The sequence below is a fragment of the Pseudophryne corroboree genome (assembly GCF_028390025.1).
Source record: "Pseudophryne corroboree isolate aPseCor3 chromosome 3 unlocalized genomic scaffold, aPseCor3.hap2 SUPER_3_unloc_16, whole genome shotgun sequence".
Taxonomy (NCBI): Eukaryota; Metazoa; Chordata; class Amphibia; order Anura; family Myobatrachidae; genus Pseudophryne; species Pseudophryne corroboree.
In genome coordinates, this window is record NW_026967504.1 from 2,003,800 (window position 1) to 2,075,888 (window position 72,089).

The window sequence follows — 72,089 nt, forward strand, 5'->3', positions numbered from 1 at the left end:
AGAAGAGACGTATGTGACTGATATAAAGGTAGAAGATATAGAGGGAGAAGAAGAGACGTATGTGACCGATATAAAGGCAGAAGACATAGATGGAGAAGAAGAGACGTATGTGACTGATATAAAGGCAGACGATACAGAGGGAGAAGAAGAGACGTATGTGACTGATATAAAGGTAGAAGATACAGAGGGAGAAGAAGAGACATATGAGACTGATATAAAGGCAGAAGATATAGAGGGAGGTGAAGAGACGTATGTGACTGTTATAAAGGCAGAAGATATAGAGGGAGAAGAAGAGACGTATGTGACTGTTATAAAGGCAGAAGATATAGAGGGAGAAGAAGAGACGTATGTGACTGATATAAAGGCAGAAGATATAGAGGAAGAAGAAGAGACGTATGTGACTGATATAAAGGCAGAAGATATAGAGGGAGAAGAAGAGACACATGTGACTGATATAAAGGCAGAAGATATAGAGGGAGAAGAAGAGACGTATGTGACTGATATAAAGGCAGAAGATATAGAGGGAGAAGAAGAGACGTATGTGACTGATATAAAGGCAGAAGATATAGAGGGAGAAGAAGAGACGTATGTGACTGATATGAAGGCAGAAGATATAGAGGGAGAAGAAGAGACGTATGTGACTGATATGAAGGAAGATATAGAGGAAGAAGAAGAGATGTATGTGACTGATATAAAGGCAGAAGATATAGAGGGAGAAGAAGAGACATATGTGACTGATATAAAGGCAGAAGATATAGAGGGAGAAGAAGAGACGTATGTGACTGATATAAAGGCAGAAGATATAGAGGGAGAAGAAGAGATGTATGTGACTGATATAAAGGCAGAAGATATAGAGGGAGAAGAAGAGATGTATGTGACTGATATAAAGGCAGAAGATATAGAGGTAGAAGAAGAGACGTATATGTGACTGATATAAAGGCAGAAGATATAGAGGGAGAAGAAGAGACATATGTGAGTGGTGATCAGCAGTGTAAGGAGGAGGAGATCCCTACAGATATCAGCACAGGTGAGTAATAAACACTTATTACAGAAGTCACATATTCTCATTGTTCAGTCACTACAGCAATCTCTTATCCTACACCCTCCTCTGCCATCAGCCCTGTTCTCAGTTGGGTGTTTATAACAGAAGTTTATCCATGACAAATATCACATGGAGAGTTATTACGCACTTTACTATAATGTTATTCAAAATAACAAGCAGAAGTTAATAATAATAATAAAGGATTATGTATAGTAGTGGATGCAGAGGTGCACAGGTAACGGTGTAACACACGTGTAGAGAAATATATATGAGAAGACAATCTCTTATAATAATGGCTATATGACACTCATTTCGTATGTGAATTGCAGCTTCTTAGTCAGTGATCACATGAGACAATATAGTTAGTGGAGAGGAACAGAGCGCTGTGACCAGACGCTTCCTAAGGCCGCGCGTCCTACTGTCACGGAATGGGTTTAGGTCACACGGGACCTGACCAATTAGAGGATTCACGCTTACAATCGCCTGTTACTGACTCCACACACTGGACAGTGGGCGGGTACAATGCTGCCACCACCAGACTCCTGGTTCCCGTGGCTCGGTTCTGCTCCGTATACGTTGACACGCTGTCTTACCACACCTGTGTGGCGATGATTGATCCCCTCTGGTCACCTGACCAGGGTTCTGCATGGTAAATGTTTGAAGGCAGCTTGGAGATGCCAGGGTTACCCTGGACAGCAGACCGGGCTACGTTTGGCATCCTGGGGTAAGCCCTCCATGTCTTTTCCATCCAATCAGGATGATAAATAAATTACACTGTAAAAGGAGATAACTGCATGAATCAGTTTCCTCCTTCCTGTCACACAGACAAAGGGGGGAATTCAGACCTGAGCGCTACGCAGCGAGTTTTGCCGCCCTGCGATCAGAAAGTCGCCACCTACAGGGGGAAGGTATTTTCGCTGTGCAAGTTAAAGGGTTCTAAAATATTCACTGCTCTATAGAGCTAGTGCAAATAGTCACAGATCTGTGAGCGTTGCTCAGTAACTAATACCATACTGTGGGCCTAATTCAGACCTGATCGCAGCAGCAAAATTGTTCTCTAATGGGCAAGACTATGTGCACTGCCGGTGGGGTAAATCTAACATGTGCAGAGAGAGAGGTTTGGGTGGGTTATATTGTTTCTGTGCAGTGTACATGGTTTTGCCCATTAGAAAACTATTTTGCTGCTGCGATCAGGTCTGAATTAGGACTTGTGTGTAGTAATTCCCTAGTAGCATTGTATGGTAAAGGCAAGGGTCACAAAGAGGCTGAGGCACCTCTGTTAATTTCATGCAAGTCCTGTTCTGCAGGTGTGTCACATCAGGACATTATACAGGATGGGTTTTGTGCAGCTTGTTATAGTCCACCTACCTCAGTTTCTCCTTCAGTCTCTGGGCAGGAACCCCCATGGGCTTCCTTTTTCTCAGTTACTGGGTCATATAACTGACCACCTGGCTACTGCTGCAGTTATTCCCCCTGTGGGAGTTCCTCAGCAGGTATATACTGCTATATCAGTCCCCAATGTCTCCGGCTATGCCAGTCACAGCCATTAATCCCCTTCGTTGGACGTGCTCTCTACCTCAGTACAGAGCCTGATGCAAACCTATGTGGCCTTCCAGCAGATGTTACTGAATGACAGGCCTTTACCCTCTAGGGCCACTAGGCGTACTGTCTCATCCTCTCATCTGCACAAATTACATATTCAGAGGCATCATCTGGTGAAGAAGAAGAGGCAGATTTCTCTCTCAAATGGTTCCCCTCAGAAGGGTAGGAGGTTCACTCGCCCTGGATGTGGCTGCACTGAGTACTGGTCAAATCCATCCTGAAAGTGGAGGATGATGAGCCTGCTCCTGAACCGAAAAACTTGCACCGTTTTAGGCTCCAAGGAGGAGTTTCCTCAGCCTGAACACCTTATGGAACTCAGGCGTGATGCTTGGAATACTCCGGGAAAGAAGTTTCCGCTGCCTAAGCAATGAACTTCTTTCCACACTGTTCCAGCTACTGACTGTACAAAGTGAGAGATTCCCCCACCGGTGGATTCTCATTGCGCACGTTTGGTGAAATCACCCACCTTGCCTATTCCTTCAACGTCTTCCTTAAAGAAAACTGTGGATAGCAGAATGGCCTCCAAAGCGTCGGCTACCTCTGTCCTTGCTAGACGCATCTCCTCACTCTGCTTATGGAAAGAGGATATGGATTCTAAGAAGGCATTGGGATTCTTACCCTTCATGGGGGATATCTTATATGGAGTGGAATTGGATAAAATAATGGCTACACTAGCGGCTGCCAAGACGGCTTTCCTGCCCTTGGCTCCTACGCCAAGGGCTCGGACATCCACTTTTCGTGCCTTTTGCCCACAAGGGAAAGCCAGACCTTCCTTAGACAAAAAAGTCTACTGAGACTACAAACCTAGGTCCAAGCAGGCCACCAGCCAAATGTGATGACAGGCTTGTAGCATGACAGGGTGGGCCTCCTCCTGGGGGACCCCAGGGTGGTAGGCCAACTTCTTTAGTTTGTGCACGCCTGGTGCCTAACTACAACAGACGCCTGAGTGCAAGAAGTGGTCTCTCATGGGTACGCTGGCTACTTCAAGAGACGACCCCCTCAACAGTTCTTTTGTACAGGCCTCCCTTCAGACCCCAGCAAGGTTTTGGCCCTACAAAAGGTTATTCAATCCCTCCTGCAATCAGGAGTGAAGATACCAGTCCCTTGCTCTCAATATGGGACCGGGTTCTATTCAACACTATTCCTGATGCAGAAACCGAATGGATCTCATCGACCTATGGTAAACCTTAGTCTCTCAAATTTGTCAGAGTACCCAAGCTCCATATGGAAACACTATGCTCCATTGTTCTAGCAATGGAGCCGGGGGATTTCATGGTGACTAGACATTTAGGATGTTTACTTGCAAGTTCCTATAGTACCTACCCACCAAAAATTCCTATGGTTTGCTATTATTCACCAAAATTACCAATTTCAGGCATTGCCTTTTTGGACTCTCCACTGCGCCCAGGGTCTTCACGAAAATTATGGCGGTTATGGCAGCACATATACGTTGTCAGGGAGTCAGAATTCTTCCTTATCTGGATGACCTGGAGGTACTAAACAACTGTCTCCAGCTGACTCTTTCCTTTCTACAACAAATATGGCTCATCAACTGGAATAAGTCATCCCTCACGCCTTCACAGTGTATGATACATCAGAGAGCACTTTTGTAATCTTGAGTCCAGAGGCTCTTCCTGACCACTTTTTCCGAGGGGTCTTTGGAAATTCAAACAAGAAGGAGGTACCATCAAAGTGGTAGTCCCGACAAGGCCCATATGTCATTGGTTCTTCGATCTACAGAACCTATCCATAGACGCTCCCTTTCCACTTCCCCAGCTACCAGACTTGTTGTCTGAGGGTCCCTGTCTACCTCCAGACCTAGCTCATCTAAATTTGATGGCGTGGCTCTTGAGTCATCCATCCTAAGAGCAAAAGGATTCTCAGTCGGTTGTCCAGACCATGCTTAAAGCGAGAAAGCTGGAATCTGCACGTATCTATTATCGAGTGTGGCATATATACCTTCAGTGGTGCGCTACAATGTGCTATAACCAACAGTTTTATAGAGTATCTAGGATTCTCACCTTCCTCCAAGCTGGACTTCGCTTAACAACGTTGAAAGTGCACATCTCTGCGCTTTCCATCTGGTTCCAACAGTAAATTACTTCACTACCGGATGTTCGTACTTTTCTCCAAGGTGTACTCCATGTTCAACCTCCATATGTAACTCAGGTAGTGCCATGGGATTTATCAGTGGTCCTCAAAGCTTTTCAGAAGCCTCCGTTTGAACCTCTGGAATAAGTGGATCTACAGTGGTTAACGAAAACAAAAGCCGTATTCCTGCTAGCTTTTGCTTCCGCAGGGTATCAGATTTGGGAGTGCTGTCCTCTCGCTCCCCCTTTCTTATTTTTCATAGGGACAGGGTTGTTCTACGTACTAGGCCCAATTTCCTTCCTAAGGTAATGTCCCAGTCACATATTAATGAGGTAATTGTGGTAGTGGCCTTCCTCTCTCCAAACTTTTGACTGGGGAGCCCTCCCTTGATGTGGTCATTGCTCTAAGGAGTTATGTGGATCGTTCCAGTTCCCTTTGGAAATCAGACTCCCTCTTTGTCCTTTGTGGCCTCAACAAGAGGGGGTGACCAGCAGACAAACAGACTCTGGCCAGATGGATTTGTAGGACTATATCAGAAGTGTACAGTCAGGCTGACCTTCCTGTACCCGCTACAGTTTCAGCTTATTCTATTCACTCTGTGGGTCCCTTGTGGGCAGCACACCGTGGCATGTCTGCAGGACAATTGTGCAAGGTGGGTACATGGTCTTCTATCCTTTCTTAGGTTGTATGCCTTTGATACATTCACTTCCCAAGATGCTTCATTTGGAATTGATGGATTCTTTTATCCACTCAAGAGCATCCCTTCCCTTAAATAACTGCTTTGGGATATCCCCATGGTAATCCCTGTGGAGCCATATGGAACCCAAAGAAGAAAATGAGAGTTATGGTAAAACTTTCTATGACCGGAAGGTCCCGTATGACAGCCCTCTCCGCTTTGTGTCCCGTCCCCAGTCACAGAATGGAGTTTTAGGTCACACGGGACCTGGCCACATAGGGGATTCCCACTTATCGTCAGTAGCCGCCTGTTACTGACTCCACCCACTGCGCAGTGGGCCGATACTATGCTGCCACCACCAGACTCATCATAGCCATGGTGTCTGGAACCACGGTTCTGCTCTGTATGCGTCAACACACTGTCTTACCACACCTGTGTGGTGTTGACGAATCCTCACTAGTCACTTGACTAGGCCTCTAACCGGTAGCTGGCTGGAAGCAGAGATGAAGACACTGGGTGCTCCCAGGACAGCCGCAAAATGGAGCTAGGTTTGGCTTAGCTCTGCAGGTCACAAGATGAAGCAGTCATCTTGAGCCAGATGTTTATTTACTCAAATAGCCTTCAAAAAGACTTCCCTATTGCTAGGGGCAACAGCAATACAGCAAGATGTTACAGCAGAAAGTAGTTGTTATAATAGAGCTCACAGGCCTCCTCGTTTTATACAGTGAAACCACACTGCATCTCAGGAGTAGCCCCCCCCCCCGAGTCCTTTCCATCCAATCAGGATATCTTACAAAATATTAATAAATTACATTTTAAAAGGATATAAGTACATGAAGCAATTTCCTCCTTCCTGTCACACACACAGTTTGGTGTCCTTTAAAGTCCAGTCCTTACCACCAGGGAGTTTACAATTCGCCTATGATACATTTATCACATAGCTTCAAGATACGGTTTGTATTTGATTTCCCAAACAAATGTTCCTCATCCTTCCTGCATATACCATTCAGGATTCGTATATCAATCAAACCAGCTACATAAATAAATACAGGTTCCAAACCCATACCAATCCATACCACTTTACATATTCACACAGTCTCAGCATTTACCTGCCGGGCACTGTCCAACATCAAAAAGGTTTTTCTGCTGCGGGGTACACTGGGCTCCACAAGGATAGACATTGGGGTGTAGAGTAGGATCTTGATCCGAAGCACCAACAGGCTCAAAAGCTTTGACCTTCTTCCCATGATGCATAGCGCCGCCTCCTATATCACCCCGCCTCCATGCACAGGAGCTCAGTTTGTAGTTGGTGCAGCTCTAGAAAAAGCTTTTTCTGAGGAAAAAAGAAGACTACAAGGGCTGCAGCAGAGGCACAGATTGTGCTGGATGTCAGTAGACATTGCCTGCTGCAGCTCCATCTCTCCCCCAGCGGCGCTGTACACTCCCGAGCCCTGGTGGCCGGGTACCTACAGCGGAGGCTCCAGTTTTCTTCACGTTAGACACACACGGCTGGGGCTCTCCGGGATCGCGTGGCCGCGCTTCGGGAGGTGGTAAGTGGGTCCCGCTTGCGGGACCCGGTCTTTATCGCGATCTGGCGCAGTCAGTGGGAGTCGGGCCGCGCGCGCTGGCGGTGGACACTGTGGCAGTACAGGCGATCCCACTAGATCACCAGGGCATGGGCGCAGGTCAGGTTTTCTCTCTAAACCAATTCTTATATCGCCCACAGTACCCAGTGGTTTTGCCAGCAGGGGGATAGAGCTTAGACCTGAAGCCCCTCCCCCAGCCCCAGGGCGCCATTTCCAGCAAGTGTTCCCGCCCTGGAGCTGCATATCTGTCTCTCCCTCACTCCCTGGCAGTGTCTGTGGCGCCATTATCCCTCAGCTCACTGTTCCTGGGACTGCTTGGGCAAATCCTCCTATGTGAAGCCGCCTTGTTTTCAGCGCTGTGACTTTACATGACACTTAAGTATTCTACCTGCCTTTTTAGTCAGTGTTAGTAAGAAAGTGTGCATTTAGTCAGGGTTTTATAGTACAATTACCCTGTGATATACATCCAGTTCTTACTGTGTACTGTTATATCTATTGTTATATAGCTGTGTAAGCTAGTCCAGTGCAGTATTATTGTCAGTCATAACCTCTGCATTGTACAGACTGTGACTATCTGTGTGTGCATTTGATAGCTGAGTGGTGTCCATTTTGTGTCTTTCACTCAACCTGCTATCCCTATATTCTATAACCTGAGGGGGCTTGGTGCGTCAGGTGTTATCTAATATAGGATTTTCACAAAGATATACTGTATTACATATTTTCTCTGTGATTTAGTCACCATATCTCTCCTTTATCTCTGCTGGTGCTGACTACACTGCGCAGGGGTTTGGGTTTAGAGGTATAGTGCTGCTGATAATTGTACTGTGTTACCTGATACTGCAAGTTATATCATGTCTGCTTCTGAGGGTAACGGTTCTGGGGCTGAACACACTGCTGGTGTTGCTGAAGCCACAGGGCCATATCAGGAGAATATAGCAGCTGTGGGCTCTGGTTCTGGGGGCTCCTTGCCCCCCAGTGGGACTGTGGCAACGGAGGCACATACTGACCCACCGTGGGCCGCTTTTTCCACGCCTCTGCATATGCTAGTTCATAAACTAACTCCCCCTAGGGGACCCCCAATGCTGGTACAACCGTATGTGGTCCCTGCAGCTAACCCGCCGTGGGCGGACGATTTATCTGCTCATTTAAAGAAGTTGAACCAGTCCTTGACTACTAAAAAGTCTGACCAACGCTCGCCTAAGTCCAAGAGGTCCTCTAAGCGAGCGCTTATCTCCTCACAATCCACTGCTGTCACTGACACCTCGTCTGATGAAGACGGCACATATACTGACCCCTCAGGTTCTGACTCAGATATGGCTGATGGGGAGGGTAGTTCACATGTGGATGTTCCTGATCTTTTGGAGGCTATTAAGTTAATTCTGCAGATTACGGATGATCCCGAGCCATCCGTCCCTCCTAAGAAACCAGATAGGTTCAAGCGTCAGAAAGTGGTTAAACAAGTTTTACCTCACTCTGATCACCTAGTGGATATACGTCAGGAACCCTAGGAAAACCCGGGTACGAAGTTTGTGCCTCAAAAGAAGCACTGGCTCGCTATCCCCTCGCGCCAGAGCTGTCTAAAAATTGGGAAACACCTCCTTCAGTGGACTCACATGTGGCTAGGATGGGGGTTTCCTCAGCTCTACCTGTCACTACCGTCACGTCTCTAAAAGAGCCTACGGATAAACGTGTGGAGGGTTGTCTAAAAGCAATTTACACCCTCACGGATGCTGCACAAAGGCCCACTATTGCAGTTACATGGGCTGCAGAGGCTATTGAAGCATGTGCCTTGGAGTTAGAAGCTGAAATCTCTTCTGACCATGCTAGACAATGTTATATATTGTCACAGCTTCTTGATATATTAAAGAGGCGGCTTCTGATGCTGGTGTTCTGGCAGCCATGGCTTCTACTACGTCAGTCCTGGCTCGCCGACTATTGTGGCTGAGATCCTGGTCTGTGGATCTGGATTCTAGAAAAACCCTGGAGGTACTCCCTTTCAAGGGAGATATTCTGTTTGGGGAGGACTTAAATAAGATAGTGGCTGACTTGGCTGCTACCAAAACTGCCTGTCTGCCTAATACCGCTCCTTCTGTGTCGAAGGCTAAAGGTACGTCCTTTCGCCCCTTTCGTCCTTCAGGTAAAGCAAAAGGTCAGGCGTAGCATAAGCAGGCCCGCACTTCCAAACCTGGTAAGCCGAGGCCCAAAAGAGCCTGGGCTGCCCGTCAGCCAGTCACCAAGACCGATAAGCCTGCCGCATGACGGGGCGGGCCTCCCCTTGGGGATCCCAGGGTGGGGGGCCGGCTTCTGGGGTATACCCAGGAATGGTTGAAGACCACTTCAGATGCCTGGGTACGGGAAGTCGTCACTCGGGGTTACACCATAGCCTTCAAATACCGACCCCCTCATCGATTTTTCCAGACAGACGTCCGTTTGGACCAGACAAAGGCAAAAACTCTACACTTGGTGGTACAGACCCTCCTGGATACAGGAGTCGTAGTATAGGTGCCTCTTGCTCAGAGGGGCCGGGGGTACTATTCTCTGCTGTTTCTAGTCCCGAAACAGAATGGGTCCTCCCGGCCCATTCTCAACCTCAAGGCATTGAACAGGTTTGTGAAGGTTTCCAATTTCCGTATGGAAACCCTTCACTCTATAGTTCTGGCCTTGGAACCTGGGGACTACATGGTCTCCCTGGACATACAGGATGCTTACCTGCATATTCCTATAGCAGTGTCACATCAACAATACCTGAGGTTCGCTATTGACAACCTCCATACCAGTTTCGGGCGTTACCTTTTGGTTTAACAACGGCTCCGCGAGTCTTCACCAAAGTCATGGCGGTGATGACGGTGGTACTCCGCCGTCAAGGGGTCAGGATACTGCCGTATCTGGACGACTTGTTAATCCCGGTCAAATTCCCCAGATCTTCTCCTACGTCATCTGGATATGCCGGTCCGGTTTCTACAAGCCCACGGGTGGCTCATCAACTGGAAGAAATCCTCCCTGGTCCCTGCTCAGAGCATGATGCACCTGGGAGCGTTATTGGACAGTCACAACCAGAGGTTTTTCTTGTCTCAGGAGAAAGTCCTGAAGCTTCAGGATAGGATTTGTTGCTTCCTTTCTCGTCCGAAAGTGTCGATACATTCGGCAAGGCGGGTGCTGAACCTAATGGTATCCGCATTTGACATGGTGGAGTATGCTCAATTCCATTCTCGCCCCAACCAGAGGCTGATTCTAGCCAAGTGGGACGGCCTGCCTCACCAGATCAGATCTCAAATGATCTTATTGACTCTGGAGGTCCGTCTGTCGCTACACTGGTGGCTCCGGGACCTACAATTGTGCAGGGGTCGTCCCTTCTGGATATCCAACTGGGTCCTGTTGACGACAGATGCCAGTCTAAGAGGTTGGAGCATGGTGCTGGAGCAACACTCCCTTCAGGGTCGGTGGACCAAGGAGGAATCTCTCCTCTCGATCAACATTCTGGAATTGCAGGTGGTCTTCAATGCGTTGAACCTGGCCCAGCATTTAATTCAGAACCATCCTGTTCAAGTACAGTCGGACAATGCCACCACGGTGGCTTACAGAAATCATCAAGGCGGCACTCAAAGCCGTTTGGCAATGAAGGAAGTCTCACGGATTCTACGTTGGGCGGAACCCCATTTACCGGCCATATCGGCAATCTTCATTCCGGGAGTCCTGAATTGGGAAGTGGACTTTCTCAGTCGTCAGGACGTGCATGCCGGCGAGTGGGGTCTCCATCCAGAAGTGTTTCAACTCCTCGTGGAAAAGTGGGGTCTTCCAGACGTGGATCTGATGGCGTCTCAACACTATCACAAGGTTCCGGTCTTCGGAGCAAGGACATGGGATCCTCAAGCAGCATTCCTGGATGCGCCTGCGGTGCCGTGGAGGTTTCGGCTGCCATATGTGTTCCCTCCGGTGTCACTCCTGCCCAGGGTAATTCGGAAGTTCAAGCAAGAAAAAGGAAATCTGCTTCTCATAGCTCAGACGTGGCCCAGACAGCACTGGTTCTCAGACCTTCAGGGTCTATCGTCAGAGCGTCCTATTCTACTTCCACAACGCCCAGACCTCCTTGTTCAGGGCCCCTGTGTCTACCAGGACCTAGCCCGGCTGTCTTTGACGGCGTGGCTCTTGAAGCTTCCGTCTTGAGGGCTAAGGGTTTTTCTGAAGAGGTCATTAAAACTATGTTGCGGGCCCGGAAACCAGCTTCTGCTCGGATTTACCATAGGGTCTGGCATTCCTACTTTGGTTCGCATCTAACAATTATGACGCTTCCAAGTTTAGTACAGCCAAGCTTTTGGCTTTTTTTGCAGCAAGGCCTAGAGTTTTGGCCTGCGTCTGGCCTCCCTAAAGGTTCATATTTCTGCCTTGTCGGTGTGGTTTCAGAGAAAAATTGTGACTTTGCCTGATGTTCATACTTTCACTCAGGGTGTGTTGTGTATGCAACCTTCCTATGTCCCGCCTGTGGCTCCTTGGGACTTGTCAGTGGTTTTGGAGGCGTTGCAGGAGCCTCCATTTGAACCTCTTGGTTCAGCTGACCTTAAGTGGCTTTCCCTTAAGGTGGTGTTCTTGCTGGATATTGCCTCTGCTAGAAGAGTGTCGGATTTGGTTGCCTTGTCTTGTAGTTCCCCATATCTGATTTTTCACCGTGACAGGACGGTTCTTAGGATTCGTCCCGGATATTTACCTAAGGTGGTTTCTTCGTTCCACCTTAATCAGGAGATTGAAGTTCCGGCCTTTGTGTCTCCTGATTTGTCTCCCAAAGAGCGGTCTTTGGATGTGGTACGGGCTCTCCGTATCTATGTAAAGAGAACTGCTTCTGTTAGGAAATCTGATTCTCTCTTTATTCTGTTTGTATTTCACAAATGGGGCTGGCCTGCTCACAAGCAGACTTTGGCCAGATGGATTAGAATGGTGATTGCACATGCTTATGTGAGGGCTGGTCTGTCAGCTCCTGCTCACATTACTGCCCATTCTACTCGGTCTGTTGGACCTTCTTGGGCGGCCCGCCGTGGTGCGACCCTTGTACAATTGTGCATGGTGGCTACGTGGTCCTTAGTGAACATGTTCATTAGGTTCTATGCCTTCGATACCACCGCTTTCTAGGATGCTTCCTTTGGACGCCGGGTTCTTGTGCCCGCTACTGTGAGTCCCCTCCCATTTAGGACATCCCCAATGTCTATCCTTGTGGAGCCCAGTGTACCACGCATCAGAAAACGAGTTTTATGGTAAGAACTCACCTTTGTTAAAACTCTTTCTGCGAGGTACACTGGGCTCCACAAGGCGCCCACCCTGACGCACTGAGCTTCTTTGGGTTGGTATGGCATTAGCCGCTGACACTTCTCCTGTCGGGAGAGTGTGTTTGTTGCAATTGGCAGTTGTCGTCTCTTTTACTTGCTACTACATTGGGCTGGTAACAAAACTGAGCTCCTGTGCACGGGGGCGGGGTGATATAGGAGGCGGCGCTATGCATTTTGGGAAGAAGGTCAAAGCTTTTGAGCCTGTTGGTGCTTCAGATCAAGATCCTACTCTACACCCCAATGTCTATCCTTGTGGAGCCCAGTGTACCTCTCAGAAAGAGTTTTAACAAAGGTAAGTTCTTACCATAAAACTCGTTTTTCATTCACAAGATCTGCTAGGAGAGGGCAATTATCAGCCCATTTCCTGGTCACAGAAGGTAGGGGATCATTATTCAGTCCTACATAGTAAGTGCATTTTTCCCTTTAAAATACATGTGACCACATCTTACATATAAATACATGTAAACATGCAATCCTACAGCTGTGCACAGAGCACTACATATGACATGGTAAAACACATCATTAAACATATTTTTAAGCAGTCCGCGCCCGCCGCCCTAAGTACATTTCAAATATGGTGCCTAGCACCAGTTGTCCTTAAAATGGCGCTGGGCACTTAAGGTTTAACCCCTTATGTGCCGTGGCCGCCATTAACCATGTGGCCCCCAGGATCTCCGGCCACACTTACCTTTTGTTAATTCTTTCTTCGAGGTCGATAGGGTCCACAGGTTGCCCACCCTGACACACCTGGATTCTGTGGGCGACTCTTCGTAGTCACCGGTTCCCTACTCTTATCAGAAAGTGTGTGTTCTTGTGTGTGCCATAATCTCCCTTCTCTCCTGTCCTGCTCCTGCCTTGGGCTTGTTGGCAAAACTGAGCATGCCTGAGTATGGAGGTGTGGTATAGGGGGGAAGGACCAATGCTTCTTGAGATACCAGAAACGTAACTGCTTGTTGCCCAGGTCCTTCACCACCTGCATCCCCCATGGTAATCCCTGTGGACCCTATGGACCTCAAAGAGAGTAAACAAAGGTAAGTATTACCATAACTCTCCTTTTTCTGTAGCTTACTTGTTGGTTCTCTGCCACATGAAGGCAAACCGAGAACTGAGCTCACTACCGGAGATCACCGGTCCGATCTTTGTATCAGTCCTGGATGTCGCCAATGGTATTCTGCGCATGCATGCACAATGCACCATGGGAGGTCGCTGGCTTCAGGGGACTATACCGTAGATAGGACCCAGAACCGCTTCATAGTTCCCAATTTCTAAAGCAGAGTAATGGGACCTGTATGTAACATCTGTATACATTAAAGGATGAAGAAATACAAAATTGGTCCGTAAGGTATTGGCATTGCTAGTATAGAGACCTCATAGGTAGAGATTTGCTTCATAATTCATGAGGAAACCAATGATTATGGGGATTCTGTACGGATGTCCTGGAGAAGGTATCCAGACCATCCCTGTGTACAGAGTGGTGATCATGTAAAGAGGGAAAGAATTCCTGTTGGCGGTTTATTTGAGCACCTTGTATTTTCAGGTCTACAGCATCAGCTAGAGTGGCTATTGGAAGGGCCTGGCTATAGGCCTCTGGGCTAGGGGAAGGGCCTGGCTATAGGCCTCTGGGCTAGGGGAAGGGACTGGCTATAGGCCTCTGGGCTAGGGGAAGGGCCTGGCTATAGGCCTCTGGGCTAGGGGAAGGGACTGGCTATAGGCCTCTGGACTAGGGGAAGGGCCTGGCTATAGGCCCCATGGCTAGGGAAATTAACTGGATATAGGCCCCTGGGCTAGGGGAATGGCCTGGCTATAGGCCTCTGGGCTAGGGGAAGGGCGTGGCTATAGGCCTCTGGGCTAGGGGAAGGGACTGGCTATAGGCCTCTGGGCTAGGGGAAGGGACTGGCTATAGGCCTCTGGGCTAGGGGAAGGGCCTGGCTATAGGCCCCTGGGCTAGGGAAATTAACTGGATATAGGCCCCTGGGCTAGGGGAATGGCCTGGCTATAGGCCTCTGGGCTAGGGGAAGGGCCTGGCTATAGGCCCTTGGGCTAGGGGAAGGGCCTGGCTATAGGCCTCTGGGCTAGGGGAAGGGCCTGGCTATAGGCCCTTGGGCTAGGGGAAGGGCCTGGCTATAGGCGTCTGGGCTAGGGGAAGGGCCTGGCTATAGGCACCTGGGCTAGGGAAACAACCTGGATATAGGCACCTGGGCAGCAGATGCTTGGTCAAATAAAATACCTGGCGAATACCCGTTTATAGGGGCCCTGTCTTCTGGAGACAAATTAGGTGATACTAATCTTCTCTGGCAAAAGTGACGGTGTAATTATTCTCATTCTCCATCACGTCAGCATTCTAAATACTTAAGAAACTATAGGTCAGTAAGACAATATAGTACGAACTATAGGTCAGTAAGACAATACAGAAGGAAGCTATAGGTCAGTAAGACAATACAGTAAGAAACTATAGGTGAGTAAGAAAATACAGTAAGCAACTATATGTCAGTAAGACAATACAGTAAGCAACTATAGGTCAGTAAGACAATACAGTAGGAAATTATAGGTCAGTAAGACAATATAGTTGGAACTATAGGTCAGTAAGACAATACAGAAGGAAACTATAGGTTAGTAAGACAATACAGTAAGCAACTATATGTCAGTAAGACAATACAGTATGCAACTATAGGTCAGTAAGACTACAGTAGGAAACTATAGGTCAGTAAGACGATACAGTAAGCAACTATAGGTCAGTAAGACAATACAGTAGGAAACAATCTAATAAACCCAATATTTGGAAATAAATGAGAGCGCAATTGCAATTAAAAATATAGTAAATACTTTAATACATGCACAACATATATTAGACAAAATTAAAAACAAAGTTATTCTAAAAGGTTATTCTAAAAAGTCAAATTGATTATTGGTGCTTGACACCCCCCCAGAGGGTTCCACAACCTGTAACCGATCCGGTAATTGCCTGTAAATCAATCACTGTCTCAAATGTTGGTAGCTTTTTCTACTATGTTTGAATAGAGTTCCACAGAATGATGGTTTTTTAGAAGTAAATCTGATGCTCACCGCTGCTGGAGTTCAATAGCAATAAACTTCCCAATATCTGGTGCAGCGGAGGGAGAAGGAGCATCCACCTCTCTGGATCCAAATGCCGTATGAAGAGAGGAAAGAGTGGCTGTCACAGTGTCCCTGTCAGCCCGTGCTCCGTACTCCACAATTATCTACAACAATCTGTGAGCGATGCATGTATTAAAGTATTTACTATATTTTTAATTGCAATTGCGCTCTCATTTATTTCCAAATATTGTCTTTAATTAGGTGATAATCCAAATCACCTGTTGGGAGCAGCAACTACAATTATTTATTTACAAGTGTTCAATTAGACTTAAGGGAAACTTGCGCCTGATAAACAAGTGTTATTGTTTATTATTGTTTTTTATAATCTAATAAACCCTTTCACATGAGTTCTAACACTGCACAACTGCATAGTACGGCGACAATTGCATGAGAAAATTAAACATTTGCACTAAAACCTTTGGCGAATTATCACTTTTTGCGGATAATTGGATAGTGTTAGGATCTCCTGTTCTGTGCTGCCACGTCACCATGGCAACCGGGAGGCAAGTGTTAGCGAAGTAACCTGAGCGCAGCTGATACTCCGGTCCGGGTTTTTACTGTGTAGTGGTTACAGGCTCCGTGCACGGCAGGGAATCCGGCGCTGGTTTTGTGCTGACTGTGAGGTCTGAGTGGGGTGTGGACAGCATCTGCTATATAAACCATCCTCTCAGGCTAGGCAAATGCTGCTGAATCTTTGTTTGTTAGTCAGTTCCAGAGAGTTCGCTAGTACTGTGTGACTTTGTATTTACTTGTTGCTTACTGCGAATAGGCCTTGGGATTCGGTACTTCATTCTGCCAATCCGGACCTAGCAGTAAGACTGGAGTCAGTTGTTTTACCTGCTGGGGTTCTTTTGCTATTCTGTGAACCCAGCAGGTTTGCGGCTGTACTCTCAGACCTGCCTGCTTAATCCTCCCTCACTGTGCAGGGCGTCCAGGTGTCAGTTTAGTGGCAGTAAGCTGAACCTGTGCCCTGCAAGTGGGGGTTAGGATTGTGGATACTCTCCTTGTGTCTATATTTCTATCTCTGACCAAGGAGTTTATTCCCACACCCGTTGGTAACCCTTTGGGGTTTTTTCTGTTGCTCTTAGCAACATCATTTCGGGTGGTCCACATGTTAAATCACTACATCTCGCTTCATTGTTCGCTCTATTCCATCTGAGCATTCCTGACACTAGGGAGACACCCAGTTCCTGAGCCTTTGGGCTTCTCCATTCACTTTGTGTTTATTAGTTATTCCATCACCTCATGTGTATGTTATGTTATACTGTCTGTGAGTTCGTTTGCTTCGCATCCCTCTCTGTTCATACACCGGTATACTCCTGTTAGCACTGGTGTGCGTAACATATTCAGCAGCCCTACTCCTGTTGAAATTTTGTGAGCATACCCCTCAAAATACTTTGCAACAGGTGGTCGATCAGGTGCAGGTCCTGACTCGACAATTTAATGAGATGTCCATTAAAATGAACACCCCGGACTTCCGGTCCTGCAGCAGCGCGGCTCTCTCTCCCTGCCAGACGCGGACTCTTGGTGAGGTGGCAGTCTCCCCTCCAGTCTCCTCTCTATACCCTTCTCCCCCTGACAATATAAGCTGCTGCAGTTAGTGGGGATTGCAGGGATCTGTGCAATTGGGGAGCCCTATACACCCCACAGTTAAAGGGGAGGGCTGGAGGAGATCAACTGGCACACTAACATTACAGACCTACTAAGCCTCACTTCCCTCCATCCCCAGCTGGTCAAATCCTTCCACCGAGCTGGCCAACTTCCAGATTACACTGCGGAGAAAAGGGAATATAACATCACTATTGATTCTCAGAAGCGGTGCTGTTTCTCCAGTCTGCTGCCACAAAGTGAATTACATCCACTACCCCCCTCTTGTCGCCACGTATGTGAGAGGTGAGAACGACTAATCCATTACTTACTGATTACTCTTTCGTGGGCGTGGTCATACGGCGATGCCGCTGGCCGGATTGCCATTATAATTGATATATTACACCACTGAGTATATTTGCCACGCTCTCTAAATCAACCTGCTCGCCCTCCTGCATAGATTGGCGACATCAAATTTATACCCGGTTGACACAATTACATCCCGTTGACAACTTGGCGAACTGCGCCCATCCTCAGTTTGCCTGTAGTCGACACATTTCGCAGCGTTATGTGAACTTGCACCACCAGCAGTTGTGATGTAGAATTCTGCACTCTTGCATGACCAAAGGCATACCATCCCACCTATCCGACCCTCAGGAGCTCATAATTACTACTATGGACAAATTTTTAAGTTCTTCTGCACCAAAACCACAAAGAAATAGAAGTGGAAATAAACGCAGGGAGCCGAGCCCCGTCTCTCCGCCGCTGTCTTTCAACCCTGTCGGTTTCAACCACGAAGTTGAATCATCATCTACCATGGCCCCAAAAGCTCCCCCCCGCCCCTCCTTCCTATTTGGAAATAGTGAAAGCAATCAAGGAAACCGTGGAACCGTTAATACAAGCACAGGCGGACAAATTTATGACTGCGGTATCAGACCTTAAATCAGAGCTTGGGTCTATGACTCGCAGAATCTCCGTGAATGAGAATAGGATTGGAGCCAATTTCAAAGAAATCGAAGATCTCAAGGAACAGGTCGTATCTTTAACATCTTCACACCAACATATGATGATGAAGATAGACGACCTGGAAAATCGCTCGAGTCGTAACAATCTGAGAATTGTGGGCCTTAAAGAGTCACTGAAAGGCCCTGATCTCCTAAAGTTTTTACTCTCCGACCTCCTAGGCATCCCGGAAGACCTGTCTTCGATGGAGATTGAGCGAGCTCATAGACTGGGTCCGCCACGCGACTCTAACCAAACCAGACCCCGCCCGGTTATCTTTAAATGCTTAAACTTTAAACATAAAGAACTGATGTGGTCTGCGGCACGAAGCCGGGGCCCACTTCACTGGGATGGACAACGGCTGTTTCTCTTCCAGGATTATTCCGCAGAAGTCTCTAGAGCCAGAAGAGAAATGTCTCCATTATGCTCTCACCTAGTGAAAAGCGGTATACGATTTGCCCTACTTTATCCTGCGCGGCTGCGCATTTTCACCCCGCAAGGTCCGAAAGATTTCACTTCAGTGGACTCAGCTAAGGAATTTATGACGGAGCTGGAAGGATCCATGCGGTCACCCTCAGCCTCACACTCGTCTCCTCCAAGCAGAGACGACGATAACAGTTGAACTTGATTTCAGGTCTTAGTTCAAATTATTCGGTAGATCGATATAGTTGATGTTTCTCTTCTATTGCGGGGTGGATTTGATTTGATTTAACTGCTACCGGGTTAATTTAGTTATCACTCCATTCTCTTTATATAAGGGTCATAAAGATGTTTCTAAAGTTCATTCTAGGTATTGCCTGTTGGTTATGCTGTTATTCTCTTTTTTTTTTATTGATGTTCTACATTGCAGCGAGCCCATGCAGACAGTATATACTGATGTATACTGGTGGGAACGCTCCCATATGTTGTTCTTGTCTTAACCTCTATGTTTACTTTCTTCTCTACTTTCTGACTATTTCTTTTTTCTTCTCTGCTCCTCCTTCCCTGAAGATGCTTAGCTGGTGGGGGTGGGAACAGTCTGTGTCCATGATATTCTGGATTACTTATATAAGGAGGCTTATTGTCTCAGGACCTGATAAGGCCCTTATGTGTTCTCCTACTGGTGGTATAAATGTCACAACTTAACATAATATCGTGGAATGTCAGGGGTATTAATTCTCCTATTAAACGGAGACGTATCCTTACCTACTTAAATAAAATAAAAGCGGATGTCTCTATGCTTCAGGAGACACATCTGACCCCCGCTGAACACGCTAAACTCACCATGTTTAGACAAGAAGTCGTAGCTTTTTCTTCATTCACCTCTAAGGCGAGAGGGGTTGCGATCCTCATTCGTAAGGGGGTGGCCTTTGACGTACACCATCAGATTATTGACTCTCTGGGTAGATACATTGTCCTAGATATAACTTTGGAGGGCACCAGACTGACCTTGTGCAACGTTTATGCCCCAGCTGTCTATGATAAATCATTCTATCTAGATATAACAAATATTCTACGCCCATATTCGCATACCTCCCTTATTATTGGAGGAGATATGAATATGGTGTCCTCTCTGGTCTTGGACAAGAAGAGTGCCTCGTCTCAGAGGACCCGACTTCCCAAGATCAACCTAAGTTACATGTCTGCACAACTGGGACTGATTGATATATGGCGTCTTCATAATCCCGTAGAATTGGAATATACTTACTACTCTTCAACCCATAATTCCTTTTCACGTATTGATTATTTTTTCATTTCCACTGATCTGTCCACCAGGATCATTGAGGCAACTATCAAGCCCATATCCATCTCAGACCATGCCCCTATATCGATAGTACTACAGGGTAGACTCACTTTAGGTACTAATTCCCATTGGAGATTCCCTGCTAAGATGGCGGCTTCTCCAGACTTTAAAACTATGCTGACGACATCCTGGGAATCTTACGCACTTAATAACTCAACCCACGCGTCTGATCCTGCATTGATTTGGCAGACAGCCAAAGCTGTCTTACGAGGAGACATAATAGCATACATGGCGAAATATAGACGAGAACAAGACGCCGCATACAGGACGGCACAGTCCGAACTCACTTCCTCATTTCAAAAGTTTAAATCCTCACCCACGCTATCTAACAAACAGAAATATAGAGACGCTAAGACTCAATTTGATCACACTCTGACACAAATGGATAATAAATTCCTTATTGCAGGGAAATATAAATTTTTTCAATATGGAGATAAGCCTAGCCGAATGCTTTCCAATCTGCTTAAATCTGATAAGGGGCCCCAACATGTAACTGCTCTGAAAGACCCATCCTCTGGTATACAATCTGAAGGAAAGGCGATCACAGATATTTTTCACTCCTTTTATACCGATCTCTACTCACACAGTGACATTGAACAACCTACTAAAAACTCCTTTTGGGAAAAAATACAACTGCCTCAGATCTCCCCAGATCAGTCAGACTCTCTCATGGCCCCTGTCACTGTCACTGAAGTGACAGAGGCTATTAAAAACCTTAAACCACTGAAAACCCCGGGCCCAGATGGTTTATCCGGAGAATTCTTTAAATTGCTCTCTCCTAAAATAGTGGACTCTCTAACGGCCTTTTTTAATTCTATTTTTTCCAACCTTACTATCCCACAGTATTTCAACTCGGCCTTGCTTCGAGTTATACCCAAACCTGGTAGAGACCCGTTACTCCCGTCCTCTTATCGCCCTATCTCCTTGCTTAATGTAGACTACAAACTGTTTACTAAACTGTTGGCAGATCGCCTAAAATTTATCCTGCCTGAAATGATTCATGAAGACCAAACCGGTTTTATCTCAGGCAGACATTCTGTAACCAATATCCGTAAGGTTCTGACAGTTATACAGTCCCTGAGCGAGGTGGAGACGGGTGATCCCAACTTCCTATTGTCTTTAGACGCCGAAAAGGCGTTTGATCTGGCGTGGGACCATCTGTTTGAGACACTCCAACGCTTCGGATTTCCTGACAGATTTATAGCCGTTATACGCACTATCTATCATAATGCATCTACACAAATTTTCACAAACAGATATCTATCACGGCCCCTAATGATCCATAGGGGGACTAGACAGCGATGCCCCTTATCCCCTCTGCTTTTTGTGGCTGCATTGGAACCACTGGCCATAGCACTGAGACAATTACCAACCTTTTCGGGGATCTCGGTAGGAGAAAGAGAAGTTAAACTTGGATTATTTGCAGATGATATGATTTTATTTGTTTCCAACCCCCGTACTTCGATACCAGCTATTTTCGACACCATACACTGTTTTAGTACCTTTGCTGGCTACCGTATAAACACACATAAATCTGAATTACTCCCACTGACTAACATAAAAGACCCCCACATCTATACTGATTTTGCTTCTCAATTTACGCTGACCCCTACTAAACTAAAATACTTGGGTATTTATATCCCTTCAGAACTCTCCCGGCTGTATACATTCAATTACACTCCCATTATCCAACAAATCAAAACACGACTAGAAACCTGGAAAGATCTTAAACTTTCTCTACTAGGCAGAATAGTCGTGATAAAATCCGTTATATTCCCTAAACTGGCATATTTGCTCCAAATGCTCCCTGTCACGATTACTAAACAAGACTCCCTACTCTGCTCGCAAATATTTTCAAAATTTATATGGAAAAACGCTAAGCCTCGCATGCCCAAAGCCCGAACTTATATTAACAAACGTAAAGGTGGTCTGAGTATGCCCAATGTGACGATGTTTGCTAGAGCAGCACTATTTAAATTTGCCTCAGACTGGCTGCTCCGATCAGCTCTATCTACGAACCTGGAATTGGAAGAAGCATTGTTTTTCCCTTACTCCCCAGCAGCGTTGCTTCACACACCACTCTCCAAAATACCCCAAAAACTAAAGACTAATATTCTGTTTTGGGACACTTATAGGGCCTGGATCTCCATTCATAAATTGTTCCATACTAACCCCTTTGAGTCACCGTATATTCCCTTATGGGGCAACCCTAATTTCCCCTCCTCCTTAGACAATCGACACTTTTACACGTGGAAAGGTAAAGGAATTTGTTCTATCAGGGATGTCTTTGATCCTGGTGGCCAGATGCTCTCCTTTCAGCAACTACGTGACAGATTTTCTTTGCCCCACACTAATTTCTTTATGTATCTCCAAGCGCGCCACTACATTACCTCCCTAGGTGACCCCCTGGGTAAAAAGGCCTCTCCTCGAACAATACTCGATACTCTCACGTTTTGTAGACATAACCCATTCAAAATTCGCTATCTATATAGTGACCTGATTGAGGTGTCAGCCCCCTCTTGGTCCCCTCTCTCTGCTTCATGGCGGCGGGAACTCCCGGAGGCATCCGCGATGGACGAGATGTCTAAGAACACTGAACTGGTCCTCAAAGCTCTAAAATCCGCCACACTGCAGGAAATACATTTAAGAACTTTAAACAGGATGTATATAGCCCCCTCTCAAAGACAACACTTCCGCCCCGGTGAGACGGGCAGTTGCCCTAAATGTGGAGAGAGTGGAGCATCCCTCACGCACAATTTTTGGTTATGTAGGAAAATCAAACGGTTCTGGCGTAAGTTTCTCCAATATCTATCCCGTTTACTTAAATTACCCCTTCCAGAAGAGGTGGGCCCGTTGCTGTTCGCGGACTCCTCATCCTGGTTGTCGCAGTTTGACCTTGCCTCTATGATCCCGCTACTGACTGTGATGGTCACGGTGGCGAGACAGGTGATACTGAGACACTGGATATATAAAACTGCTCCATCAATGGGAGAATGGGAATCTGCCTTACTAGATATACTGTTTTGTGAGAGGCGAATGGCCACTTTTCAAATTGAAAATGGAGTGAAGCTTTTCCACAAAAAATGGGGAACCTATATAGAGACTTTACCCCTAGACAGGCGTGAATGTATCTGGAAGGTATTCCGCGACACTACATGGTATTGGACTAGTCGGATAGTGGGAACCATTACTTGACCACAGGTGGGATGAAAGATGAATTTAAATGAGATGCCTAGTTTACAGCGTAGACACTCCTCATTAGGGATTAACATGGTATAATATTCACTCCAAACCCATGAGCTACTCTCCTTGCCCAGAATAAGGATTTGACCCCCCCCCCCGGCAACGAACGCTAACCATTTATGGTACCTCGGTACTAATGCTTTCTCTTTGCTCTCTAACATATCCTTTTCTCCTTTATTTCCTTTCTTTTTTCTTTCTTCCTTTCTCTTTCCTATCCCTACTTTCCCTCAACTGATGTGATATTTAACTCATTTGTTTGGTATGTTTCTTATTATTGGAGGAGGGGGTGCACGCGTGTTAAACGCCCTCCCACCCCCCCCCCACCCCCCTCCTGGTACTACTACTACCATTATTACTAGACAGCTGAGTTTGCATTATTTGATGTGAATTGCATCTATTTTTCTTCTCTTACAAAGAAAAACAAAAAACTGTACAGCCTTCAATCCTCTGTATTTTATTCATACTGGAATTTGACTGTATGTCACTGCTGAATAACCTTGTACTTTAAAATCTGACAATGTATGTTGTGACTTTATGGCTGTCTAATAAAGAAATATATAAAAAAAAAAAAAAATGAACACCCCGCAGGCGGAGCTCCCACAGCAACAGCGGCAAGTTCAGGGGTTAAGGAGCCGAAAGTAAATTTCCCGGATTGTTTTTCTGGAGATCGCTCGCAGTTCTTCTGTTGCAAGGAGAGCTGTAAGCTATATTTCAGGCTTAGGCCGCAGTCTTCTGGGTCGGAGATTCAGCGGGTGGGCATGGTGATTTCCTTGCTACAAGGAGACCCACAGGTCTGGGCATATGGGTTGCAGCCTGACTGTCCGTCACTTAAAAGTGTTGATGCTTTTTGTACGGCACTGGGCATTTTGTATGATGACCCTGACAAGATGGCTTCAGCCGAGGCTCAGATTACGGTCCTTAAGCAAGGGCGACGGCCAGCTGAGGTTTATAGTACGGAGTTTCGGAGGTTGGCTCATGATACCCAGTGGAATGACCCAGCCCTGAGAAACCAGTACCGAAGGGGCCTTTCTGACCAGATAAAGGACCAACTGGTACAATATCCCTCGCCTGATAGCTTGGATCAGCTCATGCAGTTATCCATCCGGGTGGATAGACGGCTGAGAGAGCATAGGCTTGAAAGGGAGACGTCAGTTTCCTTTTTTCCCAAGGGAACCTCAGACTCTGAGGAATATTCCGAGGAGCCTATGCAGATTGGGGCGTGAGAAGACGCGGAGGAGACAGCAGGGTTTGTGTTTGTACTGTGGGAATAAAGGTCATGTTGTAGTATCATGCCCAGAAAAGCCGGAAAACTTCAGGGCCTGAGGGTGATGGGAAATATCCTGTCAGGCCAGAAGTCAGAATTTCCCAAAAAGACTTTTCTCATTCCGGTGACTTTGGAGATCCTCGGTCAAACTGTCAAGACTGAGGCCTTTGTTGACAGTGGGGCTGATGGGGTTTTCATGGACCGTCAATTCGCCCTGGAACACTCTGTTCCCTCAGTACCTTTGGCATCAGAGATTGAGATCTGTGGGTTAAACGGGGAACCATTATCCCAGGGTAAAATTACCTCCTGCACCAGCCAAATTCCTTTGTTTATTGGAGCCACACACTCTGAAAAATTGTCTTTCTATGTGACTGTCTGTTCTTTTGCTCCATTGGTTTTGGGGTTACCCTGGTTAAGGGCCCATAACCCTCAATTTGACTGGGTCTCTGGGGAGATTCTTAGTTGGGGTAGTGATTGTTTCAGGAGTTGCTCGAGCCTTCCAGTCAGGCTCTCGCATCTAAGATTGCCAGGATGTTATGCAGATTTTGCGGATGTGTTCTCCAAAAAAGTTGCGGAGGTACTACCTCCCCATCGCCCCTATGACTGTGCCATTGCTTTATTGCCGGATGCTAAGCTTCCCAAGAGCAGGTTGTACTCCCTGTCACGTCCTGAGACTCAGGCTATGGCAGAGTAATTTCAGGAGAACCTGACTAAGGGATTTATCAGACCCTCACAGTCCCCAGTTGGGTCGGGGTTCTTCTTTGTGTGTAAAAAGGACGGTTCATTGCGACCCTGCATCGACTTCAGGGAATTGAACCGTATTACGATTAAAAACTCGTACCCACTGCCTCTCATTTCGGTTTTGTTTGACCAGCTTCGTACTGCCACCATTTTTTCTAAGATTGACCTATGCGGTGCTTACAATCTAATCCGAATAAGAGAGGGGGATGAATGGAAGACTGCCTTTAATACCCACTCAGGGCATTATGAATATTTGGTGATGCCTTTTGGGCTCTCTAATGCCCCGGCAGTCTTCCAGGAATTCATGAACGATGTGCTCAGGGAATATTTGGATAGATTCTTAGTTGCTTATCTAGATGACATCCTAATCTTCTCCCATTCCCTGGAGGAACATTGGAAGCATGTACGCTTAGTCCTCCAGAAACTCAGAGACCACCAGCTTGGGGCGAAGCTGGAGAAGTGCGAATTTGAAGTCCAGCAAATCGCATTTCTAGGGTATATTATCTCCTCAGAAGGTTTCCAAATGGAGGGTTCTAAGGTATAGGCAGTCCTGGATTGGGTCAGCCCACTAGTTTGAAGGCGCTTCAGCGTTTTCTGGGCTTTGCGAATTTTTATAGACGGTTTATCGCTGGATTTTCGTCTATACTGGCCCCCTTGGTGGCACTCACTAAGAAAGGGGCGTATGTTGCTCACTGGTCTTGTGAGGCCAAAGCGGCCTTTGCCCGTCTCAAAATGGCATTTCTCTCGGCCAAGGTGCTGCGACACCCAGATCCAGAGCGTCCTTTTGTGGTGGAAGTGGATGCCTCTGAGATAGGTATTGGGGCAGTGCTCTCTCAGATGGGGGTGTCTGATAATCACCTTCATCCCTGTGCTTACTTTTCCCGTAAATTTTCGTCTGCCGAGATGAATTATGATGTGGGTAACCGGGAATTGTTGGCTATAAAGGATGCACTCGGGGAGTGGAGACACTGACTTGAGGGGGCTAAGTTTATGGTCTCAATTCTCACCGACCATAAGAATCTGGCATATTTAGAGTCAGCGAAGCGGCTCAATGCCAGGCAGGCACGATGGGCTTTGTTTTTTGGTTGCTTTAATTTTTTTATAACATATCGCCCTGGGTCAAAAAACATCAAGGCTGATGCGCTCTCGCAGAGTTTTGCTCCAGTCCAAGAGACCACCGAGGAGCCATTGCCCATTGTGTCTCCATCATGTATTAAAGTGGGTATTACCCAGGACCTCTTGTCATTAGTCCTTAGAGCACAGGAGCAGGCTCCTCCAGACCTTCCGGTAGGTCTCTTGTTTGTGCCTCCTAGGTTAAGACAGCGAGTGTTCCTGGAATTCCATGCCAAGAGGTCGGCAGGGCATCCGGGTATTGCCAGAACTCGGGAGTTGCTGTCTAGGGCGGTGTGGTGGCCCTCGGTGGCTAGGGATGTGGATCAGTGGGTTCGGGCATGTGACGTTTGTGCCCGAAATAAAACTCCTAGAGGGGTTCCTGTCGGCCCATTACATCCACTCTCTATTCCATCTAAGCCATGGACCCACATTTCCATGGATTTTGTGGTGGACTTGCCCAAATCCTCGGGGATGACAGCCATTTGGGTTGTTGCTGACAGGTTTTCGAAGATGGCGCATTTCGTTCTACTGGTTGGGTTGCCATCGGCCAGACGCCTGTCTGAGTTATTTATGCAGCATGTTGTGCGCCTCCACGGGTTGCTACTTGATGTGGTCTCTGACCGTGGATCCCAGTTTGTGGCCAAATTCTGGAGGGCATTTTGTTCTGATCTCCAGATTTCTGTGAGCTTGTCGTCAGGCTACCATCCACCGTCTAATGGGCAGACTGAGAGGGTGAACCAGTCCTTGGAGCAGTTCCTCAGATGTTATGTCTCCAAGTGTCATACTGACTGGGTTGCTCATCTGTCCATGGCGGAGTTTGCCTATAACAACGCGGCTCACTCTGCTACAGGGATCTCTCCCTTCCTTTGTGTGTGGGCATCATCCTAAGGCCAATTCTTTTGACCCCCTGGATTCCACGCCTGGTGGTTCCTCTGTGGTTTCGGCCCTTAGGGTTATTTGGAGGAAAGTGAAGAAAGCCCTTGTGTCTGTGTCATTAGTGACCAAAAGGGTTTTTTGATAAGCGGAGAAGACCCTGGAGCTTCAAATTAGGAGACTTCGTCTGGTTGTCCACCAAGAATTTGAAGTTAAGACAGCCATCTCGTAAGTTAGGCCCCCGGTTCATCGGCCCTTATAAGATCACCAGGGTTATCAATCCGGTGGCATTTCAGTTAGATCTGCCCCGTTCATTGGGTATCAATAAAACATTTCATTGTTCCCTTTTAAAACTGGCGGTTAGTAATCCTTCTTCCAGTGGAAGACCTTCTCCTCTTCTGATACGGGGTCAGAGGGAGTTTGTGGTTGAAAGGGTTCTTGACTCCAAGATGGTTCGGGGTCGGCTGTCATTTTTGGTGCACTGGAAGGGGTATGGCCCGGAGGAGTGGTCGTGGGTGCGCAGTTGTGATCTTCATGCCCCCAGACTGATACGCTCTTTCTTCTCGCAGTTCCCGATAAACCTGGTGGTAGGTGTTCTTTGACCCCTCGTCAGAGGGGGGGTACTGTTAGGATCTCCTGCTCTGTGCTGCCACGTCGCCATGGCAACCGGGAGGCAAGTGTTAGCGAAGTAACCTGAGCGCACCTGATACTCTGGTCCGGGTTTTTACTGTGTAGTGGTTACAGGCTCTGTGCACGGCAGGGAATCCGGCGCTGGTTTTGTGCTCACAGTCTGTGAGGTCTCAGTGGGGCGTGGACAGCACCTGCTATATAAACCATCCTCTCAGGCTAGGCAAATGCTGCTGAATCTTTGTTTGTTAGTCAGTTCCAGAGAGTTACCTAGTACTGTGTGACTTTGTATTTACTTGTTGCTTACTGCGAATAGGCCTTGGGATTCGGTACTTCATTCTGCCAATCCGGACCTAACAGTAAGACTGGAGTCAGTTGTTTAACCTGCTGGGGTTTTCTTGCTATTCTGTGAACCTAGCAGGTTTGCGGCTGTACTCTCAGACCTGCTTGCTTAATCCTCCCTCACTGTGCAGGGCGTCCAGGTGTCAGCTTAGTGGCAGTAAGCTGAACCTGTGCCCTGCAAGTGGGGGTTAGGATTGTGGATACTCTCATTGTGTCTATATTTCTATCTCTGACCAAGGAGTTTATTCCCACACCCGTTGGTAACCCTTTGGGGTTTTTTCTGTTGCTCTTAGCAACATCATTTCGGGTGCTCCACATGTTAAATCACTACATCTCGCTTCATTGTCCGCTCTATTCCATCTGAGCATTCCTGACACTAGGGAGACACCCAGTTCCTGAGCCTTTGGGCTTCTCCATTCACTTTGTGTTTATTAGTTATTCCATCACCTCCTGTGTATGTTATGTTATACTGTCTGTGAGTTCGTTTGCTTCGCATCCCTCTCTGTTCATACACCGGTATACTCCTGTTAGCACTGGTGTGCGTAACAGATAGGGAGTTTTTATGATCAACTGAATTCCCCCCATGAAGTGTTTATACATATGACGTTACATTGCGATTACAGCTGGAGGAAACTCTGCCACAATAGAATATAACGTGTAATTTAGCCAGCCCTGGTATGAATAAGATTTATTGAGTGTAATTTATTACTGAACAGGATTACCAACACTGAATCAATTAACACCCAATATAATATACATGCTGATTTCTAACAACAAACACACTTGGATTTTTTTTATTACTTTATTCACCTCTTTATATACTTATCTTTCTGTTTAATGTATCACTGATTTATCTTACATACTTTACTGTACTAAATAAAGGTTATATATTATTTATTAGTGCGCAAACAGCAGAACACTTTCTCTTTGGTGTTTTATTATAGCAATGTCCATGTCACCTCTAGTAATTCCACATGAGCGTCCATGTCACCTCTAGTAATTCCACATGAGCGTCCATGTCACCACTAGTAATCCCACATGAGCGCTCATGTCACCTCTAGTAATCCCACATGAGCGCCCATGTCACCTCTAGTAATCCCACATGAGCATCCATGTCACCTCTAGTAATCCCACATGAGCATCCGTGTCACCTCTAGTAATCCCACACGAGCATCCGTGTCACCTCTAGTAATCCCACATGAGCATCCGTGTCACCTCTAGTAATCCCACACGAGCGTCCATGTCACCTCTAGTAATTCCACATGAAAGTCCGTGTCACCTCTAGTAATCCCACATGAGCGCCCGTGTCACCTCTAGTAATCCCACATGAGCGTCCATTTCACCTCTAGTAATCCCACATCAGCGTCCATGTCACCTCTAGTAATCCCACATGAGCGTCCATGTCACCTCTAGTAATCCCACATGAGCTTTCAGCGTTGATCAAGCTCCAGTCCAAGCATTTTAGTCTTTTTTTTTTTTTAAACATTAAAGCAAACCCAGCACTAAAGTACGAGTTACAGTGTTATCAATTGCACCCTATGACATCCTGGGTCTTGTCTACTCATTTTATAATTATTTGCCAATTTGAGTTTCCATAATGTATTTTATTTCCAGCAGATGGACACACAAGCAGGAATATCTCAGAAGGACATCTAATGTTATCCCCGGATTGTGACATAAAAGATAATGACAGAATACAGGATTCTCCAGGAGATAACCCCTTTACCCCAATTATACATCCAGCTCTATCAGCTGGTCCCTCTGATCCTGGGAAATGTTCTCCTGATCACTCTGATGTTGGTGCATCTGTTACAGCTCTGACAGTAGATTCAGTGTTTACCTGTTCAATAGATTCCAAATGTTTTACGCAGCCCACAAAGCTTATTACCCATCAGCCTGCTAAGACAGGTGAGAGGCAGTTTCCATGTTCTGAGTGTGAGAAATGTTTTACATGCAAATCAGCTCTTGTTTCACATCAGAGAAGTCACACAGGTGAGAAGCCATTTCCATGTTCTGAGTGTGGCAAATTTTTTACACGGAAATCAAATCTTGTTACACATCAGAGAAGTCACACAGGTGAGAAGCCATTTCCATGTTCTGAGTGTGAGGAATGTTTTACATGCAAATCAGCTCTTGTTTCACATCAGAGAAGTCACACAGGTGAGAAGCCATTTCCATGTTCTGAGTGTGGCAAAATTTTTACACGGAAATCAAATCTTGTTACACATCAGAGAAGTCACACAGGTGAGAAGCCATTTCCATGTTCTGAGTGTGAGGAATGTTTTACACTGAAATCAAATCTTGTTAAACATCAGAGAAGTCACACAGGTGAGAGGCCATTTGCATGCTCAGAGTGTGGGAAATGTTTTTTAAATAAATCAAATCTTGTTGCGCATCAGAGAACTCACACAGGTGAGAGGCCATTTGCATGCTCAGAGTGTGGGAAATGTTTTTCAAGTAAATCACATCTTGTTAGACATCAGAGAACTCACACAGTTGAGATTCCATTTGCATGCTCAGAGTGTGGGAAATGTTTTACACAGAGCTCAAATATGATTAAACATCAGAGAACTCATACAGGTGAGAAGCCATTTTCCTGTTCTGAGTGTGGAAAATGTTTTTTACGTAAAGTCTGTCTTGTTAAACATCAGAGAAGTCACACAGGTGAAAAGCTGTTTTCATGCTCTGAGTGTGGGAAATGTTTTTTAAATAAATCGAATCTTATTACACATCAGAGAAGTCACACAGGTGAGAAGCCATTTTCCTGTTCTGAGTGTGGGAAATATTTTTTTAGTAAAGCACATCTAGTTTCACATCAGAGAAGTCACACAGGTGAGAAGCCATTTTTCTGTTCTGAGTGTGGGAAATATTTTTTTCGTAAAGCACATCTAGTTACACATCAGAGAAGTCACACAGGTGAGAAGCCATTTTCATGTTCTGAGTGTGAGAAATGTTTTACACTGAAATCAAATCTTGTTAAACATCAGAGAAGTCACACAGGTGAGAGGCCATATCCATGTCCTGAGTGTGGGAAATGTTTTTTAAATAAATTAAATCTTGTTACACATCAGAGAACTCACACAGGTGAGAGGCCATTTGCATGCTCAGAGTGTGGGAAATGTTTTTCAAGTAAATCACATCTTGTTAGACATCAGAGAACTCACACAGTTTAAATGCCATTTGCATGCTCATGAGTGTGGGAAATGTTTTACACAGAGCTCAAATATGATTAAAAATCAGAGAACTCATACAGGTGAGAAGCCATTTCCATGTTCTGAGTGTGGGAAATGTTTTTTTAAGTAAAGCCCATCTTGTTAAACATCAGAGAACTCACAGGTGAGAAGCCGTTTCCATTCCCTGAGTGTGGGAAATAAATCAGATCTTATTGAACACATTAGACATTACCCAAGTGAGGAACCATTTTAATCTTCTTGAGTATAATCATCATTGCCATGCATTGTTCCTCAAGGATCAATCCTATCTCCTATACTTTTTGCAATATACATGCTACCACTTGTAGAAATAATCAGACGTCATGACCTGGCCTACCACTTCTATGCAGATGACTTGTCTTTTGCTCCATGTACTGAGAACCCAACACCAATACTAAATGGGATGGTAATGCTATCCCGGTGGACAGAATGCTGGCTGTCAATATACCAATAGTGGAATACCAGCAGTGGGGTGAGTGCAAAGAGTTCCCTTGCGGGCTCCCTGTTCTCGCTATGCTGCAGGCGCAGTGGCTCATTGTGTTCACCACAGGTATTATTCCCACTCTATGGGTGTCGTAGACACCCACGAGTGAGAATAGCTGTGGTGAGTGCTGTTGGCATTCCCGGCTGTCGGGAATTCTGAATGTCGGGATATTAACTACATCCCATCCTAAATGGTTGTCTAGCTGAGCTCCAGGGGTGGATGATGCCAGTTGGCTGTGACTCAGTCTTAGTGATACGTAATAGAAGTTCACAAACAAAGGACAAGACTACAGCTTTACCAACCATCATGACTTATGCTTTGGGGTTCAGAGTGACAAAATGCTGACTGCGAAAACTTTGTGTGGTCCTGGATTGTGGCTGACACAGACATCGGGTATCTGCCACATTCAAATCTTCGTTCTTCCATCTGAGGACCATAGCCAGAATCGAGCTCTTGATTCCCTCAGAAGACCTGCCTACAGCCATACATGCATTTGTATCCTCTCACACAGACTACTGCAATGTCCTCTACCTGGGTCTCCCAGCAAAAGAATTACACCGCTTGTAGCTTGTACAGAATGCAGCAGCCAGTCTGTTACCTAACACCCATTCTCTACTCCCTCCACCGGCTGCCTGTAAGATGGAAAATCTATTTAATAATCGGCTAACTGACCTTCCCAGCCCAACATTACATGGTCCAAGGTACCAGAAGCTGCTTCTGCCTCCCTACTGCCTCACTTGTTTATTTCTGCAGAGAAAGGACTGTTACCAGCAGTACCAGGAAACTCCCATAATGCATTTGGGGGTCAAAATTTTATCTTTGTAGCCCTGGCCATGGAACTTGCTGCCTCGCACAGTCCAAGAGGCCTCCACCCTAGAGCCCTTCACAAGCAGGCTGATGACTGACCTGTTACTCATTTCATTAATGCTCCTGTAGTTCTTACATATATCCCACATGCTTAGTTCTTTGTTCTGTTGTTTATTTTGTAACTTGTGCTTTGTGTGATTGTGTAATACCAGTTTGTACTATCTATATTGCTGCACGACAATATGGTGGCCATAGGAACGTGTTTCCACTTCTAGTTTCCCATTCTTATCTCACCTGATCATCTTAATCAGGAGTGTTGTGGGATACAAGATCCTATCCATATATACATTACCATGTGCATTAGAGTCACCCGGGTTCCATCTGCGGTGGTTTGTTGTATGTTACACCTATATGGTGCGGATACTCCTCTGTATGATTTCATAATAAAAGCTTTTGTTTGCAGCTAATTATTGCATTATAGCTTTTTTTGTCTGTTTTATATTCCCGTCTGAGTAATTCCGCCCTTATATGTCTAATTTGTGTGATTAGGCGCACCTAGTCACTGCGAGCGTCTCCGTCTGGATGGGACATGCGCCCGGACGAAGATGTACCCCATTCACTTGAATGGAGAGTGTCTCCATCCGCGCTCCTGGACAGAGTCGGTCTGAATGGGAGCGTCTCTGTGCACTCCCAGTGTGACTAGGCGGATGGATCGCGTAGTCACTCCTGGGCCAGCTAAGATAACGCTGGCTCCATCTGTATGTTATTATTCTAACCCAGGATATCGAATTCCTAATTTGGTTTTAGATTTGTTTTCCTCCCCAGGAAGGGAGATCCAAAAATATTGCAATATTTAAATATTACTGTTACCCCTTCGGCGGCACTCCGGGCACTTCAGGAGAATAGACCACACCACGTCTTTAAGTCAACGTTTCAGAGTTCATTGAACTTTTTCATCAGGACGATACAACACAATACAATTCACTCACCTAAATACCTCTGTCCTCCCCTCCACGGCGCACACCGCCCGCCACCTCCCGCTCCGTAAAAACTGACGTCATCGCTAGGAGTCTGGCGTCGGCATCATCGTCACTGGAGGGTGGGACCAGAGCACCCAATGTTATAACATTATACAATATTTTATTACATATAACAAATAGCTGATTGATTAAAAACAGTACACAAAGTAAAACACAAAATAGATCAACCCACACCCAGTATATGGGACAGGCACATTTTGTACTATCCATCCGATGACTACATTTATCTTATTCATGACACCTCACTATTGTACTAGGATATAGAGAGATAGACGGATCTCTAGTGGTATGCCAGTCCCACTCTCCCGGCGCTTATATATATATATATATAAAAAATGTATAATAAATATAATCTTTTCTAGATAAAAAAAATACAACCAGTATAGGCAGACAGCAGCGAATGTCTTGAGACTTGGTCAGAGTCTCTAGCATAAACTAAACAAGGAAAGATCTATAAGACATCGCGCTTAGGAATGTATACTATAATTATATAATATAACGATATAGCAATGCGGGGGATAGACATGCGATTAGATCTTCATTGAACGCGGGCCACAGTGACCAGGCACTTTCTTAAAGCTAAACTCTCCATAGCGGTGTAGAGACACCGGATTATTGATTACATCCCACCTCTGGAGAGGGGTGGAGACAGGGGTTTACTATTACGTAACGCAGAAGGTAAGCGGATTTTCACACTAGATACCCTCTCTACGAGCAATTGGGATTATCATGTTTTCTGTAATAAAGTGGACATAGTTTCCATAGGATTCCCTTGATATTGCTTTTGCTGATCTATTTAGATGCCAGGAATGTGATATTATATAATCATCTTATATTGTCTGTAGTTACTTTTTTGGATTGATTATGAATAGAATATGACACAATAGTGAGGTAAGATCTATAAGACATCGCGCTTAGGAATGTATACTATAATTATATAATATAACGATATAGCAAAAAAAAAAATTTGGTTTTGGAAGAATGGCTGTGAAGTAGTCAGAAATGAGGTTGGGAGACTGTTTATAGATAATAAAAAAGATACATTTTATTTTATACCAAATAATCCATCATATGAAAGATAAAATAACATGTGTATAGTTTTTAAAAAGCATCAATTAGTTAATATATTCCAAAAATACGTAGCTAGCTATTTATACCAACTCTAATTTAAAAGTTGTATTTATAATAGGATGGATCCTAAAATGTCCTCTTAGGAAGCAATAAATATCGGTAATTACACTCCTTTGAAATATCCACACATTTATAAATGATGGCTGAGGGTGCCGGCGTCCCGGCCACAGTTTTTGGTTCAAAAAAGACTGAAGACCGTTGCCCGTAATTCTCACAAATGTAGTTAGGCAGTCTCTCTTATCCCGGTGGTGAGGCTATCACCGCGCCGGGTATATTGTAGCGTATGTCCGTATAGCAGATAGCATCAAAGGACTCACCCGTCTCCCCGCTTAGATGTTTGCTGCCGTCTCTCCGCTCCCCGGTGGTGGGGCCGTCACCGCCCCGGGTGATGTACTCGGAGGGTCCGTAGTTGTTACTTGCAGAGATCTTGTCGTCTGCACTCTGCGGCGTAATAGTAATTAGCTGACGGGTTGACAGGCGTGTTGTTGCCAAGTGTGATGCAGGAAGGAGCCCATTGATGATAATGGGCAGCGGTACCTCTGTAAGTTATTATCCAAAACCAAACAAGTTCTATCACGGTGGACTGGTGTACTGCTGATTATTCAATGGTGTCAACGCGTTTCGTCCCACAATGCCTTGGGACTTCCTCAGGAATACCATTTAGTTAGAGGGTTCCTCTTTTATAGCTAGCAGTAATTTCTAATCAATTACAGCTGTTCACAGCAGATGGTTTTTCTTTCACAGGTATCTAGACTCTTATATAGTTTAATTTGAGATGCTTCTTAGAGTATTGTGCCATTAATAAATATACACATATCAATAACAAACTAAAATAAAATAAGATATATAAAATAACATAAATTACATTTAGAAAAAAGGTCTCCCAACCTTAGAGCTCTCTTTTCATAAGGTTTAAAAGAATCATTAGTAACTTTAGTAAGTATCTCAGCTGAACTCAGTTCAATTAATCAGGTGTCTGAACCTGATGTGAGCAGCCACAGTTCTCTTCTATATAGAGGGTAGAAAATCAGAAAAGGAAAGAGGAAAGTGGGAATTTTTTTTATATATATATATATATATATATATATATATATATATATGTGTTTAAGAATGAGCATATATGTGTATACACACACACGCAAAGATATATATATGTATATACACAGGCGCACACACACACCTGTGAATAATTTTCTGTCAATATCATATATATTATCCATCTTTAAACCGAACTTTGCATGACATATATACTCAATCATCTAGGCACGTATAGTCAAGTGCCTCATTTAGACCTTTAGGTACAAGGGTTTCTAATTTAAATATCCAAGAGGACTCACCAATACACAATTGTCTAAACCTATTTCCACCTCTTTTAGTATTGGTAAATCTTTCTACTGCTGTAATAGACAAGCCCATAGGATTTCCTCCATGGTGTTTTGCAAAATGACGAGAAACACTGTGTGTCATTTTTCTATTCATAATGTTACATCTGTGTTCCCTAAATCTGCTCTTTATACTTCTAGTCGTCCTTCCTACATACTGTAGGGAACATGGACATTGGAGAACATATATACAATATGTGGACTCACAGTTAATATATTGTTTTATATCAAAGGTATCCCCATTGGAGCTTGAAGTTATGCTAGTGATTTTGTTAAGCATAAATTTACATGTTAAACAAATGGTTTTATTGCATCTATAAGAGCCCACCATTTTAGTTTTGAGCCAGTTATTTGATGATTCTGTGTTTTCTAAAGTTTTTAACATACTTGGGGCTAATAAATTCCCCAAGTTAGTGTTTTTTTTTTAAATTACTGCCGGTTTTTTTCTGATTATGTTTCTCAAAATAGGATCCTGTTCTAGTAACCCAAAATTATTGCAGATGACCTTTTTGATTTCCCTTGATTTATGGTTAAATTTTGATAGGAAGATGATGTTTACACACTCATCTTCCTTAGGGCTGAAGGGTTCTATTTCTTCCGAATTGGTTGAGGGTATTTCCCTTCCCAGGCTCGGTGGTATTCCTAGTGTAGTTTTATTGAGGGTTTTTTTGCTCAGTAAGTCTTCCCTGCAGAGTTTCTTCGCATACTTCCTAGCATTATCTAAGAGTTTAAATAAAATGTATCTTTTTTATTATCTATAAACAGTCTCCCAACCTCATTTCTGACTACTTCACAGCCATTCTTCCAAAACCAAATTATTATTTTTTTGCTATATCGTTATATTATATAATTATAGTATACATTCCTAAGCGCGATGTCTTATAGATCTTACCTCACTATTGTGTCATATTCTATTCATAATCAATCCAAAAAAGTAACTACAGACAATATAAGATGATTATATAATATCACATTCCTAGCATCTAAATAGATCAGCAAAAGCAATATCAAGGGAATCCTATGGAAACTATGTCCACTTTATTACAGAAAACATGATAATCCCAATTGCTCGTAGAGAGGGTATCTAGTGTGAAAATCCGCTTACCTTCTGCGTTACGTAATAGTAAACCCCTGTCTCCACCCCTCTCCAGAGGTGGGATGTAATCAATAATCCAGTGTCTCAACACCGCTATGGAGAGTTTAGCATTAAGAAAGTGCCGGGTCACTGGCTGGTCACTGTGGCCCGCGTTCAACGAAGATCTAATTGCATGTCTATTCCCCGCCATGCGTTCCTTCATCATACATTCTGTCTTACCGAAGTAATGAAGTCCGCACGAGCAACTCAATAAATACACCACATATTTTGTGGTGCAAGACACTCTGTATCTAATTGTATATTTTTTCCCTGAATGAGGGGGACAGAACATATCTCCCACCAACATATGGCTGCATGTAATACATCCTAGGCCCTGAAAGCTTCCAGGCTTTTGAGTAGATAGGAAAGTACAGCAACAAAAGACGTTTCTATCAAATTGTAGTTGGAGCATGTATGTTAGTCTTAACTACATAATCTCTTATATTATTCCCCCGTTTATATGTTGGCATTAGCTGTACTTTACACAATCCACTCAAAGCTTTATCTGTCTGTATTACGGGCCAGAATGTTTTACTTATCCCATTCATTTTATTACTTTGCGTATTAAACCTGATAACCTATATTAATCTATCTTGTTTTTTAACAGCAGATTTGTTTGATTTTAACGTGCTAATACGTGGAATATTCATCACCTTTTATTTGAGACCCTTCAAATCGTTTAACCTGTATCCTCTCCCCAGGAATTTACTAACAGCAACATCCAGTGGTGCTGCTAATTTAGACTCATCACTTACTATGCGCAACGTCTGGGAATACCGCAATCCTCTACATAGGGAAATGGGATGATGGCTCCAAGCCACCAACAGATTATCACAATCTGTGTCTTTCACAAACATATCCATACACATTTTCCTGTGCAAAATTTCTATATGGACATCCAAATCATTTACACTGATAGGATCCATCAAGTATGTCAATTTTACAGGTGAAGATGACTGGTTATGTGATATAAGTAACAATTCTAGATCTTCCCTGGTGCCTGTCTGCAGTAGGAGTAGGTCATCTATATATCATTGATACATAAGTACCTTAGATTGAACTTCAATATTTTTAAGGAACAACTCTTCCACCACTGTGAACATATAACTATTCGCAAATGCCGGGGACACATTGGTTCCTATAGAACAGCCCTGGAGTTGAACATAGTAACCTCTATTAAACAAAAAGTTATTCCGTTGCATAATTAGCTGTAATAGGTGCAGGGAAAAAATCCCCATTCGGACCTTCATACAGTATATTACCCTCAATCAGTGTCCTGAGCGAAGTCAGACCATCTGAATGAGGTATACACGTGTATAAACCTTTAACATCGATAACTGCCAATAAGCAATTATCAGGTACACTTTCCATCTCAGATAACTTGTTCAGTAATGCAGTTGTGTCCTTCAAGTAAGTAGATTGTGCTTGAACACATGGCTGCAGGTAATAATCACATAAGATAGAGACATTTTGCTATAAAGAGCCTCTAGCTGATATTATTGGTCTAGCAGGAGGATGTTGATTATCTTTATGAATCTTCGGCAGTGAATATAACAACGGCACAACAGGGTATGCCGTCGACAAAGCATCAAATATAGATTGTGAAATAATATTAGAATTTAATGCTTGTTTCAACACTCCATCCAATTCCTTTTTAAATTCTCCTGTCGGATCTGAAGACAATTTCCGATATGTGTCACTGTCCCTGAGTTGTCGATTCAATTCATTAATATAATCACTCGTGTTTTGCACTACAATTGCTCCGCCCTTGTCGGCAGAGCGAAGTACCACATCTTCTTACTTGCTTAAACAGTGCAATGCTTCCCATTCTTCTTTTGTCAATAATAGATGTATTCTGCTTAGTTGCTGTCTGGACCTAAGAATCTAACGTCCTACAAAAGGTTTTAATGGATGTGTTCTGTGAGGCAGGGTCAAACTTAGATTTCTTCTTTAGTTTCATAGGAATGTCCTTGGTAGGAATAGCTTGAGGTTGGTTAGAATTAAAAAAATCTTTCAGCTGTAGTTGTCTTTCTAATTTATACTGTTCCACTTTCCATTCAAACGGGTTCCATTTATTTGTAGGAACAAAATTTAGTCCCTTTGATAATACCTTCACCTCTAAAGGGGTGAGTATTCTATTGGAAAGATTGAATATTACTTCCGTATCTGGCGATATGGACGACATGTGCCATGACCTTTGGTTCTGCCTCGCCCGCCTCGTGTAGCACCGCTTGGGTCTGCAAGCTGTGCTCTGGTGCGCACGCATAAAGGGGGAAGCCTCACTAGCTAATGCTGTGCCTTCTGTAGATGAATCAGTGTCGCAGTATGCATGTCTATTAAATAGTCATTTCTCTAACGTCCTAGTGGATGCTGGGGACTCCGTAAGGACCATGGGGAATAGACGGGCTCCGCAGGAGACTGGGCACTCTAAGAAAGATTTAGGACTACCTGGTGTGCACTGGCTCCTCCCCCTATGACGCTCCTCCAAGCCTCAGTTAGATTTCTGTGCCCGGCTGAGCTGGATGCACACTAGGGGCTCTCCTGAGCTCCTAGAAAGAAAGTATAGTTTAGGTTTTTTATTTTCAGTGAGACCTGCTGGCAACAGGCTCACTGCAACGAGGGACTAAGGGGAGAAGAAGCGAACCTACCTAAGTGGTGGTAGCTTGCGCTTCTTAGGCTACTGGACACCATTAGCTCCAGAGGGTTCGAACACAGGCACAGATCTCGTCGTCCGTTCCCGGAGCCGCGCCGCCGTCACCCTTACAGAGCCAGAAGCAAGAAAAGGTCCGGAAAATCGGCGGCTGAAGACTTCTGTCTTCTCCAAGGTAGCGCACAGCACTGCAGCTGTGCGCCATTGCTCCTCATGCACACCACACACAGCGGTCACTGATGGGTACTGGGCGCTGGGGGGGGGCGCCCTGAGCAGCAATGCTGACACCTTGGCTGGCAAACTGGCACCATATATAGCCCCAGGGGCTATATAGGTGTATATTAACCCCTGCCAGATACATTAAAATAGCGGGAGAAAGCCAGCCGAAAAAGGGGCGGGGCCTTCTCCCTCAGCACACTGGCGTCATTTTTCCCTCACAGCTCCGCTGGAAGGATCGCTCCCTGGCTCTCCCCTGCAGTCCTGCACTACAGAAAAGGGTAAAAAAGAGAGGGGGGGGGGGCACAAGTTAGGCGCAGTATATAATTATATAGCAGCTATAAGGGAAAAACACACTTTTATAGGTGATATCCCTCTGATATATAGCGCTCTGGTGTGTGCTGGCATACTCTCCCTCTGTCTCCCCAAAGGGCTTTGTGGGGTCCTACCCTCTGTAAGAGCATTCCCTGTGTGTCTGGAAAATGATGTGGAGGCGGAGCAAATGCCTGTGAATGTGTTGTCACCCCCTGAGGGGTCGGCACCGGTGTGGCTGGACTTATGGAAGGAATTGTGTGAAAGTGTCAACTCCTTACACAAAAGGTTTGACGACATAGGACAGCCGGCTACTCAGCTTGTGCCTGTTCCAGCGTCTCAAATGTCATCAGGGACTTTAAAACGCCCGCTACCTCAGGTGACAGATACAGACGTCGACACGAATACCGACTCCAGTGTCGACGGTGATGAGACTAGTGTACCCTCCAATAGGTCCACCCGTTACATGATTGAGGCAATGAAAAATGTTTTACACATTTCTGATAATACCCCAGGTACCACAAAAAAGGGTATTATGTTTGGTGAGAAAAAACTACCTGTAGTTTTTCCTGCATCTGACGAATTAAATGAGGTGTGCGAGGAAGCGTGGACTTCCCCCGATAAGAAATTGATAATTTCAAAACGATTATTGGCAGCGTACCCTTTCCCACTAGGGGATAGGTCACGTTGGAAAACACCCCCTAGGGTAGACAAGGCGCTGACACGCTTGTCAAAGAAAGTGGCACTACCGTCTCCGGATACGGCCGCCCTGAAGGAACCTACTGTTAGAAAGCAGGAAAATACCCTAAAGGCTATTTACACACACTCAGGCATTATATTGCGACCTGCGATTGCATCAGCTTGGATGTGCAGTGCTGCTGCTGCGTGGTCAGATTCCCTTTTGGATAATATTGATACCATGGAAAGGGACAATATTTTGCTGACGCTTGAGCATATAAAAGACGCAGACTTATACATGCGTGATGCACAGAGGGATCTTTGCCGGCTGGCATCACGAGTAAGCGCGATGTCTATTGCCGCCAGACGGGGGTTATGGACTAGGCAATGGTCCGGTGATGCCGACTCAAAGCGGCACATGGAAGTTTTACCCTATAAGGGGGTGGAACTGTTTGGGGATGGTCTTTCGGACCTCGTGTCCACAGCTACTGCTGGGAAATCGACCTTTTTGCCACATGCTGCCCCGCAGCAAAAGAAAGCACCGTATTATCAGGTACAGTCCTTTCGGCCCCAGAAAAGCAAGTGGGCTAGAGGCTCATCCTTTCTGCCGAGAGGCAGAGGTAGAGTGAAAAAGCTGCAACACACAGCTACTTCCCAGGAGCAGAAGTCTACCCCTGCGTCCGGTAAGTCCACAGCATGATGCTGGGGCTGCCCAGGCGGAACAGGATACGGTGGGGGCCCGTCTCAAAAATTTCAGCGCACAGTGGGCTCGCTCACAGGTGGATCCCTGGGTCCTTCAAGTAGTACTTCAGGGGTACAGGCTGGAATTCGAGACAACCCCCCCCCCCCACCACCGTTTCCCTCAGCAAGGAAAGGGTTACTATTCCACACTGTTTGTGGTACCGAAACCGGACGGTTCGGTGAGGCCCATCTTAAATTTAAAAGCCTTGAACACTTATATCAAAAGGTTCAAGTTCAAGATGGAATCGCTCAGGGCGGTTATTGCGAGCCTGGAGGAAGGAGATTACATGGTCTCCCTGGACATCAAGGATGCGTACCTGCATGTCCCCATTTACCTTCCGCACCAGGAGTACCTCAGATTTGTGGTACAGGACTGTCACTATCAGTTCCAGACACTGCCATTTGGGTTATCCACGGCACCGAGGGTCTTTACCAAGGTAATGGCCGAAATGATGATACTCCTTCGCAAGAAGGGAGTTTTAATTATCCCGTACTTGGACGATCTCCTGATAAAGGCGAGGTCCAAGGAACAGTTGGTAGTGGGGGTAGCACTTTCTCAGGAAGTGCTACAACAGCACGGCCGGATTCTCAATATTCCAAAGTCACAGCTGGTTCCGACGACACGTCTTCTGTTCCTGGGAATGATTCTGGACACAGACCAGAAAAGAGTGTTTCTTCCAGTGGAAAAAGCCGAGGAATTGTCATCTCTAGTCAGAGACATCCTAAAACCAGAACAGGTGTCGGTACATCAATGCACACGAGTCCTGGGAAAAATGGTAGCCTCGTACGAGGCGATTCCATTCGGACGGTTCCACGCAAGGCCGTTCCAGTGGGACCTGTTGGACAAATGGTCCGGGTCCCATCTCCAGATGCAACAGCGGATAACCCTGTCGGCAAGGACCAGGGTGTCGCTGCTGTGGTGGCTGCAGACGGCTCATCTATTAGAGGGCCGCAGATTCGGAATACAGGAATGGGTCCTGGTGACCACGGATGCCAGCCTTTGGGGCTGGGGGGCAGTCACACAGGGAAGAAATTTCCAGGGGCTGTGGTCAGCTCAGGAGATATCGCTGCACATAAATATTCTGGAGCTAAGGGCCATTTACAACGCCCTAAGTCAAGCAAGACCCCTGCTTCAGAACCGGCCAGTGCTGATACAGTCAGACAACATCACGGTGGTCGCCCATGTAAACAGACAGGGCGGCACAAGAATCAGGAGGGCAATGGCAGAAGCCACAAGAATTCTGCGGTTGGCAGAGAATCATGTGCTAGCATTGACAGCAGTATTCATTCCGGGAGTGGACAACTGGGAAGCAGACTTCCTCAGCAGGCACGACCTCCACCCGGGAGAATGGGAACTTCATCCAGAAGTTTTCCAGAAGCTGGTAAACCGTTGGGAAAAACCACAGGTGGACATGATGGCGTCCCGCCTCAACAAAAATCTAAAACGGTATTGCGCCAGGTCAAGAGACCCTCAGGCGATCGCTGTGGACGCTCTAGTGACACCATGGGTGTACCAGTCGGTTTATGTTTTTCCTCCTCTACCTCTCATACCCAAGGTACTAAGAATAATAAGAAGGTGAGGAGTGAGAACTATTCTCGTGGCTCCAGATTGGCCAAGAAGAGCCTGGTACCCGGAACTTCAAGAGATACTCGCAGAGGACCCTTGGCTTCTGCCACTCAGGCAGGACCTGCTGCAGCAGGGACCTTGTCTGTTTCAAGACTTACCGCGGCTGCGTTTGACGGCATGGCGGTTGAACGCCGGATCCTGAAGGAAAAGGGCATTCCGGAGGAAGTCATCCCTACCCTGATTAGGGCCAGGAAGGATGTCACCGCAAAGCATTATCACTGCATTTGGCGAAAATATGTTGCTTGGTGTGAGGCCAGAAAGGCCCCAACGGAGGAATTTCAACTGGGTCGTTTCCTACATTTCCTGCAAGCAGGTGTGATTGTGGGCCTCAAATTGGGGTCCATTACAGTCCAGATTTTGGCCCTATCGATTTTCTTCCAGAAAGAACTGGCTTCATTGCCTGAAGTTCAGACTTTTGTTAAGGAAGTTCTGCATATTCAGCCTCCTTTTGTGCCCCCAGTGGCACCTTGGGATCTCAATGTGAAATCACATTGGTTTGAGCCACTTAAGACTGTGGATTTAAAATATCTCACGTCGTGGAAAGTGATCATGCTATTGGCTCTGGCTTCGGCCAGACGTGTGTCAGAATTGGCGGCTTTGTCCTGTAAAAGCCCCTATCTGATTTTCCATATGGATAGGGCTGAATTGAGGACTCGGCCTCAATTTCTCCCGAAGGTGGTATCAGCGTTTCACTTGAACCAACCTATTGTGGTGCCTGCGGCTACTAGGGACTTGGAGGATTCCAAGTTGCTGGACGTAGTCAGGGCCCTGAAATTGTATGTTTCCAGGACGGCTGGAGTCAGAAAGACTGACTCGCTGTTTATCCTGTATGCACCCAACAAGATGGGTGCTCCTGCTTCTAAGCAGACTATTGCGCGCTGGATTTGTAGCACTATTCAGCTGGCGCATTCTGCGGTAGGACTACCGCAGCCTGAATCTGTAAAAGCCCATTCCACGAGGAAGGTGGGCTCATCTTGGGCGGCTGCCGGAGGGGTCTCGGCTTTACAACTTTGCCGAGCTGCTACTTGGTCAGGGGCAAACGTTTGCAAAATTTTATAAATTTGATACCCTGGCTGAGGAGGACCTGGAGTTCTCTCATTCGGTGTTGCAGAGTCATACGCACTCTCCCGCCCGTTTGGGAGCTTTAATATAATCCCCATTGTCCTTACAGAGTCCCCAGCATCCACTAGGACGTTAGAGAAAATAAGATTTTACTCACCGGTAAATCTATTTCTCGTAGTCCGTAGTGGATGCTGGGCGCCCATCCCAAGTGCGGATTGTCTGCAATACTTGTAAATAGTTATTGTTACAAAATTTGGGTTGTTATTGCGAGCCATCTCTTCAGAGGCTCCTTTTTTGTTATCATGCTGTTAACCGGGGTTCCTATCACGAGTTACATGGTGTGATTGGTGTGGCTGGTATGAGTCTTACCCGGGATTCAAAAATCCTTCCTTATTGTGTCAGCTCTTCCGGGCACAGTGTCCTAATTGAGGCTTGGAGGAGGGTCGTAGGGGGAGGAGCCAGTGCACACCAGGTAGTCCTAAATCTTTCTTAGAGTGCCCAGTCTCCTGCGGAGCCCGTCTATTCCCCATGGTCCTTACGGAGTCCCCAGCATCCACTACGGACTACGAGAAATAGATTTACCGGTGAGTAAAATCTTATTTTCTTTTGGAACCTCCTATTACTGGGGGCACCGGACAGCCAGGGGTACTTCTTATTTAGTTGTATAATCATTATTTACTTTCTCACGTTTGTACCATTTGTACTCAATCAGTTCTTTCCTATGGCCCTCATTCCGAGTTGTTCGCTCGCAAGGCGATTATAGCAGAGTTACACACGCTAAGCCGCCGCCTACTGGGAGTGAATCTAAACTTCTTAAATGTGCGACCGATGTATGCGCATTTTTGCGATCAAAAACGAGTTAGCAGTTTCTGAGTAACTCCAGACTTACTCTGCCTGTGCGATCAGTTCAGTGCTTTTCGGTCCTGGCTGACGTCATAAACACACCCAGCGTTCGGCCAAGCACTCCCACCGTTTCTCCAGACACGCCTGCGTTTTTTCCGGAAACGGTAGCGTTTTGAGTCACACGCCCTTAAAACGCCGTGTTTCCGCCCAGTAACACCCATTTCCTGTCAATCACAATGCGAACGTCGGAGCGATGAAAAAGCCGTGAGTACAAATACTAACTTCATAGTAAAGTTACTTGGCGCAGTCGCAGTGCGAACATTGCGCATGCGCACTTAGAGAATTTTCACTGCGATGCGATGAAAAACTCCGAGCGAACAACTCGGAATGAGGGCCAATATTTCTCAATTTGGGAGGAAAATTTTCAGACCAATTATTCATAGGGTCTGTTGTTAAAGCTGGTTTATGCAATCCCTCAAAGCTCTCAATTTGTGACCTCACTGATGTTAATTCACGCGTCACCTCCTCTATCACCAACATTAAATCATAAGAGCATTTATTGAGGATTGCTATCCACTTTTCACAGAAAGCTGCATTCCATCTCCCAATTGTCAGTACATTTTTTACACGGAACCCACATGGAATTTTTCTCTCATGGTGGTAATCCGACATAGTTACACCATGAAAATAAAAATCCTGCTCTCTTTTTCTGAGTTTAAGTAGATCCCGAAATAAATGGATGTTTTCACAGTTTCCTGCTGTGGAATTCCAATTATCTTTAAATCTTATATCTGCAGCATCAGTATCAGAGTAACTAAATGTATCTGATTTATATCCAAAACAGAGAATACTACTTCAATATCACCATCCAATTGATTCGTCATCGCTGTGTAGTAACAAAATATCTATATCGAAAAATACCCAAAACTTTGGTTCATTTTTTAAAAACTTTGCTTTTGTCCACTGTCAAAGTCGGAAAAATATCATGCTACACGTTGCCATATATTCACCCCATGCGCTTGCCTGCTGCACGTGCACATTCTCTCCGGTGCGTGCGCATATTCGCAGTTGCGTGACTGCGCCTCCACGGCCGTGCGCATTGGCTCGTGGTATGCGCATTTACTGTAGAGTTTGTGTGCGTCTGGTGGGCGACTCAATTGTTACATAGTTAATCTAAATAGTATGTTTTATAAGTAATGTTCCCCTTAATAATACCTGTAAGTCTGTTTAATGTAACTGGTGACTGGACAGAGGAATTCCTCTTTGCATGATACGAAGGGTCAGACAGGGTTTGAGCAGTGGTGTTTGGTACCTAACCGAAGAGTATTTTATTAGAAACAATCCGGTGCTGGTTAGGTAGAGATTAATTGCTTCTGCGTATAGTTATGTCTATAAGTAGTTCCTTGACATTTACTGTATTTGCAATTCATTGTCCATGTATTGGGAATCCTGAGATTCCCTCCCACCTGAGCAGTCTGAAATAGTCACAGCCCACCTGTTCAAACAAACCTATGACCTTTTGTTATAATGTAAAGACAGATTCCTGTGTCCAATGAACAATGAGAGTGTAGGGCCCTCTGTAGTGTACTTTATGCAGTGTATATAGGGAACAGCCAGACTGGACCAGCTCAGTCTACTCCCCACAATGGTTTTCATCATTGACTAACCAGGAGCTGGTAACCAGGGCTGCGCAGCGAATCATTCCCAGTGTGTAAGTACTCTCTAGGACCACCTTATTCTCTGACTGTATTTTGCCACGTTATCTCTCTCTGTTAGTGTTAGGATTGTGATGCTATTGTATATTTATGTGTAGTTATTCTGTTAGATATTGATGTTAGCCTGTAGCATATAAGATGTTAACTGTATTTTCCCTTTTTACATAACTAAATCTCGTTAGTAAAGGTTTTGGAACCTTAGCAAGGTATTGTGTGTTTATTACATTGCTGAGGGTATTTGGAGCGTCTCAATCGCTCAAGCAGCTTTAATATTAACAAGGTTAAGAAGGTCTATAAGCAGTACATTATTACAGTGTTACAGTACCAAGGTATACAGTGTGAACATATTCTGTGTTTAAAGTTTATAAAGGTTACTGTCTGTGTGTACGCTCGCTGTGTGTATTCCGTACACCCAGCGTAGCGTGTGTACGTAATTTGCGTACCACGTGCGAGGCCTTCATATGCAAATAGCGTACGGAGTGCGTATCACGTGCACGTGGTTTAGCGGCCATTACGGCTACACGGTATTAGTATATAGCTAATGTTAAAAGGTAGATAAATGACTCTATCACCCTTTTATAATGATCAATAAATAAGAGGATTTTGGTACTTACCGATAAATCCATGTCTCTGAATCTACTCGGGGACACTGGAACAGCTTAGATGGCTGGGATGTGAAGTTAGCAACTGGAGGTGTGGCACAATCTGAAATTTGAAATTTTATGCACAGCCGGCTCCTCCCCCTTTGTGTACCCCATCCCTCAGTTTGGAAAATTTGACAGAGAGAAGAGGACAAGAAACTACAAGACTATGGTGAGGAGCCTATCGTAACAACAAATCAAATGGCAACCAAGAACTTTCATAAAAGAATCTAACACTGTTTGCATGAACTGTTTTATTAACAAGAACACAGCAGGCTGACAGCATCGAGGCGGGCGTCCAGTGTCCCCGAGTAGATTCAGAGAAATGGATTTATTGGTAAGTACCAAAATCCTCTTTTCTCTTTCATCCACTAGGGGACACTGGAACAGGTTAGACATTTGGGGACATCCCAAAGTTACTCCCAAGGGCGGGAGTGCTGTCCGTGGCCTGCAAAACAAATCGTCCAAACCTTGAATCCCTGGATACAAACGTATCAAACTTGTAGAATCTCATGAATGGGTGTGCAGATGACCACGTTGTCACTCTGCAAAGCTAAATAGTAGAGGCACCTCTGACTGCCGCCCATGAGGCACCCACCGATCTGGTAGTATGGGCACCTACCTGAAACGGAACCTGTTTACCACAGGATGTATAAGCTTGTCTAATGGTAAGCTGAATCCATCTGGCCAGAGTCTGCTTAGATGCTGGCCAATCCTTCTTCGGACCATCATAAAGGACAAACAAATGGTCTGACCTGATGGATGACGTAACCTGTACGTAAATCCATAGAGCTCTTACCACATCCAAGGACACGTCCCCTTCTGCAGATCCTTGAAAGGATTGGACCACGATGGGCTGATTCACGTGAAACCCTGAAACTACCTTAGGGAGGAACTCTGCCCTGGTACGGAGTTCTGCCCTATCTTCATGGAAAAGGACTCTTACACGATAGGGCTGCCAACTCAGAGAACCTTCTTGATGAAGCTAAGGCTAGTAAAACAGTGACGTTCCAGGAGATATATTTCAATTATGCTTTTTACAAAGGATGAAAAACTGCTGATTTCAAATATTCTAGTACTAAGTTCAAGTCCCACGGTGCTCTGGGAGGACGGAAAGGAGGTAGTATCCTCAGAACCCCCTGCAAGAATGTCTGAACTTCCTGTAGGGATGCCAGACGTTGCTGAAACAGAATAGAGAGAAATGAAATTTGAACTTTCAAAGAACCAAGTCTTAGGCCTAATTCCAAGCCGGCTTGTAGGACACGTAGAAGTCTATACAGGTGGAATTCTTTTGAATTCTACCCCCTTTCCTAACACTACTCCATGTATCTTTTCCATATTCTGTAGTAGTGCATAGCTGTGACTGGTTTCCGAGTGGTTAGCATAGCAGGGATGGCCGCTTTTGGTATTCCTTTGTCTCTCATATCCAGGTCTCAATAGCCACACCGTCAAATGCAACCGGTTCAGGTCTGGATGTAGGAATGGCCCCTGTGACAGTAAGTCTTCTCTCTGAGGAAACCTCCAGGGCTCTTCCGCTAGCAGTCCCCTCAAGTCTGAATACCAACTCCTGCGAGGCCAGTCTGGTCTAATTAGAATTGCCCACACACTTTCCCATTTTTGCCTTCTTCAGTACTCTGGGTATGATAGGGAATGGTGGAAAAATGTACACTCGTCTGTAAGACCATGGAAGTGTCAACGCGTCCACTACTTCTGCTGCTGGGTCTCTCATTCTGGTCACATACCTGGGTAACTGATGATTGTTTTGAGATGCCATTGGGTCTACCTGAGGTAGGCCCCATCTCCTCACTACCATCTCGAAGACTTGCGGGTGTAGACACCACTCCCCTGGATGCATGTCTTGGCAACTGAGAGAGTCTGTCTCCCAGCTTTCCACTCCTGGAATGAAAACTGCTGAGAAAATAATGTTGCAGGCCGTTGCTGTGACATTGTCCGGCTGTATTTTTGTGGACAAGATACTCGGCTAGGAGAAGCACATTGTAAATTGCTCTCAGTTCCAGAATATTTATGGGTAGAGTGCTTTCTAGTGGTGTCCATCTGCCCTGATACTGATGGTCCACCAGAACGGTACCCCAACCTCTGAGACTTGCACCTGTTGTTAGGATCCTCCAATTTCAAATTTCGAATCTCTTGCCTAATGTGAGAGTTCTGTGTAATGACCACCAAATTAACAAGGTTCTGCACTGTGTTGACAGCCGGATCCTTCTATGTAGAAACCAATGTGAGACTGCTCCCTGAGCAATCAGGTTAATCTGGAAAGGTCTGGAGTGAAGTCTGCCGTACTGTACAGCTTCATAAGATGCCATTATCTTCCCAAGAAGAATACCTGATCCACCAGCTTCCTTATGTCCTGAATATTGTTCTCTGGCAGAAACACCCTCAATTGTATTGTGTCCAATATTAGACCTTGGAATTGAATCCTCTGCATTGGTATCAGGTTGGATTTCTTAAAGTCCACAATCCAGCCGTGTTGAATGAGAAATTGATGAGTTGTTGAGCATCCCTGATCAGCTGTTCCTGAGAATGGGCCTTGATCAGTAGATCATCCAGGTAAGTTATGATCATGACTCCTAACGCTCTCAATTTCATGACCATTATCGCCATGATCTATGTAAAAATTCTTGGGGCAGTAGATAGGCCAAATGGCAAGGCTCCAAACTGGTAGTGATTCTTCTCCAATGCAAATAATAAGTAAGCTTGGTGAGGAGCCAAATTGGTACATTAAAGTATGCATCCTTTATGTTCATGGACACCATGAACTCTACTTGTTCCAAACCTGCAATAACTGACTGGATTGACTCCATCTTGAATCTGTAAACCGTTAGAAATTGGTTTAAAACGTTTAAATTGAGTATCGGTCTGACCGACTCGTACGATTTTGGCACTACAAAAAGATTTGAATAAAATACCTTTCCTCTCAGAGAATCCGGGACTGGAAGAATTACCCTTGTGTGCAATAGTTTTTGAATTGCTGTTTGTAGTGCTCTTTCTTTCAGAGGACACCGAGGCAATCCTTTTGTAAAGAACGGACTGTGAGGGCGCTGTTGAAAATCTATCTGGTAACCCTGGGATATAATCTTGTTAACCCAGACCTTCGGTGAGATTTCAGCCCTGGCGTCCCGAAACCCTTCCAACCATGCGCCCACCAAGGGAGACCCCAGGTGAGCTGGGAGACCGTCATGCCATGGTCTTGTCAACATGCTTATCCAGCTTTCTGGATGTTGTCTGGGAATTACCTCTACCTCTGTTTCCACGAGTTTGTGCTCCAAAACCTCTTCCTCTGGCTCTAAAGGACTGCGATCTAAATGAATTAAACGCTGGGCCTGAGTAACCTCTTTTAACCTGTGGAGTGGTTCTCACATAAGAATTAGGTAGAACGGTAGATTTCCCTGCAGTTGCCTGCGAAATCCATTTGTCCAACTCAGGACCAAATAACATTTGACCCCCAAAGGGAATAACATCTACTGCTTTCTTGGAGCCAGAATCCACTTGCCATTCTCTGAGCCATAAAATCCTTCTAGCCAATATGGTCGAAGCCGAGATGAGTGACGCTAGTTAGTAGCTGAGTCTCGAATATGTTCCGCTAAGCAAGAAATTTCCTCTAGGCTATTTTCCTCTTCAATAGCCTCTACAATACGCCCAGCCCATGCAGCAGTGGCCTTGTTTACCCAAGCGCTGATAATTGTAGGCCTGTGTGACGCTGCTACAAAGATTGATGTCAATGCTGTGTCTACCTTGCCATCTGACACACCCTTTAAAGTGGTTACGTTAGAAATTGGTAGAATTGTCTTTTTAGCCAACCTAGCTAAAGAGGCATCCACAATAGGCGGCACCTCCCATTTAGCCATAACACTTTTTGCTAATGGGTAATTTGCCTCAAACCTCTTTGGAACTTGAAAGCGTTTATCAGGCTGCTTCCATGCTTCCACCATCTGAGTCTGGAGAGTTTGAGGAACTGGGAACACTGCAGACAGCAGTTTCTGGATTCTAATAAATCAAAACTCTCTGGTTCCTTATCTTCCTCCTCTTTGAAGTTTAGGATCTCCTTTATTGCATCTATAAGGGAATCTAAACCCCCTAACCTCTGTGTCCTCCTCCTGAGTACCGACATCCAAGGCAGTTTCCATTAACTCACCTTCCTCTCATCCATGACAAGACCCTCCTCTGACTCTTGTAGGATGGGGAGGGGTCTCTTAACCACCTTGTGCACACTGTTATCTGCTTGCGCAGGTGGTGTTAATTTAACCAGAAATTCCTCCATGGTCTTTGGAAATCCTGCAGCCCATTCTGAATGCTGCTTGCGGGGTTCCTCCATCTCCTTAGAAATATCTGCCAAGGCCTGTTCCCCTGACCCAGATGGAGCACTGCTCCCGGGTTGTGCGTCCCTTCCCACACATGAATGGCACACCCCGGAGCTGCCTACCCTTGTGCTCTTATTATATTTCCTGCAAACATAATACGTCTTAGTGTTCTTGGTTGGTGCTCTTGACATGTGGAACCGCCCCCCCCCCCCCCCCCACAGAGCATCCGTAGTACTGTCCCCTTATACTATAGGAAGAGAAAGACCGTAACGGATGATGGAAGAAAAGGTGAACTGGAGTCGCCTGGCTGGATCTCTCTATATAACAAACACAAATTCCACCAGCTCTGTTGTGACCCTCGCACACCCAACTGTGATTCAGCTTTGATGTCGGGGGTTGAGATCCAGTCGCTTCCCTTTATTTTCTCAGGGTCCTTTTAGTAGAAGTCACTTGAAAATATATAAAGCATAAGATGCAGATAATAAAATACAGGAAGATCCATTTGCAGCAGAGACCACTATTCATATGTTACCAGTAGAGGGAGCAGCTCATCTCTTTTTACTAGAGATCCCTCCCTCTGATTTACCAGGCCAGCTCTCTGTCTCCCCACTGAGATGGGCGTACACCCTTCCTACCTCAGTATTGTCGCCTCTTATCCATATTAAAGATGGCCGCAAATGAACATTTTCATAAGCATCACGTTTCTGCCCCTCCCCCCCCCGGCCTTCTCACAGTCCCAGCGCTCCGCTGCCTGTCTGTATTGTGCTGCACCACGTCTGTACCGCTGCAGCACCTGTGTGGCTGCTCTATTACCGCGCAGCGTGTCCTACCAACGCCGCTGCCGGTCCCAGCGCTCCGCTGCCTGTCTGTATCGTTCTGCTCCATGTCTGTACCGCTGGTGCACCTGTGTGGCCGCTCTATTATCGTGCAGCGTGTCCTACTTACACCGCTGCCGGTCCCAGCGCTCCACTGCCTGTCTGTATTGTGCTGCTCCATGTCTGTACCGCTGCAGCACCTGTGTGGCCGCTATATTACCGCGCAGCACGTCCTACCTATGCCGCTGCCAGTCCCAGCGCTCCGCTGCCTGTCTGTATCGTTCTGCTCCATGTCTGTACCGCTGGTGCACCTGTGTGGCCGCTCTATTATCGTGCAGCGCGTCCTACCTACACCACTGCTGGTACCAGCGCTCCGCTGCCTGTCTGTATTGTGCATAGAGCATCCTACCTACGCCGCTGCCGGTCTGTATTGTGCTGCTCCACGTCTGTACCGCTGGAGCACCTGTGTGGCCGCTCTATTACCGCACATCGCATCCTACCTATGTCGCTGCCAGTCCCAGTGCTCCGCGTCCATCCCTCTCCCCATCTAGACTCTTTCTCATCAGTAACCTCCCCCAGCCTTCGCCACCAGAGGTCCCGCTGAGCGCTGCGTTCTCTGGTCACATGTGCCAGCGGAGGGAGCGGGGCGAGAAGAGGATGGCTGCGCTTACATAAAGAGCCACTGGGAGCCGGGAGGAATAAAGTGGTGTGGGTGCCGGTTCATGTACGGTCAGGACCCCCTTGTAGACTATTCCTATATATCCCTTCTCCCTAACACTAGTGCTCTGGATACAACCAGTAATAACTCAGGGCTGGCTGCTGCATTAATCTCTCTGTGCTCCTGGATCTCCTGTAGAGAGATGCAGATCCCTTCAGATGGGATCGCTGTCTCTCTAATCTTAAGGCTTTTGTCCCTCTTTTAATTAGGTTGATGCAGCCTCAGTACTTTTGTAATGGAGCAGGAGCTCCTTTTCAGGGCTGTGCCTCCAACACAATCTTTCAAACTGAGGGATGAGGGGGCGGGAAGGGGGAGGAGCCAGCTGTGCATACATTTTTTTATCTTAGATTGTGCCACACCTCTGGTTGCTAACTTCACACCCTACTGTATTAGCTGTTCCAGTGCCCCCTAGTGGATGAAAGAGAAATGAAAGTTTTTGAATGACCATATAAGGAGAAGCATATTTTAGTAAGTAACAGAGGGGACGAGCGGGGGGAGAGCAAGTGGTATTCTGACCCTCATTACACGTAAGCAGTGTGTAACTACTCAGATAGCTGAACCATGGCCCTCATTCCGAGTTGATCGGTCGCAATGCGAATGTAGCAGAGTTACACACGCTAAGCCGCCGCCTACTGGGAGTGAATCTTAGCTTCTTAAAATTGCGACCGATGTATGCGCAATATTGCGATCACAAACGACTTAGCAGTTTTAGAGTAGCTTCAGACTTACTCTGCCTGTGCGATCAGTTCAGTGCTTGTCGTTCCTGCCTGACGTCATAAACACACCCAGCGTTCGCCCAGGCACTCCCACCGTTTCCCCGGCCACTCCTGCGTTTTTTCCGGAAACGGTAGCGTTTTCAGCCACACGCCCCCAAAACGCCGTGTTTCCGCCCAGTAACACCCATTTCCTGTCAATCACAATGCGATCGCCGGAGCGATGAAAAAGCCGTGAGTAAAAATACTTTCTTCTTAGTAAAGTTACTTGGCGCAGTCGCAGTGCGAACATTGCGCATGCGCACTAAGCGGAATTTCACTGCGATGCGATGAAAAACTCCGAGCGAACAACTCGGAATGAGGGCCCATGTCCATCTCTCAATGCAGAGAGGATGAGATTTCTGGAAGTGCAAACCTTTTATTAATACTGACTGGAGTGATTGTCCATATAATACAGCTGTAGTTCTGCAGAATAGGTCGCTGTACATGTAACTGGATTGTCCATATAATATAGCTGTAGTTCTGCGGAATAGGTCACTGTACATGTAACAGATAAGAGAATAAACACGCACGGAAATAAGATGAAAGACTCTGGGGTAGAGGAGACGTAACGCAGCCTGTCAGCAACTCATGCGCAGATAATGGAGTAGTAACAAACATGGAGGATGAGGGGGTATTATATCTGGGGGCTAATACGAGAAAGTCCATCCACTCACAGGAGAAATACGACAAATATTCATTTCTAAACCTTTTTTTATATTTTCTGTTACAGTAGTTTTTTATTTTTGTAAATAAAAGTAATTCAAATTCAAAACAAAAGTTTGTTTTATTTTTACATGCAATAAAGTTATGAAAATAGGGAAATTTTCTAACAATCCGTAATTTCATTCCGGTAGCTACAAGAGGAAACTTTTTCTGGTAAAACTATTTTTTCTTTAATTAGTAATGTGGAAGAAATATAAATCAGATATGCAGAACCCGGACTCACAATTTGTGCTGACCGGTGTTATGAAACGACTGCGCCTGTGTACGGAGCGTAATGTGCAGGCACAACGCCAAATTCCCCAATATCCTGTGCCGAAGCGTTTTCAGGGCGGGTGTGTGGCGTCCGCTCCGGCCCCGATCAGCCTGGTTCTATCACTGTAGGAGTACGTCCTGGCCAGAGGCGGATTTACACCTCATGGGGCCCTAGGTAAGACACTGGTGTGGGGCCCCTCCCTCACACAATCTGTAGCACTATATATTCCTTCCTGATTCACGCCAATTCCATTATCCGTCACGCAGTTTAGCTGGTGCCATTTTTCTCTATGTAGTTGATCGCAGCTGAAGACAGAAACACGCCAAAAAAAGTCAGTGACACGCCTGCGTTATTGCTCGCCACTCCCTGTTATCTCCCCCAAATGGTCTCTTCCTGTCAATCATTCTACATTGGAATTCTCTTTAAGAGCAGGACAGCAAAGTACCTTGTGCATGAGCAGTCTACAGATAATCACACAGTTGACCAATCAATTTTATTACAATATTGAAAATGGTTCATATAACGTAATGCACAATATCTGTGATACACAACCACAATGTAACAGTGAAAAAAAAAACACCGTATTGTGTGCAATAGCGGCTCGCCCCCTGCTAGTACACCCCTGTACCAGTTTCCAGTGTCTCCCGGATCTCTGGAGGAGCTGTGTGTCCTTAAAGCTGCTGCTTATGCAGAGGAAGGCACTAAAATGCCGCTGGTACCGCTCTGACAAGCTCCTCCCCCTATAATGGCGATGGAGCCACTGACAATATTTATACTGGCCAAGTCTCCCACAGTGTGCAAACCTCACAGATTAGCTAGATTGTACAATCGCTGAGAGTTCTGTACAGGGGGGCTGAAGCGGGTATCCCCGTGGAGGGTCCCGTCCGCCGCCGTGTTGGACAACACCAAGAACCGGGGGCACTGGTTTTTTGCTCACCACTTTTCTCACCTTCAGGCAGCGTTAGGGGTGTGCGGCGCGATGCAATTGTGAACGCCAAGACACAGTGCCCCACAGAACAACAACCTCTCAGGGCGGTGGCTGTGCAGAGGGGAAGTGGCTCTGACACCTTACAGAGGCCGGTAACCCTCCCCTCTAACTCCCACGGTGCAGGTATACTGTTGCCCAGACAGTATGCCAAAAATAGCAAAGTTTAAAACAAAACTGAAGAAAATTTCTCAGTAAAAAACTTAGAGGACATGTACTCGGCACAAAAAATAACCACAGGTGTAAAAAAGATGGAAAAAGGGGGTGTTGGGCGTTCCGGACTGCCCACTCACCAACCACCTAGCCGAGTACGTGTCCTCTATGTTTTTTAACTTTTCTATGGATGTTTTTTTTATTACTTTGTGATGATTTTTAATAAACTGTAACCCCCTTTTCTATGGACTTGGAATCTGGTATTTGGTTCTTTTTCCTGTCTCCGGTATAAAGAAACCTTGATGTGAGTGTAACAGCATAAATCATTGTGAGTGGGGTACGCACATCCTTATTGAAAAACCATCACTAGCTGATTTCAGTTGAAAGATACCTTTATGTGTTTTCATCTACGCTGATAGTGTGAGTTTGGGTATGCACACGTAAATACCCACAACTACATCATTTGGGATTTTTCACTTCTAAACTAGGATATATCCATTCAAGAGTGGGTTCCACATAAATATACCATTATATGTTAATTTACCATTTCCACGGAGTGAGTATGGTACGCCATCTAGAACCTCCTGATTCACTTAATTCAACACATTTTTTGGAGTCACATCAATCTCTATTGTGGACGTATTACACCATGATGTGTTTTTATTCTGTTTTATGTTTCCTTTGAGCATTGATGATCTTACCCAAGATTGAAATCTAGCACAAAGAAGGAACATCTTCATCTCACCTACATTGCTTCCGTCTTACAAGAGGGAAGTATTATTCATTCAGAGCGCTTGTGACTTATCTGTGTCCACTATTTTTGTGTATTTCGCTGTGGTATTATGACCTCATGAAATTCACTTTGAAGCAAGAGCCAAGGATAAGGTCATGGTGTAACCTGGATCCGGATTCTCCCATTCTTGTGGAAGAGGAGGCATCGGAGAGTCTGGATCTGGTAAGTACACACACATTTGTATTGTATTGTACCCACACATTTTTACATGGAGTTCATTTTTGTTTTATATTGCAGGATATTACACCGGAGCTGAAAGTGGTGCCTTCCATGAGCGAGGCAACTGAAGTGGATGACCACACCCCACAGGCATGACCCCCGACACAACGGAGGTCATCCGGAAACCCACTTCTGCCCCGCCCAGCTCACAACAGTTTTTTACTCTCGCCGAGGAGGTTCTTAATAGGCCCCCGGACTTGGAGCCATTTGTTGGAAATTACATCATGGCGGAGATGCGACTGATGAATGAGGATCAAAAGATCTTCAAGCTTCTGGTTCTTGATGCTACCTCACACGCAAATTAATAATCTCTTGATGAGGCGTGTCAGATAACACCCACCAGGTGCAGTCTTCTTATGTGGCGGGAAACCCTCAACAGATGAGCTGTTTTCCGCTGGGACCCATACAGCCCACCCCCTCCTCCCATTCCAGCGCGTCATCCAGTGGTATGTACTTAGACATGCTGAGTACACAGTCCACTGTACTGGACGATCCTCATTTTTTACATTTATAATTAATTTTTTTTCAAACTGTTTTTTTTTAGTTGTTTGAAAAATTGTTGTTGCCCTTACCCTAGTCTCTTCCTCCAAGTGTCCTGTATTGAGGTCATTAGTACCACAGCGTTGGTTTCTTGACCTCATTGTCCCGGACTTCTGATCATTGTGATCTATACACTTCTTGTGTTCCTTCTAAAAGCACTGTTCAGAATCTGCACTTTATCTTCTCTCCCCGATGTATGGTGGCAGCGCTGATATTCTGTGGGATACGCCTGATTCCTCTACTGGTTACTGTTGGCATTCTCCTGATAGTCAAAGAATGAAGACCAGAATTGGTGGTTTTCTTCTATTATTTATATATAAAGTTTTGGGTATTTTAAAATTGCGTTGTTTTTCTTGTTCAATCAATGGCTGTTAATGCAAATGTCATTTTGTGCAACATATTTTTGTAAAAATCAGAGTGTCAGCGAGACGTTATGGAGACAATGTATCATTTACTATTTGCTGCTAATTCCCCCAAAACCAGACCTCCCAAATGTAAGTAGAAGGGACTGCAGCAGGTATCTCCCATACCTTCATATATGGACATTTCCAGGCAAGGGTCAGGTAAGTTGTTTTGTTTTTTTAAATACAACAACCCTAATTCACCTACAAGTAAAAAAAAACAGAACTTTTGAATAGACAAATTTATTTGAATACAACAAATGATAAAACTATTTAAATAGGCAGAGAGACCCCCCGTAACACTGCCAAAATTGCACCAGAAATCTATTTTTTGCTTTTAAACGACTTTATTTCATATCTTTAATACACATATTTTATCTATATTTTTAACTTAAAAAATACTTTACTCTGCACAACAGCCTATGGGGGTCATTCAGACCCAGCTGCAATAGTGGCCCGCAGCAGTTTACCCGGTGGTGGCAAAATGTACACGCGCAGTGGCCACGCAGACACACACATTGCGGTCACATCCCTGAGGGCTGAACGTGGGCGGGCCGGGACAATTTTCCGGGGGGATGGGGGGCTGCGTGATGTCACATCTGCGTTCAACTTTGATTGACCCCCCTATATGCTTCCAGAGTGCATATCTGTTACGATCCCTGGCGCTCAGAACACGGAAGATGTTATGAAGTGAGTCCGGAGCACCAGGACGTAATGCTGGAATTGGTGCTATAGAACGGGAATAGCCCCTGGCACCCTACCTCCGTTGTTTTACCTGTGTTGTCAATTCACTCTTGTAGGACTATGGTTTCTTGGGCCCATGGCAGCCGCGTTTGAAGGGCGGATTAGGTCTGCCCAACTCCGATGCCCCCTCAGGTCTTAAGGAGAGACAAAGCGTGAACTGAGACAGGGTAATAATAAGGGGACCTCTAACTGAAACAACCAAAGCCAGGGGCTACTGACTAGCCTAAAACTAAATGTATGCGCGGCTTGCCGCCAAAGTAAAAAAACAACCAAAAAGATACCACTGTCCACTCCCCTACACGGCACCGCCGAGTTCCGGGGAGGACAGTGGAAGCGGAAACCTCCCCAAATGCACCAGTACAAAATAATGCAATACTAAAGCGGGCTAGGCCGCAACACGAAACCAGGCGAGAACCCCAAACGACAGCCACAGGTTCACGAGGACCAGAAGGATTCCCAGGACCGGCTAAAGAACTCCTGGATACAAGGACACAGGGAGCAGGATGGACCGGATACAGCAGACCAGGAACAGACGTTCACCAGACATAAACAGCATACAGGAAGCTATCACCGGCGTTAGTGTGAGGCACTGAGGAGGCATATAACAGGGAAGCCTCCAATGGGAGTACAGAGCCTAATTAATAAATGTCGTGCAGCTGCCTTGCTGCACGAGCAAGGGAAAACAGGTGAATGCTTTAATTAGTGCAACGGGGAACGCGGTCCGCCTGTGGCGTCCCCGTTGCTATGGACCCGGCGGCCCTGAACGCACGGCGTCCTAGCGTTGCCAGGGAGCCGGCGGCTATCGCGCTCCCGGTGTCCCTAGGCGACGTGCGGAGACGGACAGGGAGAGAGGCGCGGTGGCCGTGATTGCTGCTCTGTCAGAGAGCGGGCGAGCACCGCCGCACCTAACAATATCTAATCTTTTCCAAGTTAATTCAAATTATATGAGATCGGTAGCAGCACTACTTTCAGGATTATTACACAGAACACACATAAAGGCTGACACAGCAAGTAACAGTAACACATACAAGGGAATAATTAGAAATAAGGAAGCATAACAATCATTAAGTCTAATTATCAACTGATTCTGTGTGGAACACATACACCTCTTTACTGCCTCCAACAGCCCCTGGTACTGCACTGCAGCCACCCACCCTGTCTCCCCCACTACTGCCACCCACCCTGTCTCCCTCACTACTGCCATCTGCCCTGTCTCCTCCCACTACTGCCGCCTGCCCCGTCTCCCCCCACTACTGCCACCTGCCCTGTCTCCTCCCACTACTGCCACCGCCCTGTCTTCCCCCACTACTGTCATCCACCCTGTCTCACCCCACTACTGCCACCTGCCCTATCTTCCCACTGACACCTCAGCGCTGCTTGGGAACAATATTACCCACTTAGACACTGCCTCCAGCAGCCCCCACTACTGCCACCCACCCTGTCTCCCCATCACAGGGCAAGGCCAACCAGCATGCTGACCGCCGCCTCCCCCCCTTGATGAAATAGAAATTGCGATTGCCTCACCATTTCCGCTTCATCGTAGAAATGAGTGAAGCCTCCTGCTACCGCAGCTTAGCTGCTACCGCAGGAGGCCCGCCGCATTCTTCTCAATCACGGCGGCTGCATGTGATGTCACAAAGCCACCGTGATGATGCCCGCTTGTCCGCCTCTGCCCTCCATTCACGCCACACCGCCTCCTCCCTGGAAATGGAGCATTGCCCGCTCACCCCAGGTGACTGCCTCTGCCTGACAGGCAATCGCATTTTCTGCAGAATATGCGGGCGCATGCGCAGGATGGGCGCATGCGCAGGATTGGCACTGCGCATGCATCCGCAACTTTTTCTGAATAATTCCATTTGGAACACACTGCGATCCAACCTGAATTAGGCCCAGAGTCACCATCTTACAGGCAGCCGGTGAAGGGAGCAGAGAATGGGTGTTATGTGGCAGGAACGGGCTGGTTAGGTAACAGCCTGGCTGCTGCATTCTGTACAAGCTAGAAGCGGTGCAATTCTATTGCTGGGAGACCCAGATAGAGGACATTGCAGTAGTCTAAATGGGAGGATACAAGTGCATGTATGACATCAGGTAGATCTTCTGAGGGAAATAAATGCTGGAGTGTGGCTATGTTCCTCATAAGAGGATCTGATTGTGGCTGATACCTGATGTCTAAGTGTCACTCCACCATCCTGGACACCTAGATTCCGCACAGGATCAGCATTTTGTAACTCTGAACCCCCAAGCATAAGTCTGGTTGGTTAGCAAAGTTGAGTTGTAGCCCTGCCCTTTGTTGGTGAACTTCTATCATAATGACATGTTTCACCAGGACTGAGTCACAGCCAACTGGCATCACCCACACCTGGAGCTCAGCTAGACAACCATTTAGGATTGGTACTGGGTTCTCGGTACACGGAGTAAAAGACAGGTCATCTGTATAGCAGTGGCAGATGAGGGCATGACATCTGATTATTTCACCCTGCGGTAGCATGTATATTGCAAAAAGCATAGGAGATAGGATAAGAACCTTGAAGAACAATGCCTGGCAATGATAAGTATACTCCAGAAGATTAAAATGGCTTCTCACCTGTGTGACTTCTCTGATGTGTAACAAGTTGTGATTTCTGTGTAAAACATTTCCCACACTCAGTGCATGGAAATGGATTCTCACATGTGTGACTTTGCTGATGTCTAACAAGATGTGATTTCTGTGTAAAACATTTCCCACACTCGGTGCAAGAAAATAGCTTCTCACCTGTGTGACTTCTGTGATGTCTAACAAGAGATGATTTGAGTGCAAAACATTTCCCACACTCAGAACATGGAAATGGCTTCTCACCTGTGTGACTTCTCTGATGTATAACAAGACGGCATTTCCGTGTAAAACATTTCCCACACTCAGAGCAAGAAATTGGATTCTCCACTGTGTGACTTCTGTTATGACTAACAAGATCTGATTTGTGTGCAAAACATTTCCCACATTCAGAACATGGAAATGGCTTCTCACCTGTGTGACTTCTCTGATGTCTAACAAGATTTGATTTCTGTGCAAACCCTTTCCCACACTCAGGACATTGAAATGGCCTCTCACCTGTGTGACTTCGCTGATGTGTAACAAGTTGTGATTTCTTTGTAAAACATTTCCCACACTCAGAGCAAGAAATTGGATTCTCCACTGTGTGACTTCTGTTATGACTAACAAGATCTGATTTGTGTGCAAAACATTTCCCACACTCAGAACATGGAAATGGCTTCTCACCTGTGTGACTTCTCTGATGTATAACAAGTTGTGCTTTCCGACTATAACATTTTGCGCACTCAGAGCAAGAAAATGGCTTCTCACCTGTGTGACTTCTCTGATGTTTAACAAGATCTGATTTCCGTGCAAACCATTTCCCACACTCAGAACATGGAAATAGCCTCTCACCTGTGTGACTTATCTGATGTTTAACAACATCTGATTTCTGTGCAAACCATTTCCAACACTCAGGACATGGAAATGGCCTCTCACTTGTGTGACTTCTCTGATGTCTAGCACGTTGTGATTTCTGTGCAAAATATTTCCCACACTCAGAACATGGAAAATAGGATTTTGGTACTTACCAGGTAAATCCTTTTCTTTGAATCCATAGGGGGCACTGGAGTACTCTTGGGATATGGACGGCTCCACCGGAAGAAGGCACTGAATAAATTAATTTTTGAGACTACACCTCCCCTCCATATCCTCGGGCACTTCAGTGTTTTTTACTGAGCCGAACAGGATCGATAGAGAGATTGACAAAAGGAGAATTACATATAGTCTCAAGGACAACAATAAAGTTGACACAAACGTAACAGACAACTAAACAGTTGACACCATTGTTAAATTTAAACCAGTCGTGAAAGTGTGTTACCATAAGAACCACTGAACTTCCTAAAACAGGTAAACTGCTGTGGGTGGGCGTCCAGTGCCCCCTATGGATTCAAAGAAAAGGATTTACCTGGTAAGTACCAAAATCCTATTTTCTTTTTCATCCACTAGGGGTCACTGGAGTACTCTTGGGATGTACCAAAGTTTCCTCCGTGGCGGGAGAGCTGTTTGGCACCTGTAACACTAAACGGCCAAAGCTAGATGCTGATGCCGCGAACGTATCAAACTTGTAAAAGCGCACAAACGTGTGCACTGAAGACCAAGTAGCCGCACGGCAAAGCTGTGTCGTAGAAGCCCCACGACTCGCTGCCCATGATGTTCCCACAGAACGTGTGGAATGAGCTGTTACTGAAGTAGGTGGCTGTAACCTAGCATAAAGGTAAGCCTGACGTATGGTCAGTTTGATCCATCTGGATAAGGTCTGCTTAGAGGCTGGCCAACCCCTCTTAGCTGCATCATAGAGAACAAACAACGTATCCGTCTTACGCACAGTAGACGTTCGGGATACATAGATGCGCAACGCGCGAACCACATCCAACGTTCCAGAATCTCCTGTTAACACAGGAACTACTATTGGTTGATTGATGTGAAAAGACGACACTACCTTTGGTAGAAAAGCGGGATTCGTCCGAAGTTCCGCTCTGTCATCATGAAAAACTAAATATGGTGACTTGCACGACAAGGCACCCAGATCTGAAACACGCCTAGCCGAAGCTAAGGCTAAAAGAAAAATCGTTTTCCAAGTGAGAAATTTAATATCCACTTGTTGTAAGGGTTCAAAGTAATCGGACTGTAAGAAATCTAAAACCAGATTCAAGTCCCATGGTGCTGTAGGTGGAATGAAAGGAGGCTGTATCCTCTTTACACCCTGTAGGAACGTATGTATTAATGACAACGAGGCCAATTTCCTTTGAAAGAAAATTGACAACGCAGATACCTGCACCTTTAGTGTGGAAAGACGTAGTCCTCCATCTAACCCCATCTGTAAAAATGACAAAAGACGGGATAAATTAAAAGATGATGTCGGAAATTTCCGAGCTTCACACCAACTTATATAAGTACGCCAGACTCTGTAATAATGAGCTGCCGTAACCGGCTTCCTAGCTCGTACCATGGTTGGTATAACAGACTCAGGAATGCCCTCTCTCCTTAAGATGGCCTTTTCAACAGCCACCCCGTCAAACGCAGCCGCGCTAAATCGGGGTAAAGGAACGGACCCTGTTGTAACAGGTCCGGACGTAGTGGGAGTGGCCACGGATCGTCTGCGAGTAAACCGAGGAGATCCGAGAACCAAGCCCTCCGAGGCCAATGAGGCGCTATTAGTATGACTGTGACGGACCCTCTCTTGATCCGTTTTAGCAACAGCGGGAGCAGCGGAAACGGTGGAAACAGATACACAAGGCTGTACGGCCACGCGGCTGTGAGAGCATCCACCGCCACTGCCCTTGGATCTCTTGTTCTGGACACATATCGTGACACCTGATGATTGTGGTGGGATGCCATCAGATCCACCTGAGGGTACCCCCACTTCTGGATCAACGTCTGAAATACTTCTGGATTTAATGCCCACTCTCCTGGATGAAAATCCCGACGACTGAGAAAATCTGCCTCCCAGTTGTCCACTCCCGGAATGAACACTGCCGACAATATCACCTGGTGATATTCGGCCCATCTGAGGATCCGAGCTACTTCTCGCATTGCCATGCGGCTTCTCGTACCTCCTTGTTTGTTTATGTATGCGACTACCGTCGCATTGTCTGACTGCACCTGAACAGTCTGAAAACGAAACATGTGCACTGCTTGTCTTAGCGCATTGTAAATCGCCCGGAGTTCCAGGACATTTATAGATAGCAATCTCTCGTGATCTGCCCAGAGGCCCTGGAGCCGATGACTCTGAACTACAGCTCCCCAACCTCTGAGACTTGCGTCTGTTGTCAGAATTATCCAATTCACGACGCCGAATCGTCTCCCTGCAGATAGATTGTGTATTTTTAACCACCAGAGAAGAGACACCCTGACTTGTGGTGACAATCTCACCCTGTGGTGCAACTGCAGATGTGATCCCGACCATTGCGCTAACACCTCCAGTTGAAACGGACGTGAGTGAAATCTCCCGAACTGAAGTGCTTCGAAAGCCGCCACCATTGTGCCTAAAAGGCGAATGCACAAATGTACTGAGACTGTGCGTGGCTTGAGCACTAATTGCACCAGATGACGAATGACCTGTACTTTCTGTTGTGGCAGGTAAACCTTTTGTTTTACTGTGTCGAGAATCATCCCTAGGAATTGAAGTCGTTGACACGGAATTAGATGTGATTTCTTTAAACTGACTATCCAACCGTGCTGAACTAGTACATTGTACGTTAGCAAAGCATGCTGGAGAAGCAATTGTTGAGACGGAGCTTTTATGAGTAGATCGTCCAAATACGGAACAATTATTACCCCTAGGGACCTGAGATGAGCTATCATCACGGACATTACCTTGGTGAATACCCGAGGCGCTGATGAGAGGCCAAACGGGAGAGCCTGAAACTGGTAATGGTCTCGCCTTATCGCAAACCTTAAGAAACTCTGGTGAGGTGGCCAAATCGGAATGTGTAAGTACGCATCCTTGAGATCCAGTGCAATCATGAATTCCTGCGGCTCTAACCCTGCAATTACTGACCTGAGAGATTCCATCTTGAATCTGTGGTAAGTGACGTAATGATTGAGACCTTTTAGGTTCAATATTGGCCTGACTGAGCCATCTGGTTTTGGTACCAGAAACAGACTGGAATAATAACCCTGCCCCTGTTCCTGCACGGGGACCGGAATTACAACTGCAGCATTCAGCAGAGACTGAATGGCAACCTGCAGAACTGCTTTCTTGTCTTCCGACACAGGCAGTCCTGTCGTGAAAAATCTTCCTGTCGGAAGATAATCGAACTCTATTTTGTAACCCTCTAATACTAACTTGCGGATCCACCCATCTGTGGACGTCTGTAGCCACGCCCCCTGAAAGCTCTGAAGGCGTGCTCCCACAATTGGAGATCCGAGATGGGCTGGGAGCCCGTCATGCCACTGGTTTGTTAGTGGTCTTAGTGTCTTGACGACGTGCATTGGTTTGTTGGGCACTACGTCCCCGACCTCTTCTACCTGGCGTGACTGCTCCTGTGCCCTGCCCACGAAAGGGCTGAGTTCTAAAGGATTTGAACGCCGGACCAGAATATTTCCGTTTAGGTATAGTTGTAGGCGATGGAAGAAACACAGACTTTCCTCCAGTAGCCTCAGAAATCCATTTGTCCAATTCAGGACCGAAAAGCTTCTCGCCATCAAAAGGCAATGCCTCTATACCTTTTTTAACCTCCGTCTCCGCCTGCCAAGAACGCAGCCAAAGTGCTCGTCGTACTATGACTAGCGATGAGGACAGGCGAGAAGTAAGCTGACAGACGTCAGTAGAAGCTGTACATAGATATTCAGCAGCTTCCCAGATTTGATCCGCGAGAAGTATAAGATGGTCATCTTGCAGAGCCGACTTGAGCTCTTTTATCCATACCATTAATGCTTTAGTAACCCAAATGCCAACCAACCCAGGTCTCAGCAGCACTCCAGCTGCTGTATACATGGACCTTAGCATAGCCTCTATCTTACGATCTGCAGGGTCTTTAAGCGTAGTAGCAGTTGGTACTGGTATGGTTAACTTCCTTGTAAGTTTAGATACGGATGAGTCCACCAATGGTGGGTTCTCCCAAGTAGCTGTCATGGACTCTGGAAACGGGTAACTCGATTTAAATCTACGAGGAATAGAAAACCGTTTATCCGGATTTTTCCGTGATTCCAGTAACATTTTATTAAGAGATTCCGAAATAGGGAAACACATCGGAGATCTCTGTCGTTTAGTAAAAACTACCTCATCATTCGTCAGGGGCTCCTCAGTTTCCGTAAACTCCAGCGACTGACGTACTGCTCTGATGAGATTGTCAATACCTGGGCTGTCAAAATCGTCACTATCTGACTGTTGCCCTATTTCGCCCTCCTCATACTCCTGTTCAGTGAGGTCTAGTATCCCAGAGACTGGAGAATTATTAGGAAAAGGAAATTTATCTTTTCCACTCAAGGTGGGCCTCTGACCAGATTGAGACTCTGGTAACTCAAATGGTCTCATTTTAAACTCAGATCTTGCCGCCTCTCTTTCTTCACGAGAGGCGGCCAGTTCTGATTGTAAACCCACTAATACATCTGCAAGTAAAGCCCATGGAGGGTCCAGAGATGCTGGCTTTACTTCTGGAATGGAAATCGTATTTGTGGCTGTATTAACAACACATGCTGTACATGTGGTGGATCCATCAGGCAACACACTCTTACAGACATGACATGAAAAATGTTTCTTAGATTTTGCTGGTGTCTTACTCATTATAAAGACAGACAATACAAACTACACACAGACAGACTGCACGACTCAGTAATAACACCAAAGTTCCTGGTATATATCAGGCAAGTGCAGTGCCTGCCAGCAATAAGAAACTGACCCCAAAATTCCCCTAGTACCACTCTTAGCCGAGATGTAATATAGGAAAACCTGGAACAGACAGGAGAACATTAACATATTAAGCACCAAGTCTTTCTCAAAGCTTAACACTGTTAAATACTGCCAATGTCTCCACCCCCCACACCCACGACCTCCGTGTACAGCATCGGGTCGGGGCCTGTGGAAGTCTGCATAGGGCCGTGTGAGCGGCCTGTACCTGTAGGCCCAGGCAGCGTGGAACCTCGGCTGCTGCGGGCGGATAGTAGAAACAGCGAGCGTGCTGCATAGAGCCTTGGAGCGGCCTATGCACACGCGCTTCCGGCCGCCACACACATTTTGCGGAGTGTCTGTGTAGCCAGGCAGCGCTGCTGCGGCGCCGGGGAGCAGCGGTCTGGGAGCAGAGAGTCAGAGCGCGCCGCATGGAGCCGTGAAGCGGCCCATGCACACGCGCTCCGGGCAGCGGTGAGTACCCAATACAATCCCCAACAGTGGAGCGGCAGCAAGAGCTGACCGCCCCTAACATACCTGGACCGTGACCAAAGTCTATGACGGGGCTTCTCATCCAAGCTCCGTCCAGCTTTTTGCAGGCAGCCTGCAGGTGGAGTGAGGGAGCTCTTTACAGAGAGGTCCGACACTCACGGCTGATCTCAGCCGCTTCCACTGTCCCTGACCCACGCCTGTTAGAAGGGGGGAAAGAACGTGGAAATCTTGAAAAGAAGAAAAACTTAGAATAAAAAAGAAAAAATTCCAATACTTTGTGGACGAGCTCCACTATGCCTTCTAACTGTGTCGAGCACAGAAAAAACACTGAAGTGCCCGAGGATATGGAGGGGAGGTGTAGTCTCAAAAATTAATTTATTCAGTGCCTTCTTCCGGTGGAAGCCGTCCATATCCCAAGAGTACTCCAGTGACCCCTAGTGGATGAAAAAGAAATGGTGGTGTACTTGTGTGACTTCTCTTATGTGCATCAAGAGTCGTTTTGTATGTAAAACATTTCCCACACTTAGAACATGGAAATGGCTTCTCACCTGTGTGCCTTCTCTGATGTGTAACAAGAGCTGATTTGTATGTAAAACATTTCCCACACTCAGAACATAGAAATGGCCTCTCACCTGCCTTACCTGTGTGTGGGTTAATAGGCTTTGTGTTCTGTGTAAAACATTTGGCATCTATACAACACGGAAACACTGTATCTACTCTCAGAGCTGTAACAGATGCACCAATATCAGAGTGATCAGGAGAACATTTCCCAGGATCAGAGGGATCAGCTGATAGAGCTGGATGTATAATTGGGGTAATGGGGTTATCTCCTGGAGAATCCTGTCTGCTGTCATTATCTTTTATGTCACAATCCGGGGATAACATTAGATGTCCTTCTGAGATATTCCTGCCGGTGTGTCCATCTGCTGGAAATAAAATACATTATGGAAATGTGACATTTTCTGTACCAATATTAATCTTGTAAACAATAGGAGAAGACGACTCTCTGGGACAGTTAATTGTAAATGTGTGTGTATAATAAAACATAACTTTTAATGAAGGCTTTATAATATTGTGTCTCAGACGATCATTTTGTCCACCCTCCTGAGAACACTCACAATAACAAATGTAATATTATAATAAGACTTAGATATATCTCTCTCTTGTACTGGTAACTAACCATGAAGTATAAATGGAGATGTAGTCACTCGCCAAGTCCTATGCCAGCACCAATGTAAAACAATGGATGGGGAACATATCGTATGAATTGGAGATTCTAGATGAACAATAACATCAGTCATATGAGCTGATGGATCAGAGAAATGTCTCCTAACATTACTCCTGGAAGCCTTGGTAATGTAGCATTCCTTTATGTGTGTGCTCATACGCTGGTAAGCCTGTACATGTGTTACTCACCCTTATATAACGTATATTGCTACAGCAGAGTAGGTGTGGAACAAGGTATTTTACATGCAATACACCATATAATACCCTGTAATCATCATCTGCTAGGTTATAATCCACTGTTAAACCCCCATAATCAGTGTATTACCTCTATATTCTCAGTAGTAATAAGGAAGATGTGTGTATGGTATGATATAGAGAATTACATATCAGAATCTATACTGCTGCCGCCATACTTCTGCTTCTCATACGTGTGCTACTGGCAGCAGTGAACATCTGAGTGAGAGTGCAGGGAAGACAGCAGAGTCTGATGAGAAAGAGATTGGATCTGCCTTTGCAGGGATGTACCACACCTGTCACCCCTGTTAGTATATAAATAATAAATAAGAGGGGCCTGAGTCCATCCAGAGGTGCTTTCTGGAGCTTTCATTACTATGTGGCTTCTTATCTACCCTACCTGATAGCTCTCAGCCACCACTGGGACCAAGACCCAATCTATTAAATACCCCACTTCTCCTGCCCTAAAGCCGCTCACTCCGGGCACCGTTCACTGCTGCAGCCTAGTGACGCAGCTGAAGCCACGGGCTGTATTCTGGAGCTAAGTGTGCCCAGTCTTTCCTGCACGCTCCGAATACCTGACTTGGAGGCACTTTTGCCTCAGGTGGGAGCACTGGCTCTTCCGCTACTCCTGGGGGCAGAACGGGCTGCGCAAAGTCACCGGAGCCCGGCAGTGATATTGGAAAGTGAGGTGATGATCAAGCACTCTTGCTCCGTTGCCCTTTCTCCGAATTCCACTAGCCGATCTGCTAAGGTATCCGTGTGGCCCCACCTGGGACGTTGGACCTCCGGCCCTGCTAGGTATGAAACATGGCTGCTGCTGATAGAGAGGGTGGGGCTTGTGGGTCTCACCGGTTCTGTACAAAGGTCCACTGGTAGGCTGCCCTCTTCAATGCCAATGCCCTTAGCACTCTCTACCTCCGCCCGGCGGGACTCCTCCAAGCTCACGACTGCCGCCCTCATGACGCTTCTGGACGCGTTGAAAGGGATATCCACACCCTTCTCCTGATACACTGAAGACCGCCATCTTGTGCGTTCTCCTGCCCTGCAGTTACTCCTCTCCAAACTCATCTTCTCCAATCAGGTGACCGAAAAGCCACCTAGGATTATCCCACCGCTATGCCAGCAATTTCTGTGACTGGATGGTTCTGTATGAAAGCCCTCACCCTGCCTCGCGTTCCGCCCCAGTCACAGAATGGATGTTTAGGTTACACGGGATCTGATCAATTAGGGGATTCCCATTACCATCAGTAACCGCCTATTACTGACTCCACCCACTGCGTAGTGGGCGGGTACTACACTGCCACCACCAGACTCCTTGTCGCTATGGAGTCTGGAACCATGGTACTGCTCTATATGTGTCAACACGCTGTCTTACCACACCTGTGTGGTGTCGACGAATCACCACTAGTCGCTGGACTTGGCCTCTGCACAGTAGCTGGTGGGAGGCGATGCTTGGAGACGCTGAGTGCACCCTGGACAGCCGGAAAACGGAACTATGTTTGGCATAGCACTGCAGGTCACAAGATGAAGCGGTCATCTTGAGGCAGATGTTTATTCACCCAGTCTTAAAAAAGACTGTTCCTTATTGCTAGTGGCAACAGCAATACAGCAAGATGTTTACAGCAGAGTGAAAATGGTACAATACCTCTGGAGGCTCACAGCCCTCCTCTTTTTATCTTACGCCAATACACATACCACAGGCGGTAAGTCCACCGTGCTGTTCTCAACCAATCATTGTTTACCCATGTGATGTGCATGCCTTGGCCACATGCACAGCTAACATTGTCCTCTATGGACGGTGGGGAGTAGTCACTCTCCTTTGACCGTCCCATCCCGGAGGGTTGTTATCCGCCCTGGTAACGCTCAGTCTAGGCTGGGGGAAGGTTTTCCCATCTAAACTACTTTCAGGAATCTGCCCAGGTACCCAGCTCACCATCTCCAGCCTAAAATTGGGCTCCAGAGATGGGCAGCCTAGATCCCCGGTCAGGCTTTCTTGTCCACCAAAGGTGATCCCTAAGGAGCTCCAGAAAACCACTCAGCTTGTTTTAAAGCTGAGCTGCTCCTCTCTCTCCTCGTGATACTTCCATGTGGGAGGCTAGAGAGGAAGGCATTCCATTTTGGGGGGAAAGTACTGGGGGAATCCACCAGCCTACACCAGGCATGTCCAAATTGCGGCCCTCCAGCTGTTGTGAAACTACATATCCCAGCATGCCCTGACAGTTTTGCTGTCAGAGAATGCTAAAGCTGTGTCAGGGCATGCTGGGATGTGTAGTTTCTCAACAGCTGGAGGGCAGCAGTTTGGACATGCCTGGGCTACACAGTAATGGATTCCCCCCTCCTGGGACACACAACCAAGTGCATTCCACCTTAAATACAATTCAAATACACTATACACATTGGCCCTCATTCCGAGTTGTTCATTCGCTAGCTGTTTTTAGCAGCCGTGCAAACGCTAAGCCGCCACTCTCTGGGAGTTTATGTTAGCTTAGCAGAAGTGCGTTCGAAAGGATCGCAGCGCGGCTACAATATTTTTTGTGCAGCTTCAGAGTAGCTTCAGACACTACTCACTTCAGACTGTTCAGTTCCTGTTTTGATGTCACAAACACGCCCTGCGTTCTGCCAGCTACACCTGCATT

General features: G+C 46.1%; 2 protein-coding genes across 2 annotated transcripts in view; one reads left to right on the forward strand and one right to left on the reverse strand.

Annotated features, from left to right (window-relative positions):
* The first annotated feature begins 931 nt into the window (after window positions 1-931).
* Window positions 932-32,948, forward strand: LOC134983489 (zinc finger protein OZF-like). The gene is made up of 2 exons (XM_063949159.1): window positions 932-1,027; window positions 29,619-32,948. The coding sequence occupies exon 2, from the start codon at window positions 29,657-29,659 to the stop codon at window positions 31,172-31,174; it is 1,518 nt and encodes a 505-aa protein (XP_063805229.1). The 5' UTR covers window positions 932-1,027; window positions 29,619-29,656; the 3' UTR covers window positions 31,175-32,948.
* Window positions 32,949-60,396: 27,448 nt separating this feature from the next.
* LOC134983474 (gastrula zinc finger protein XlCGF17.1-like) overlaps window positions 60,397-72,089 on the reverse strand; it is a 17,859-nt gene continuing 6,166 nt past the window's right edge. Inside the window, exon 2 of the mRNA XM_063949144.1 lies at window positions 60,397-62,690. Within this exon, the coding sequence (XP_063805214.1) occupies window positions 61,663-62,690 (1,028 nt within the window). The 3' untranslated portion in view covers window positions 60,397-61,662. The remainder of the gene's footprint in view (window positions 62,691-72,089) is intronic.

Excerpts from the sequence above, each read along its gene's own strand:
- LOC134983489 (XM_063949159.1), top strand. The coding sequence starts at position 29,657 with ATGTTATCCCCGGATTGTGACATAAAAGATAATGACAGAATACAGGAT.